At 56.9% G+C, this 63,624-nt stretch overlaps 3 protein-coding genes across 11 annotated transcripts; 2 read left to right on the top strand and 1 right to left on the bottom strand.

The window, feature by feature from the left end:
- Positions 1-18,126: 18,126 nt before the first annotated feature.
- On the bottom strand, positions 18,127-35,944 carry SPPL2B (signal peptide peptidase like 2B). 9 transcript variants are annotated; one of them, XM_036313078.1, is made up of 15 exons: positions 35,827-35,944; positions 31,319-31,438; positions 30,273-30,455; positions 29,595-29,684; positions 28,782-28,921; positions 28,088-28,230; positions 27,799-27,895; positions 26,664-26,780; positions 24,826-24,907; positions 24,226-24,300; positions 24,083-24,145; positions 23,906-24,005; positions 23,374-23,451; positions 20,827-20,987; positions 18,127-20,027 (listed from the first exon to the last, which is right to left on the bottom strand). In XM_036313078.1, exons 1-15 carry the CDS (start codon positions 35,887-35,889, stop codon positions 19,785-19,787), a joined length of 1,755 nt encoding a protein of 584 aa, XP_036168971.1. In that variant the 5' UTR covers positions 35,890-35,944; the 3' UTR covers positions 18,127-19,784. The 9 variants fall into 9 exon arrangements, 8 of the variants coding, with proteins under 8 accessions (XP_036168971.1, XP_036168974.1, XP_036168973.1 ...); XM_036313081.1 differs by having other exon boundaries at positions 18,127-20,024; XM_036313080.1 differs by having other exon boundaries at positions 28,088-28,227.
- Positions 35,873-41,493, top strand: LSM7 (LSM7 homolog, U6 small nuclear RNA and mRNA degradation associated). The gene is given in 5 exon segments (XM_036313087.1): positions 35,873-35,992; positions 35,994-36,053; positions 36,140-36,230; positions 38,886-38,957; positions 41,210-41,493. Coding segments are annotated over 5 exon segments (471 nt in total). The 5' UTR covers positions 35,873-35,887; the 3' UTR covers positions 41,353-41,493.
- An 8,131-nt stretch (positions 41,494-49,624) lies between these two features.
- Positions 49,625-60,668, top strand: LINGO3 (leucine rich repeat and Ig domain containing 3). Its single transcript, XM_036315608.1, has 2 exons — positions 49,625-49,720; positions 58,835-60,668. Exon 2 carries the CDS (start codon positions 58,890-58,892, stop codon positions 60,666-60,668), a length of 1,779 nt encoding a protein of 592 aa, XP_036171501.1. The 5' UTR covers positions 49,625-49,720; positions 58,835-58,889.
- The last annotated feature ends 2,956 nt before the right edge of the window (positions 60,669-63,624 follow it).

Here is a 63,624-nt window from a genome sequence, read left to right as displayed (position 1 = left end):
TAAGACACGGGACACCCCATTCAATGTGCATTTCAGAGGAACCACACACACGCTACAGCCTGAGTGTGTCCCTGGGATGGTTGATTCTGTGTGTCCACTTTGCTAGGCCTGTCACTTGGTCAGACATGATTCTAGATGTTGCTGTGACGGAAACATTTAAACGAGATTCACATTTGAGTTGGTAGATGTTGAGTGACGCAGAGGACCTCCTGTAATGAGGGCTTCTGCCTGGCCACCGCCGGAGCTGATGAGAAAGGGGAGATGCTTAGGGGCGGCGGGGCGCGGGGCGGGCGGGGAGCGAGGCTGCATAACACTCGCCCCTTTATTCTCACACTTGAGCTGAATTGCCTTCCGAGGAGCCAAGAATCTCTAAGAATCGCTTGATGAAATGTTTTGGGGACAAAGACACCAAGATTCACTTCGGTGATTAAGGCTGGAAACTCCAATTTAGTGTGTGAGCTCACTGACGCCCCCCCACCCCCAGCACACACACTAAGCTCATTCAGCCCCGGCGGCCCCTGCTGCCCCCAGGCCGTGGGTTTTCTAAGGATTCCTGTGTTCTCCAAGTTGTCTTGTCATCATCATCATTAGGGCACAGGAGGGGCCCTCCTGCCATTTAGCATCGAATATAGAAGCACCATTCATTCGGCTCTCCATCTGTCTGATACGTCCGACCTGGGTGCCCGGTGCTGGGTGCCCCACCCTGAATGAGGCAGATGTGATTCTCTGAGCCCACAGAGCTTGGACCTACCTGCAGAGGCCGAAATAATTTAAAATTACAGCAACAATAAAGGCTCAAAAACAGAGACCTATCCATGGGACGCTGCGCTCCCATCTAGACGGGGGTCCGAGGAGGCTTCCTGAGGGAGCAACGAGGGAGCTGAATTCCGAAGGATAAACCAGGATCCAGCAAGTGCCCGGTGGAAGGAACAGATGTTCGGACAGTCAGAACGAAGCCCGCGGAAAGCCCATGGCGAAGAGAAGGCGGGAGGGCCAAGCAGGGGAAGTGTGTCCGTCAGCGGCTGCTCTGTGACAAATTGCCGGAAATGCAGCAGCTCGAAACAATGCACACGGCCTTTCTCAAGGTTTGGGGGGGGGGGGGGGGCAGGATCTGGCGTTTAAGCCGAGTCCCCTGCTCAGGGTCTCACGAGGCTGCAGGCCGGGTGTTACCTCAGCTGCACCCTCGCCAGGGGTCAGTGGGGAAGGGTCCACTTCCGAGCTCCTATTGTTGGCAAACGCGTTTTCTTGCGATGGTGGGACTGAGGTCCCTGTTTTCTTTCTGGCTGTTGAGCCGGGGCTGCCTTCAGCTCCTGGGGCCTCCTGCTCACAGGCCCCCCAACAACACAGCAGCGACTCATCCAGCCCGGGGGGGGGCGCCCCCTGTCAGCTGGGGGGAGTCCTCGAGAACGTAACCCTGGGAGCCACACTGCCACTTTGCTCACCTAACGTGACCCAATCAAGGGCGGGACCGTGGCATCACATGCAGTGGCTCCTACACTCACGGGGAGGCGGTTATATAGCCGTGGACCCAGGAAGCAGAAGCCTGAGGAGCTGCCTTAGAAGCATGAACCTAGCATGGAGGCAGACCTCTGGCCTCAGGGTCAGCCCTGAACTCCTCACAAAGGAGGAGTTACAGAGGAGAGATTTCATAGCCATTAGGACAGCTACTATAACACACACACACAGAGACACACACACAGACACACACAGAGACACACACAGAGACACACACACAGAGAGACACACACAGAGACACACACAGAGACACACACAGAGAGACACACAGAGACACACACACACAGAGACACACACAGAGACACACAGACACACAGACACACACACAGAGAGACACACACAGAGACACACACACAGAGAGACACACACAGAGACACACACAGAGAGACACACACACAGAGACACACACAGACACACACAGACACACAGACACACACACACAGAGACACACACAGAGACACACAGACACACAGAGAGACACACACAGACACACTCACACAGAGAGACACACACACACTCAGACACACACACAGAGAGACACAGAGACACACAGACACACAGACACACACAGACACACACAGAGACACACACACACACACAGACACACTCACACAGACACAGGCACACACACACACACACACACACAGACACACACACAGACACACTCACACAGACACACACACAGACACACTCACACAGACACAGACACACACACAGACACACACACAGACACACACACACAGACACACACAGACACACACACAGACACACACACACACAGACACACACAGACACACACACAGACACACACACAGACACACACAGACACACACACAGACACACAGACACACTCACACAGACACAGACACACAGACACACACACACAGACACACACACAGACACACAGACACACACACAGAGAGACACACACAGACACACACACAGACACACACAGACACACACAGAGACACACACAGACACACAGAGACACACAGAGACACACACAGAGAGACACACACAGACACTCACACATACACACACAGACACACACAGAGACACACAGAGACACACACACAGAGAGACACACGCTTACACAGACACACACAGACACACAGACACACGCACACACAGACACACACACACACACCAGATGATAACAGATGTTGGTGAGGGTGTGGGGAAACCTAACCCTGGTGCCTGTTTGTGGGAATGAGAAGTGGGCAGCTGCCTGGAAAACAATGTGGTGGTTCCTCAAAAATGAAATAGAGTCACTACTAGTATATGACTCAGCAGTTCCACGTCCGGGTAGATGCCCAAAGGAACGGGAAGTGGGACTCAAACGAGTACTGGCACACCCGGCTCACAGCACATCATTCACAGCAGCCCAGAGGCGGCGGCACCCAGGCCCATTGGTGAATAACACAGTGGGGCCCATCCACACACTGGGGTGTCAGTCGGCCGTGAAGAGGAAAGAAGCACGGACACAGCCGGTTCGGCTCCGTGGATAGAGCCTCGGCCTGCGGACCGAAGGGTCCTGGGTTCGATTCCGGTCAAGGGCAGGTGCCTTGGTTGCAGGCTCCTCCCTGGCCCGGGCCCTGGTCGGGGCGCATGCAGGAGGCAACCAGGCGATGTGTTTCTCTCACATCGATGTTTCTCTCTGTCTTTCCTCTCTTTTCTCTCCCTAAAAATCAAGGGAAAAATATCCTCAAGTGAGGATTTAAACAAAAAGGAAGCCTGATCCTGGCCACCATGTGGATGAAGCTGGAGGACTGAGGCTCCGTGAGAGAAGCCAGACCCTGAAGGACAAACCCCGTGTGATCCACTCAGAGGAGGCCTAGGAGTCAGGTCCGCAGACAGAAAGTGGATGTGGGCGTCGGGGCTGGGGCAGGGGAGATGGAGTTAGGGTTTAATGGTGAAGTTGGTGGATTTCATGTTATAAAAAGTAAAAAGGAAGGGAAATTTTTAAGAAAGAGAAAGCGAAGAACTGCTGGAAACTGGAATGCGAGAAGAAAGAGCTGGTGCTGGGACACAGTCTCAGAACCACGGGGACAATGGGACGCCCTGGAACTGTGTCTCCACAGAAACGCCCAGAACGAGGGGAGTCAACAGCGAGCATCTGTGAACCACGCAGGGAACGCAGGCAGAGCTCCCTGCACACCAGTGCTCCGTGCCCCGGCTCGACCCACCGTGGCCCTCCGCGAAGGGCAGGGAAACCTCATCCCGCAGTTGGCAGGCTTGGTGCAGAGCAGATAGAAATCAGGCTACAAAATCTGCCTTTGAACCAAGCAAGGCTCAGAAAAGGCAGCGACGGCTCGATCCAAAAATGCTGACAGTGTCTCTGGTGCTTCCGCAGAAACGGCATGTTGCTGGGCACGAGCGGCAGGCAGAATACATACCCCCATCCTGGTCCCAGGGCCTGTGAACGCCTGACTTCCACGGTCAAGGGGCTTTGCAGGTGGAGTTAAGTAAATAACCTGAGATGGGGACGACCCTGGATTACAGGGGGTCCAGTGCCATCACAGGGTCCCCATGAGACGGAGGAGGGAGGGTCAGATGGAAGAGGCTGTGCTGCTGGCTGTGAAGATGGAGGAAGAGCCCAGAGCCTGGGGTGTGGCACCTCTAGAAGCTGGAAAAGGCCGGAAACGACGTGCCCGGAGCCTCCAGAAGGACCAGCCCTCCCGTACGTGGGTATAACCCTGTGAGGCTCACTTTGTCACAGCAGCAACAGGACACTCATACAGGCTTGTGGGCAGTGCTGACCTTGGAGAGAGGATTGGGGCTGATCCGGGCATCAGGCATCTTTGTAGGAAGAATGCCTTCCCCCACTGTCCTCTGGGTCACGTGGGAGGGCTGCTGGCCATCAGAAGACGAATGTCCACATTCCAGCTGCAACCTGACTAATCTATGACCCCAGAGGCAGGTCACTCTTCAGGCCTCATTACCTCTGGTTCATCAGGTTTGTCCCGTTAGTACTAATTTTCTGTGTCACGTGGGTGACAATGTCATTTTTGTCTTCCCAGAATTCCCCTCTTTGGGAATCATGGTGTCCCCATGTGGTGCCCCACCCACCTGTCCCCCAGGCCTGCCCATCACAGTACCTACTCCTTCATCCAATCGGGTACCACTTCTCCCATCCGCTGATTCTCTAGACAGGCCCCAGAGTGTTCTGTCAGTCCTCCTTCCTCCTTCCCCTCCTTGCTGGTCACCTCCTCCAGCCAGTCTACTCCCTCCCTCCTCTCCAGGGCCTCCACTCACCTATGCCAGCTTTCACAACCTCACCCCTTCCCTGGGCCAGTGGCTTTCTTGCTAACTCCAGGCTTGCCCCTACCTACCAATGTTTTTCATACAACTAGAGCTCTCTGCCTAAACCAGGATTCTCATCTGGGTCTGATTCTGCTCCCAGGGGACCCTGGGATTAGGGATGTTGAGGGGTGACATCTGGGAACATCTTTGGTTATCACAATTGGGGGAGCTCCTGGCATGGAGGGGGTGGGGGTCAGAGGTGTTGATCAGCACCCCACCGTGCCCAGGATGCCCCGAACGTCAGTTGTGCCCAGAGGGAGAAAGCTGACCCATCTACACATGACGGCATAACTTCCTGCTCCTCCCCCGCTCTTCACCACCCTTGGCGCCAAGTTCGAATTCTCAGCCCCAACACCCTCCCAGCTCATCCCTCAGCACCCACCCCACCCAGCCATTCCACGTCGGTTCTGCTCCCAAAGACATGGACGGACCCTGCTACCACACGGATGGCCCTTGAGGACGTTACGCTCAGGGACATCAGCCGCTCACAGAAGGACACACTCTGTGCAATCCCACACAGAGGCGGTCCCTAGAGTTGTCACATCCAGAGGCTGAGGGTAGGATGGTGGGTGGCAGGGGCTGGTTTGGGAATCGATTATAGAGTTCTCCACGGATGCACCCATTTTACAGAGACTCTGCGGTGCCCGTGAGTTCTTCAAGGGCGGGAATGCGCCTTCTGCACCTTCTCTCATCGTCCTGCAAAGTTTTTGCAAACAGTTGGCCTAGACAAGGCCTCTACTGCTTGAGTGAAAAGCTGACAATGTTGCCAAAGAAGAAACGGGCCGTGTGCTTATGAGCTTTGCAAAAAGCGGACCACACTCCTCCAGCAGCCACCTGCCGGGGCTGCTTCATCTTCCATCTCAGGTTGAGAAGCAGAAGCTGGAGTCGTCATGGTCCAATTAGCAAGTCATAGGGTAACAGCCATGTAATACCCAAATTTCCCCAAACACCCATCTTTCTAAATCGAAGTAAACTTCTGACCAAGATGTAGAGTTCATGTAGCGCTTAAAAAAAAAAAAAAAAAAGTCAGCCAAATAAATGATTTGGTGTTGGGTAGATGAAACACAGATATGCCCGTTTAGATGTACCTTTTTCTTTTCACGCAGATGGAATGGAGACAGCCTGTCTCAGACAGGTGGGTGTTTTGCTGAAGAGAGAGGCAAAGGGATGGGAGGACCTGGAAGGTCCTGGACACCCCTAATCTCAGACTACACAATCTCTTCTAGCATTGGCTTCATTTTTATTTTTTGCAAAGATCGGGGGTAGGAGAGAATGGGACACAAAAGCTGAGTAGAAAGAGGGAAGATAGCTGATTAAGAGAAGTAAGAGAGAGCACACGGGCCCCCGCGGGCTCCGCAGCCTGGAGCTGGGAGAAAGCCGTGAGAGGATGAGGCATAATTAATGTTTTTGAAAGCCACATCGGAGGATAAGTTACCACCTGAGCTTGGGAGATACATGAGAACACCCCAGACAAAGCTAAAGAGTAGATGTGCAGCTGAAAAATAAGAGATCTGAGTGGGCAAGGGGCTCGCTGGCCCCAGGCCGAGGAATGGTCCCCATCGTTTTGAGACGGATCGGCGCCAGATCTCAGGTCTGAAGGGTTCACCAAGATACAGGGAAGGGCCGAAACCGGTTTGGCTCAGTGGATAGAGCGTCGGCCTGCGGACTGAAGGTCCCAGGTTCGATTCCGGTCAAGGGCATGTACCTGGCTTGCGGGCACATCCCCAGTAGGAGATGTGTAGGAGGCACTGATCGATGTTTCTTTCTCATCGATGTTTCTGACTCTCTATCTCTCTCCCTTCCTCTCTGTAAAAAATCAATAAAATATATTTAAAAAAAAAAAAAGATACAGGGAAGGAATCCAGATACGGAGCAGAACAAAACTGTGAGTTGTTAGCGCTGACGTCCCCCACTCGAGCCTGTGGTTCGGCCGGCCCCCAGCGTCAGACATGCCACTGTCCCCTGTCCCCGGAGGGAGGCAGAGGCCTGACTCACATCCAGCTCAGCACTGATGGCGGCGCTGAGCGCGTCAGTCCCCACTGCGGTGACGGATCATCCTAGGCCACCTGAACGGCTCCAGCTGGAACCTGGAAATCAGGACATCGGGCCACCCGACTCCCCTTCCGCCTCCATCTGCCAGGAAGGGTCTGGAACAATTTGGGGGTTTTCTGAGGAGGTGCTAAGCAAGAGGACTTTGTGAACTGAGCCGTAACAGCGGGTGAGGCCGGAACGCCGGTTTGCAGCCTCCTGGCGGTGACACGGAGAGTCTCGTTTTAAGGCCAGCGTGTCCTTAATGCACCCTCATGCTTGCCAGCGTTTGTTTCCAAAAAGAGTGAACCTCAGATGCAGAGCTTTCTGGGAGGAGACCCAAGCCAAGGGCAAGGCCGAGGCCGAGGGCGAGGTGATCGAGGCCCTGGCTTCAGGGGGCAAAATTTAACGGGGGCTCCAAAGACCGTGGTCCACAAGGTAAATAATATATGCAACAATTTTTTAAAAGGTATTTTCGTTGATTTCAGAGAGGAAGGGAGAGAGAGAGAGACATCGATGAGAGAGGAACGCTGATCGGCTGCCACCCGCACATCCCCCACTGAGGATGGAGCCTGCAACCCAGGCATGTGCCCTGACTGGGAATAGAACTGTGACCTCCTGCCTCATAGGTTGATGCTCAACCACTGAGCCACACCAGCCGGGCTATGCAACAATTTTTTAAAATAAAAACTAAGCCCTGGTTGGTGGCTCAGTTGGTTGATACGTCATCCCGTAGACCAAAAGGTTGGGATTCGATTCCCCTGTCAGGGCACAAACCTAGTTTTTGGGTTCGATCCCTGGTCGGGGTGCGTAGAGGAGGCAACTGATTGATGTTTCTCTCACATGGATGTTTCTCTCTCTCCCTTCCTCTCTCTCTAAAAATCAATGGAAAAAAATATCCTCCGGTGAGGATTAACAAACAACAAACAAGAAAAAAGAAATGAACAGTTGCATCTCTTACTTGCTTTCTATTTGTACATGTCAGCAGCTAAGTTTCCTTAAAAAAAAATTTAGGTTTAAAAGGAAGGCCCTTTAAAGAAGATTAAATAACTATGTTCATGGACTACATAGAGCTGTGCCCCCATGATCCCCTCCGGTTTGTGGTTTTAATAATATCCCTGACGGCTACAAGTTCCAGCCCAGACTCAGGTCCAAATGGCCACTGGAACCTTCTTCTGGATGACCTCAGGTGACCCCTGTGACCCTCCACTTCCTGGTGTTTATACCCCTGAGTAATTTCCTCCCCTTGAGTGTGATCAGGACCTATGACTTGCTTCTAAACAACAGACTACGGCAGAGGTGATGGGACGCCGCTGTCCTGATTACATGACATCATGTAAGACTCTGTCTTAGCAGACTGGAGTTGGCTTGATGAAGTAAGTGACCGTGCTGGAGAAGCGACCTCTAGTAGCTGAGAGTGGCTATCCGCTGACAGCCAGCTAAAGCCGGGCCCCTCACCATCTGTCAACAACCTGAATGAGTTTGGAAGTGGGTCCTTCCTCAGTCAGGCCTTCATATGAGAACACAGCCCAGCCAGCCCTCCTATTGCAGTCCCGTGAGACCCTGAGCAGAGAACCCAGCTGGGTCATGTCCAGACTTCTGACCCACAGAAACTGTGAGATAATAAACAGAAACTGTTTCAAGCAACCACATTTGTGGCAACTTGTCACCACAATCCAATGACTGACAAGCATCTCCAATCTGAGACACCGAACTGAGTTCCTGAGAGCTCTCCTCATGCCCCACAATCCCTGTTCCTCCCACAGTTTCCCCCCTCAGACAGCAGCTCTGTCTCTGTGATCACTCAGGGCAAGAGGTCATTGGTGTCACTTTCTCAGAGCCCCCATCCAGTCTGCCTGACAATGCTGTCAGCCTTCACCTTCAAAATATATACAGAATTGGGCCAGCTCCACCATTTCCACCCTGGGATAAGGAGAGCATCGCCTTGGCCTGATCGAGGGCTGGCTGCCTCCATCCTCGTCACCAAAAATCTGAGTCAGGCCACGTCTCGCCTCTGCTCAACCCTCCCCATGGCTCTCACTCCCCGAGGTCCCACCTGATCTTTGGTCTGTGTCTTCCTCCCTCCTCCCCCGGTCGGATCCGGCTACATGGGCTGCGTCGTTGTTCCTCAGTCATTCCAGGCACAGTCCAGGCTCAGGGCCTTTGCACGCGCTCTGCCCCCGCACCTGATGTGCTCATCTATGGCCTCATGGCTGCTCCCTCCACACGCCCTGCTTGTTTCCTCCTGAATTTTGTAAGCTGTGCTCATGGGAGTAGATGGCAGGATGGTTTCTTCCAGGACGCAGAGCCTGGGCGCCCTGGAGTCCCTTTGGGAAATGGGGCTGATCCTTTGAGAAGGGAGCCAGGGAGGGAACAGCCACAGCGTTCTCTCCACTCTACCCCGATACTGACCAGGAGCGTGCGTCTCTCACGCTGCACTCTGGCCTTGCAGTTGGAGGAGAGCAGTGTGACAACGGCAGCTGGTGCACTGCTCCTCAAGGGAATGAAAATGTGCGGAGAGAAAGGCCTCACGTTAAATATCTACACACATTACCACCACTCTGCTGGGAGGCCAGCCATATTCTGCCGGAAGAGGAGACGGAGGCACACGGGAGCTAGGCGGCTTGTCCACGGTCACAGGATGTGGTGGTTTGAAAATGCCCACAAAGTCTTTGCCCCTCCTCTTTGTGGCAGAGCCCAATTTGCCTCCTTTTGAGTGCAGACTACTTGATGAGCCAACCCTAATGCCAGAAGCGATGGAGCGTGACTCCTGAGACTAAGTTATGAAGATGCGTGGCTTCCTCCTGACTCTCCGGGGTCACTCAATCGGCCATCCCAGCCACCATGTTGTGAGGACGCTCAAGCAGCGCTACACCGGGGCCACACGCGGCCAGAAGTAGGAACCTCCCGCCAACAGCCACACAGGGAGCCATTCTTGAAGTTGCTCCTCTAGCCCCAGTCGAGCTTTCAGATGAGGCAGCCCCCAACCAGAAGCTTGACTGGGAGACAGACCCTCAGCCAGATCATCACTCCCAAGTTCTTACCCACCAAACTGGCAAAATGAGTATCTGCTTTTCAATCTGCTACATCTGGAGGTAATTTGTTATGCAGCAACCGATCATTAGTTCTCAGGATTCCAGAGCCCATGAGCCTTCTGTCTGGTTTTCTGAGTTCCCTCCCAGGAAGCACACAGTCTTCTCAGTGGCCCATCCTGAACCTGTCTCTTCATAGCCCTTAGCCCCCTGTCCTTCCTGCATTTGGCCAAGTGCCCTCCATGAATCTCCTCTTTGCCTTTAATGGACAGTTTTACTTAGTTGGTTAAGACAGTGGTTCATCCTCTCCAAGGGGGAACAGAATGCTTGGGTTCACTTTCTTCCAAGCAGGATAAGCTATCAACTTCAGCCCTAACCAGTTTGACTCAGTGGATAGAGCATCGGCCTGCAGACTGAAGGGTCCCAGGTTCGATTCCGGTCAAGGGCATGCACCTTGGTTGCGGGCACATCCCCAGTAGGGGGTGTGCAGGAGGCAGCTGATCGATGTTTCTCTCTCATCGATGTTTCTAATTCTCTATCCCTCTCCCTTCCTCTCTGTAAAAAATAATTTTTTTTTAAAAAAAAGCCCTAGCTGGTTTGGTTCAATGGACAGGGCACCAGCCTGCGGACTGAAGGGTCTCAGGTTCGATTCCTTTCAAAGGCACATGCCCAGGTTGCGGCCTCAATCCCCAGTAAGGGGCGTGCAGGAGGCAGCCAATCAATGATTCTCTCTCATCACTGTTTCTATTTCTCTCTTCTCCCTTCCTCTCTCTGAAATCAATTAAAAAAAAAAAAAAAAAACTTCAACAAAACCACTAACTCCTAACTTCATATCAGCTTTGCCCCTGGCACCTAAAGGTCTCCCCCAACTCACTCTCAACTCCGCCACCTCTTGCCCACCTGCCTGCGGGACCTTCTTCTTTCTGCTAATCCAAGGTGATCCTGGATTTTAGAATCTCTCATCCCACCTGTCTCCCCATTTTCGGTCCCACTGCAGCCAAGGCGTGTTTATGGAACAGGCATCACTTGTCTGCACCGCGGCCTCTCCTGCTTCTCCTCACCCGCGTCCTCAGGTTCAAACCAAGCCAGGAAAACTCCCTCCCCTTTGCCCCAACTGCATGAAATAAATCACTCCGCAAGCCTAAAGGAAATTTGATAAGTTTGGTCTGCTCTTTTCTCTTTGTCTGTGGACTTTTTGTTAGGTTTTCATGGGAAGAGGTATTTGTGAGAAAACTATTTGTGGTGATGATATCTGGTGTTCTTGCAGCTTTATAACATGCACAGGGGAAATGGAGTTGGAGATCTTGGGGGTGGGGTGCAGGGGAGAAGCCGACAAACACCCAGGTGATACGCAGGAAAACAGATGAAGACGCCCAGGTTTGAAAAAAGAAACTCCCAATCACATAGGACTTCTGTCATTTAAAATGAATACAGGTCCTGAATGCAATGGGGGTCCCTGGCTTGGATCCCAGGACAGAAAAGACGTGAGTGGGAACACAGGAAATTAGAATAAAGTCTCTGAGAGTGCTGACAATGTTAATTTTTTAGTTCTGATTATTGTGCTGTGGCTACATAAAATTTTTTAAAATATATTTTTATTGACTTCAGAGAGGAAGGGAGCAGGAGAGAGAGAGATAGATACATCAATGATTAGAGAGAATCATTGATTGGCTGCCTCCTGCATGCCCTGCACTGGAGGATCGAGCCCGCAATCCAGGCATGTGCCCCAATCTGGAATCACACCATGACCTCCTGGTTCATAGGTTGATGCTCAACCACTGAGCCACGCCGGCCGGGCATTACATAAGCTTTTAACACCAGCGGAAGCTGGGCGAAGGGTGGATGGGGCCTTCCCTGCTATCTTTGCAACTGAAATTATTCCAGAATCATTTTCTTTCTTTTTTTCTTTCTTAGGAATCATTTTCTTTAACTAACAGAGGTAAAGTAAGTAAAACAACAAAGCCTTATGCAGATATCAGCCAACAACTCTGAATAGGTTATCCTCTGGGTTAATTTTAAAGCCACGCAGATTCACATAATTAGCTGGAACAGCCATTTCCCTGTCCCCTCTTTGCGTGGAGCTGATGTGCTTATGCCCAGAGAAGCAGCCATGAGCACCACGTCCACGCCTGGCACCTGTGCGCTCACAGATTCAGTGAGTTAAGTGAGCCCTCAGGGGGCCGCACAGCTGTCCTCACTTTATAGATGACAAACAGCCTGAGGAAACTACCTCCTCTCTGTCTGTCTCTGCATCTCTGTCCCTATGTATATGTTTCTGTCTGCTTCTCTATCTCTGTCTCCTTCCGCTTCTTTGTCTCTCTTTGTCTTGTCTCTGCCTCTCTGTCTCTCTATATCTGTCTCTCGCCTCTCCCTGTCTGTCTGTGTCTGCCTCCATCTCTCTGTCTCTCTATCTCTACCTTTTGATCTCTTGTCTGTCTGTCTCTCTGCCCCCCTCTCTCTATCTCTGTTTCTCTGCCTCTGTCTCTGCCTCTCTCTGTCTCTCTCAGCCCTTCTCCCCTCCTCTCTTAAACGCACACAATTCCTAGAATTCCAGGAATTCCTCCCATTTTGCTAGTGACTTCTCTACCACGAACCCCAGGACCTTGCTGTCCAGGTGAGGCAGGCGAGCCATGAAGACGGGGACCAGAGACCGTGGCATCCACACGGCTCCATCACACACACCCTCTCCCCGCCCGTCCCTCTCTCCTTCTTTCCCAAAGGATGAGAACAGCAGCCCAGACCCAGGCCCGCTCTGCTTCCAGCCCAGCCTCCTCCACGGGCCGACAGGACTCACCTGGCCGCGTGTCAGGGGAACACCTGCCTCTACGCGTTCACTCTGCAGTCCCACCTGCCGGGCGCCCGAGTGGACGGACGGCTGCGGTAATAGGAGAGGCCTTTCTGTCGCAGGCGGTTCCACATCAGAGTCCCGGCCTTGGTAAAAGGCCGTCCAACATGCTTCTGTCTACACTGCAAGCCACGTGTTTTGCACCCTATGCCCTCACAATTCTGCAAAGACAACTTTGACCACCACACACACACACACAGGAGGGGCCCTGGGCCCACCCACTCGCATCCACACTGTATGAGCACATGGACACACGTCTGGGCTTTTGTTTGCTGGGACAAGAGGGCTGCCCACTGCAACATGGACTCGGGATGCGTGTCAGCACAGTGACTCTTGCCCCATTTTCCAGATGAGGAAGCTTGTAAGGACGGCTCCCACACATGCAGTCATACACTCAACCTCATGCAACCACACACTGTTGCGACTAAGCCAAAGCCAATTGCACACCACAAACATAGTTATACAGACACACAAAAACACATCATCACATACAACCACACAAAAGGACACAGCCACGTGTGATCACACGTAATTACACAATCATATACAGCCACACGCTATCACTACATGCACAACCATACACAGTTACACAGGCACACAACACACCATGATACAACCACACATAATCAGGACCACACACAATCACATACAATCTCACACATGTGACCACACAGGCACACACAGCCAGACACAGACCTAGACACAAACACGTATTGACACAACCACGCACAATCATGACCACATGCAGTCACACATGTGGTCACACACATGGCACAACCACACAGTCTCACAAACACACACACACGCACCACCTGGGCTCGGGGTCTGCAGGCTCAGCCCCCCATGGGCACAGGCAGAGGTGCCGTGGAGGCCGCCACCCCTGCTGGTCAGATGTTACGTCCCACAGTCACGATGCACAGAAGGTGTCACCTGTGCCCTGGGTTCACAGGGGCTTCGCCTCACAGTCCCAGTAAGTGGACACAAACCGGGCCGAGGGGCCTGGGGGATGTGAAGACATGTTCCCCAAACCTCTGGCCATCCCAACGCCCATGCCTTCCCGTGTGGGGTCCCGGGAGCCCGGCTTTGACCCCTGAAAGAAGGGTAAGGGGATTGAGGACTTAGCCCTCCTCAGCCAAGTCGTGGGAAATACACACATTTCTAATGAGACCATGAGAACTTGGAGAACATCACAAAACGTGTTCCGTGTAACTAAATCCCCCAGCAAAGACAACTCCACCCCAATTTCAGGCTTACAACACACCCTCCCCAAACCGTTACCCCCAAATCCTTGTCATTTTATTCACTCACCAGCAACTGAGAAACTGAGACAGGGCGAGAAGCACAGCGACTCCCTATCAAACACAAGTCGGTCTTTACCCATCTTTGTCCATCTGAGTTCTGCCCACGCCCGGCCCCCTCCCCCACGCTCCCACCCCAAGACTCCGGGCTGAGGCACCACCCTTGGTTTTAGCCACATTAATTCACAGAAAGGCCAGAAAACTGCCTTCGGGGATGGGGAGTCCTGGGACCTCCTGCCTGCAGTGTGCACGCGGGGGTGCGCCGCCTCTACACGGGTTCACATACCCCAGAGGGGTCTGCACAGCCCTCTGCGTGCGCACAGCCAGTCCACACGTCTACACAGCCGCAGGCCCCGAGCCGTCCACGCCATCTGCGAAGCCACGTCCACACAACGCCCGGGAGAACTGAGGCTCAGGGAGGGGCCTCTCTGCCCCATTTCAGGAGACCCCCACCCCCCACCGGCTCACAGACCCGGACTCACCGCGCTCTGCCCGAGGCTGCACCGCGTCCAGCACCCGCTGCGCAAACCGAGCCCGACCTTAGCGAGCCGGGCGGGGCTGGGGCATCGCGGACTGGGCTGGGGTGGCACCTGGTCTGGGGGCAGCACAGGTTGGGGGCGGGACCTGGGCTGGAGGCGGGACCTGTGCAGGGGGTGGCTCAGGCTTGGGTAGCACCTGGGTTGGCAGCCGGGACTGGGCTGGGGGGCGGGACCTGGGCTTGGGGCGCCACCGGCTAGAAGCGCTCACTCCCTCCCCCACCCGGGCATCACCTACCTCCCCGCCCCGCCCCAAGTGCTCCCCATCCCGGGAGCACGTGAGCCCCTCCCCGCCACTCTCAGCCCCCCCAGAGGACGCTGCGGCCCAGGTGAAGCTCCAGCAGTCGACCACCCACTTGGGGGACGGGACCAGCAGAGGGTGGGGAGTGGGTGCACAGGTGCCTGGGAGCCAGGGGTTGGTCAGGTGGAGGGCAGGGCCTGGGCAGGTGAGCTCCTGGGCAGGTGGTCCGGGATGAGGGCAGGGGAGGGGTGCAGGGATCTGCGGAAGCTGATGCTCAGAGAGCTCGGGAAGGGGTGCCCTGTGTGAATAACTACAATGTTTTTTAAAAAATAAACTTGCTTTTAGAACAGTTTTGGATTTACAGAAATGTCATGAAGATAGTTTCCAAGTACCTGCTCTCAGTGTCCCTATTGTTGGCATCTTACATCACCGTGGACTATTAACAAACTGATGTCCACACCTTGTTAACTAGCGCGGCTTTATTCAGATTCCTCGGTTTCCCCAGTATCTACCCAGGGCCCGCGGGACAGGCGTTTCTCAGCCTTCCCTCTTTCCGGACAGACGCCGTGGGCAGCAGTGAGGAGGCGGCTCAGGAGTTTGGTAGACGCTCCTCTGTTGGGGTTCTTCAGGTGTGTTTCTCACCGTCTGGCTGGGGCAATGGCTGGATCTCCTTTGGCGCACCTGGCAGGGCCCCGGGGCAGCCAGCCTCCCCTCTCACTTCCATCTTGGATTGCTCATTCCCACTAGGACACCATGCCCACCCGCCCTTAAAACTGTTAGGACTGTAGGGCAATATAACCTTCCTTAACGGCCCTTTTAAGCTTCTCGCCACAGGAGACACAGGCCAGGAAAGCAAGCTTGCTGGACACCAGGAGTCAGGCCATGTAAGGAACTGAAACAGCCCTGAAGACATCTGATCGCACACCTGAGTTCCACCGCATTCCAAGCCCACCAGCTCAGCCCTCAACCCCACTGACGACGATTCCCGCCGGGGACTGCATAGAAGGGTGCTGCCATCTTCAACCCAATGTCCCCTGGGCTCAGTGCTGTGCAGCCCCCCCTGTGGATAGCCCATCCCCCAGTCCCTTCCCGTAAATAAATTCAATTTTCTTAAATCACCATCTGAGATGGCTATTTAGCCTCCCCACAGGCACCACCCACCAGGTTCGCCTTTCAAAAACCACCATCTTTGTTCAGGACACTTCCAGAATATTTTGAACCAGTCGTTTTACCACCATCAGTTGCAACATCTTTGTGCCCTAAGTGGTATTTACTGTTTGGGGAGGGCTGCGGCCACAGGGGCCACGCCTGCTGTTGGAGGGGGAGCTGTCCCTCGGGTCCCAGCTACCTGCAGCAGGCTCCCCTTTACTGAACACGTGCGGGTTCTCTCTGGTGCTCGGGTGATCCTGCAGAAGCAGCTGTCACTCTGTCTGGCTGAAGAGGCAGCTGTAGCCCCAGAGGACAGTGATGTGTCCAAAGTCACCCAGCTCAAGACCTGGGTTCTTCCCCCTGCTACCTCCTTCTTTGACCCAGGAGAGCTGTGAGGGGGGACCCGGCAACCCCTGGGGGCCACCCCCTGCCCTCCCAGGGCATCCACTGGGCTCTTTATGGGGCTCCAGCCCCCTGACATGTCAATGACTTCCCCACATGGCTGGCGATCCCCTCCCCTAACCAAGGCCCTCACCCTTCATCTCTGAATGCTGGCACCAGCCAGGCTCACTTCCCCACCCAGCCTAGAACCACCCCTCCTGAGTCCTTTGGGCTCAGCTAACAGTTGCCTCCCCCAGGCAACCTTCCCTGATACCTGCTTCCCAAGTTGGAGCTGGGGGCCTCTCCTGCACTGACCCGTGGCCTGTCCTTCCTCACCAGAGTCACCCGGGTCAGAGCAGGGTCCAAAACTCAGCTTCGTCCGTGGGCCCATGCAGGGGCCCTGGCACACTGCAGGCACTCGGTGAAGGCTGGCGAATGAATGAGCGGATGAATGGAAAACGTGTGCAAACGGAGCGACTGTCAGTACAAGGAAACCACTGTCCTTACAGCAGGTGTTCAAGACGCTCAGCTGTGCCTCCCAAAAGAGCAGAAATACAACGTGGTCTCTCCAGAGAAGTGTGTGGGGCTCTCCCTACCTGGGCACCCGCTGGCTCTGCCACCTCACCAAGGCCTGGCCACCACCAGTTGTGCAGAATGGACCGACCACCAAGTCAACAGTGACTCAGTGCCGCCCCAGGCACCTGCCCTCGGGCTCAGCCCCCAGGACGGGCAGTGGGTATGTCCCCACCACGTCACAGAGGACTCAGAGACAGGATGAGCCTGCCCAAGACCACTCTGAGGCACTCCTTGTAGAAAAGCTAATCAGGATCACTATCCGTTAAAATTTACAAACAACTCTGACTTTAAATATCCTAGAATTACTTGGCAGTGATTAGTCATCCCTTCCCAGCTGGTTTAAATCAGGCTTTGCAGTGTCCACCCTAAACTTCGCTGGCGGCTCACTTCTTGTTTTCTGTTGGTTTCAGAGGGTTTGGGGTCTTTTCGCCCAGGAAGGGGGCATGGGGACACTGGCACCCGGAGGGGTCCAAACATCTCTGCTCTCGAATCTCGCCTGGCCTGGTGCGGGCTGGCTGGCCTTGGAGACATGCCTCCTGTATGTGTGAAAAAGGGGTTGGTGACAACAGAACATTTGTCTCAACACTGGCCAGCTCTGCACAGAGCCCACGTCTGTATAATGAGCATTACTGTGGGGGTGCACACTCTGGAGCACATTAACAAATCTGGCCCACTGTGCACAGCTGCTTGCTAAGGAAGAGCTTTATGTTTCTAAATAGTTGGAAAATACCAAAAAGAGTGTTTCCTGATCTGTGAAAACGACATGGAACTCGCTTTTCAGTGTCCACCAAAAGTTTTGGCCAGTCACCCCGTTTGCTCACATGTTGTCTGTGATGTTTCCAGCCACAGCAGCAGAGCTGACTAGTTGTGACAGAAGCTGCAAAGTCCCAAACATTTGCCACCAGACCTTTATGGCAGGTCTGCAGCCCCCACGATAGGCGATTTCCTTCAGATTTCTGAGCTAACCATGAATAAGCTAACAGTATCCAAGACACGGGGACAGACTTCCTTCAACTCTGAATGCCAGGATGACACCACACCCACAATTAGCAGCACTGCAGCCAAAGCCCAGCCAGCACCAGCAGCACGGCCTGTCGATCTGCCCGATGCCTATAAGCAGGTGTCCAAGCAGAGCAGCCCGACCCCCCAGCTCACCATGCGCCCGGTGGGGTGCCAGGCTCCACCAGCTCACTGCACCTCAGAAAAGGCCAAGGTCGAGTCCTATATATCAAAAGCTGTTTAATTATAAGATATGAATAGAAGCAAGGCCAAAACTGCAAACGAAAACTGTAGGAACTAACATCACCTTCAAATCCCATGACAGTTGTCTAATTTCCAAAACAAAAAAGATTCCCATCTTTGACACCCATGTACAAAATGGCTTAGATTAAGGCGCAGGCCGAGGGTCAGACAGGGTCCGCGTGGGTCCTTTGCCCCGGCCGCCTCATGGCTACATCCAGGTCCCGGCCCCAAGGAGTTCCCGTGGGGCCTGAGGTCCAGCTGCTCTCCCTTCCCGGAGAAACAGGGAAACGGGTGGAAGACATCTTGTTTTCTGAGGAATAAAATTTCTCCCTTGAGAAGTGTGGCTAACAAAGACGGTGTGCGAGTCTGTCTGGCGCTGGTATTTTTGGAGTGGATCACGGTTTGGTCCGTTCCCATGGTCTACAAGGGCAGGACCGGGACCCCGTGGCTGGAAGGTCTGTGCCCTCCGTCACTCCGATGGAAAATCTTCTGAACATGAGTCTGGAGGTCGCGTGGACGGACAGGGAGGAGCAAGGCCCCAGGCCGCAGACAGTCCTGGTGGTCGGCAGCCCCAAGGCACCTGTCGTTCCGAGTGGTGGTGACACATGCAACATGATGGTGGACGGAGGGTGCCGGGAATGGGGCCGCTGGGCCAGCTCCACTACGGCATGCCGTGAGGTTCAGAGGTAGAAAACAAAACGCCAGTTCCAAACATTCCCCCACGCTCCAGAAGCTCCTCGCAGATGCTCACCTTGCTCGTGCTGCAGCTGGGGGCCGGGGAGTCGTGTGCTGGGATGCAGTCAAGAACGTGCAGATGCCCATGATGTGGAAAGGGAAGCCCCAGTCCCTTGTGCTGAGGCAGCGGAGCCGACACAAAGGACAGAGCCAGCCGTTGAGGGCTCCGGGGTGCCGGGCCTGTGGACCCCAAGGACCTGGCCACCCGGCCTGGTGCCCGTCCTGCCTTCAGGAAGGGCAGTCCAAGAGGTGACACCACTGGCATTTCGGAAAGTCGTGGCTATTTATTAAGACATGGAGGGGTTGGACGGAGCACAGGCTGCAGACACTCCCAGGTTGACGAAGGAACCAGGATCAGGCTCAGACCAAGAGCCCCTGTCCATGTACCACCAGCTTTGCTGGCAGCTCTTACCCGGCTCCCCAGCCTGTCCAGAGGCGGATCCAGACCCCATGCCAGCTGGGCTGAGGGCCTGAGCCCACACCTCCAGGCCTGGCTTTCGGCATGTGGACCAGCTGCGCTGCGGAAGGAAAGCCATGGCCTTCGGGGCAGACCCCTCCCCTCCGGCCCAGGACGGAGCATCTCCAGGGGAGCCTGAAGGAAGCAGCAGCATGGTGTAAGCACCAAATGTGGCAGATGTGCAGCCATCAGTGGGCAGAGGTGACGCTTCCTGCCCTTCTGAGGTTCCACCGAGACTCCAACTAGGAAGATACGGGGCTGGGATGGCGGGACGGGGACCTCGGCGGTCCCAGGGGTTGCAGCAGCCACATGAGCTGGGAGCAGGGCCGGGGGTCCAGGCGTGGCTGGACTTGAGATGTGAGCATTGGCCAGACCAGAGCACCAAGTTGGGGAATGGCAGGTCCAGTCTTGGAGGGACGGCAAGGGAGTCAGGCTGCACTGTCCTCCTAGGCTGAGGTGCCTGGCAGGCCTGGAGGCTCAGGGGTGTGGCTGGCAGGACTCACGGGTTCCTGGGTGGACACACCGGCCACATCCTTGGGGTCAGCCAGTTCTGGAGGCTGCTCTTCGGGCAGTGTGGGCTTGACCTGTGCTTCTCCTGGAGGCTGCTGGGAAAACACAACCTCGGAGTCTTTCAGAGGCTGTGGGCCTTCGGCTGAGGCTGGCACCCAAGGAGGCTGAGGTAGATCCTTCTGGAAGAGGAGAGAGCCCGCGGTAAGGTGTGGGCGAGGCCAGTGGAGCCTCAGGGGAGGAGAGGCAGGAGTCACTGTGCCCAGAGGGTCGGGCTCTAGGCGGGGGGTGGGGAACCTTTGTTCTGCCAAGGGCCATTTGGGTATTTATAACATAATTCACGGGCCATACAAAATTATCCACTTAAAAATTAGCCTGCTGTATTTGGTCAAATATTTAATTAACACCCCTAATGCCGTGGCAGGGCCAGACGAATGATGTCACAGCCCTGATACGGCCGTGGACCAGGCGATCCCCACTCCCTACTCTGGGCCCAATCCCACCGGCCAGCATGCAGGCCACAGGGAGGGGACCTGGCGCAGAAACCTGGCCCTGACATCACTGGCTCATGCCCCCGCGCCTGACCTGCCACCAGGCCACCAGTTCTGTGGCAAAGCCAACGCCCATCGGGACCGAGACCCGTTGAGGACCGTGGGCACTGACCCAGGAGGCTTCCCCAAGGGCCTGGGAAAGGGTCTGGCTACAGGTGGGGTTAATGAATGTCAGACCTGGAGCCCTGCTCCTTTCCTCAGGTCACACCTCGCATGGCAGCCACATTGCCCCCTCCACGGGGATGGCTGAGCCACCAGAGCAACATGGACACAACACCCAAACCAAAATCTCTGGAAATGGGGAGACACCAACACAGGATGGGGGCTGCAGGGTTTAGTTGTAAAACTAGAGGCTTTACTCAACTTTAATTCTAGTTAGGGCTTATGGGTTATTATTTCTCGCAGACAGTCATAGCAAACTGGTATTCACCGCAAAGCCACTGCCCGTCCAGAACATGCCCAGCTCCCCGCGCCACAGGGCCAGGGCGCCACTGGTGATCAGCGTGCAGGGCACCAGGTAGAGGAGGGCCGGCTGGCCACGCTGCATGAGGGCCAGGGCCATGAACGTCACCAGGAGGCCGATGCCATAGGCTGGAGGGACAGAGATAAGCAGTGTGTTACCTGGGCCAGCGGTCCCCAGGGCACACCCTCCCTCGAAGGAATGCTGGGAGCACGGGGTACCAGACATGACACAGGGACAAGCCAATGAGATTCGGGTACTTCCAGAAGTTAATGGAACCTTCTGGTATCTTCCAGGACATATGGACCCCCTAGTCCTCAGGGGACAGGCAAGATATGAGTCAGGTTTCAATGAGAAGACAGGAGGAGCGGAGAGGCTGGAGAGAGGACAGGACACTGGGGAGAGGAGGGGACATTAGGAGAGGAGGGGACACTGGGCAGAGGAGAGGACACTAGGGAGAGGAGGGGACATTAGGAGAGGAGGGGACACTGGGCAGAGGAGGGACACTGGGCAGAGGAGGGGACATTAGGGAGAGGGGGGGCACTGGGCAGAGGAGGGGACACTGGGCAGAGGAGAGGACATTAGGGAGAGGAGGGGACATTAGGGAGAGGAGGGGACACTGGGCAGAGAAGGGACACTGGGCAGAGGAGGGGACATTAGGGAGAGGGGGGCACTGGGCAGAGGAGGGGACACTGGGCAGAGGAGGGGACAATGGGCAGAGGAGGGGACATTAGGGAGAGGAGGGGGCACTGGGCAGAGGAGGGGACACTGGGCACAGAGGGCGGCTGGAGGTGAAGTAGTCACGGGCTTTCTGACCGGCAGCTGGCAGCTGTGGGAAGGGTCTGGAACCACAGAAGCAGCTGAAGTTGTGAATGTGCCCAAATACCTCATTTTTATAAGCTTTTAGTTAGAAATATAATTCTGAATTACAATAATGTACGTGCAGAATTAGGAGATCAAATCTTTGATAACATAATCGTGACCCTGGAAAAGAACCATCTGTTCCCAGGAGCCTCTTGGTGAAGCAGGAGGGTGAAGGGGGTGACGTGCAATTCGCTCTCACAGCTCAGAATAAACCTGCATTACACGTGCGTGAGTGTAGCTATCTGGCCACGTATGCACACACATGCAGAGAGAATGAAGTGAGGCAACTGTAATGAATCAACCACTGGGCACTGGGCGAGCGGGAGTGTGGCGTCTCCTGGACTAATCGTACAACAGTGATCTTGGAGTTATTTCAAAGGGCCAAGTTACAAGAAAATCAGCCTTTACCTGGAAGCTTCCTCCAGAGCCCAGAGCCCGTGCCCAGCACCCACCTGGGCCTGTCCCGACCCTCAGCCCGCATTTCCCAGTGGTGTGCTCACCTAGGGAGGGTCCTATGCAAGCATGGCGGTGCCCATGTGTCCTAACAGTGACTTCAGAAGGCGGACGGTGGGAGGATGCAGATGTCTGGCGGCTATGTAAGATCTAAGGGCTCCAATGATGGGAACTACGGGGACCTTCTGGCACACGGTTCAGACAGGGAAGCCCCTGCCACTGTGTCTTTACAGAACTGTTTCGAGGACTATAACGTGGAGAAATGTTCAGATACAATGAGCAATTGCAGGCACCAGGGTTGTGATCCTTGCAGGATCCTTGCTGGGCCTGAAGGCCAGCCTGTGCCCTCTTGGTGCTACAGTGACACCTACAAGGTCTCTCCACTGGTGTAGAAGCTGCCAGGCCTATGCACTCTGCTCTCTGCCCATGACGACGGGCAGGGGGCAGGGGACAAGGGAACACATCCCACCAGCTGGCTCTCTGCAGAAGCAGGCAGGTGTGGACAAGAGCATGTGCATGACACACTTCTCTTCCTTGAGAGCTGACAGGGTGGGGACAAAAAAAAGGATTTTTTAAAATCCTTACCAGATAATATTTTCCCATTGATTTTGAGAGTGGAAAGGAGGGGAGAAGGGGAGAGAGAGAAAGAGAGGAGAGGGATCGATGTGAGAGACACATCGATTGGTTGCTTCCTGCACACACCCCAGCCCTAGTCAGGGTTGGGGATCGAACCTGCAACCCAGGTATGTACCGACTGGAATCGAACCCAAGACCCTCCAGTCCACAGGCTGATACTCTAACTGCTGAGCACACCGGCCAGGGCTAGCTGGGAAATTTTTTAAAGCAATCAGGGCTCAACAGAAAATGAGAAAATATCACCTTTGTGTCATTGGCTTTGGTAATAAAAGAAATGAAAGAAAGAAAAAGAAAGGGAGGGAGGGAGAGAGAGAGAAAAAGAAAGGGAAAGAAGGAAAGAGAAGGGAGGGAGGGAGGGAGGGACCACCGGATAACAAGGAAGAAAGAGAGGAAGACAAAAAGGAGACAAGAGAAAAGAGAAACAACTGCAACAATCACAGAAAGTGAGGAAAGGGACTGTGCCGTGAGCAGAGGCTGCGCCGCCCCCTCCCACCAGCTCCGTGAGCCGCTGAGGAAGGATGGGGGTCCGAGGGCCACAGCCTGGCCCTCCTGAGCGGTGCTTACCGATGGTGCAGGCCACGAAGTAGACCCTGGACGACTGCACCTGGATGTCAAACCTGTGGCAGTACGCCACGAGCAGCCCTGGGGGAAGGAAGAGAGCATGGCCAGTCCTCACCGGAGCCGGGGAGCCGGGGAGCCGGGGAGCCAGTGCCCCGTGGGAAGGGCTGGGCACTGAGCATGGTCTCATCTAACAGCCATTATTGCTGTTTCACAGATGGCCACACTGGCAGCTCAGAATGGAGCTGTAACCCAAAACCCTGGGGCAGTGCACATCCCACAGCACGGAGGGGCAGGGAGGTCCTGCCTGGTGGACTTGGGGCACAGTGGGCTGTCAAGGCCATACTCTGTCCTGGGTAGCCAGCCCCAGGCAGGCACGTCTGTGTAGCCATGACCCACAGAACAGAGCTGTCCCCCGGGGCCAACGTGGGACTACCTTGACCATGCACCACCTACCAGCCCCCAACCCAACACGACCAGGACACCTGGGTGCCCTCAGGGCTGAGGGGTGACCCACCCATGTGCCCAGCCCCTGTACCTGGGACCAGGATGTCCCCAAAACCCAGGAGGGAGAAGGGCCGGTCGCACAGGGCCAGTGGCGAGGCGTTCAGCCTGGGCACCTTCAGGACCATGGGCAGCTGTGGGAAGAGGAGGCAGCACCTGCAGACCAGCCCAAGCCGACAGCTCCCCTCCAGCCACCAGGGTCTGAACGTACCTTCTCACGTGTAGCCGAGTCCGCAGGCCCGGTCGCTACTTCCACCATGATACTGTTCCCGCTCTAGCACAGGAGAGCCGCATCAGCGTGGGGCGGGGGTGCGGCGAGTGTGGGAGGGGCAGGGCAGGGGCAGGGGCTCCCACCTTGGTCAGGAAGGGCGTGATGAACACGAAGAAGATGTCATAGATGAACAGCACCATCAGCAGCAGCGTGCAGGCCTGGGGAGAGGCGTCCTGAAGGCCGGCCCAGGACCCCCGGGCACACAGACCCCCCGGCACAGACACACAGAGACATCCCCACACCCTCGATTCCCCTCACAAGGCTCAGGCTATTCCCACTGGGATGAAGCCTTTTCGAGCGTCTGACCACCACCTGCCCCAGGCCTTGGGCCACAGGAGACGAGGGAGAGTGTCCAGAGCGACGTGAGTGGAGGGCTGGGCAGGGCGTACGGCACTCTGGGTTTCCCAGTTGTGGGACAGGTGGCCGAGGTGAGCCGGTGGGAGACATACGCTCCGTGATGGGTCAGCTCCGGGTCTCGAGAGGTGATGCCCTTCACCTTTCATCCCCACGCATTTCTAAGTTTTTCCACCAGATCTTACAGACAATAATCTCGGGCCCCCGGCTCAGAGGAGAGGCCAGGACAGAGCTGGGTGGCAGGCAGGTCTGGCTGCTCCAGGCATGGGGCTGACACAGGAAAGGCCCTCAGGACTCGGCTCTCCAGGGGCCCCACCCCGGGCCCTCACCTTGAAAGTGGGGAGGCGGATGGTTTTGAGCATGTAGAGACAGAAGGCGATTCCCAGCGCATCCTGGAGGATCCAGGCCCACCTGCAGGGCAGAGCAGCATCATCTGCTGGGACAGGTTCTATCAACAGCCACCAGCTGTCCGGCCCCTCCCTCCTCAGACACCTTACCCACACCAAGCGTCTGAAACACCCCGCACTGGGCCTGACCTCGCCATGTTTCCAGGGCTCGGGCACTGTCAGAGGCAGCAGTGCAGGTTCCAAAACCCGGGGGACGGACCCCACTTCGTTGGAACAGGCGGGGCAGTGATGGATGACAGGGCCAGGGGTAAATGAACCCTCCACTCTGACACCAAGAGGCCAGAGACAGACAGACATGGCCGGGCCTCTGTCTCTACGGTGGTGGCTCTCGTATCCAGATCACAGGAGGAGTGAGAAACGTGCCCGGCCAGGTGACATCCTCTTTCAGCCCCGTGGGAAATTAGGGCTCAGACCCACGGGCAGGCTCTGAGGGTGAGCATCTGGAACCCCCCAGAACGGTCCCACGGGAACAAGCAGCAGAGGCAAGACCATCTCAAATATCTGCATTAACCCAACACTGTCAGGCGCTGCTATCCCACAGCCACACTCCCGACCTGCAGATCAAACCTGTGCTGTGAGGGCCTCACCTGGAGGCTCCAAGACAGAACTAGCGTGACAGAGGGGCCAGCAGGGACAGGGGGCATTCACCCTGTGCAGCCCCACCGGCCAAGGCCTGGGGTGGTACAGCCCCAACCTCGCCAGCCCTGCCTGGGCTGTCCTCTTCCTGCCTCGCCCTGCACCTTGGCCAGGATTCTGCCTGCCCACCTCACTCATCAGATGCTTCAGACAAGGGATCGAACGTCTCCCCGCCAGGGCAGGTTGAAGAACAAGGAAAGTTCGAAGGTGGTGGGTGGGCACCTGTTGGCTGCCTGCACCCAGAGGTACAGGAACCATGGCCCGTTCTAATTTTATACAACAGAGAAGTGTCTTGGCTTAGATTTAACTGTGAGAATCCGGGTTCTCTTTGTGTACAAAGGACTCAAAATATTTTCCCATTTTCCTTCTGCCACTTAAATCTGTTATGGCTCCAAAAGGAGGTGCCGCCAAGAACATTTAACTGCCTTGGGAAAGGCTCATTGAGAGCGCCAGATGGTGTCAGCGATAGCAGGAGGGGGCTGGGCGGGAACAGGCCTGCTCTGTCCTCCTAGCGCAGCCCGGGCTCCAGGCCACAGGACAGGCGCACCGCCCTGCAGGGGAGGCCGAGCTTAGGGTAGCAGGTGCTCGGAGAAGCAAGCCAGCCTCCCTGAACCATCCGTGAGGGTGCTGGCTGAGCACACCCCCTGGGCACCACCTCGGGAGCAGTGGGGACAAGTGGCGCCAGGGACAGCGTCCCCTCCCGCCGCCCAGGGCCCCATGGCGGCCGTCCTGGACAACACAGCTTGGGGTGCCCAGGCCAAGAGGGTTTGCAGCATCTCATATCCAGATCCAATCACTGTGCAGGTGGCACCCAGACAAACCAAATGAAACCAGACGCAGGAGGCAAGCAGGGCAGCCACGGCTGGGCAGCCACGGCTGGGCAGCCGTCAGCGGAGCCCAGTCAACACCTGGATGCCATTCGGCCACTGCTTCCAGGGGACTGAAAGGAGGGCTTTTGATAACCACGGAGGTGAACTGGCTCCAGGTGCCCCCAAACGGCCCCGGGGAGGTACAGGAAGACTGCAGTCCAGCACTCAGAGCATCTGAGGACAGCCCTCAAGAGGGAGGGGCCCCCCAATGGCTGGGGGCCTCCTAGGCCCTAGGACCTAGGGGGCTGTACTCACTGGTCCTCATTCCGGAAGATTGCCCACACCACACTGACACCCACGCAGAACAATGCCAGGAGCAGCATGTGGACCTGAGGGCACTTGTGGAAGTAGGGCAGGCTGCTGTTGCAGACCCTGACGGGTAGGGGAGAAGGGGGCAGTTGTCATGGGCAGCATGCCCTTCACCCCCGAATGACCTCTGACTCTTCCACCCTTGTTCCCACCCAGCACCCAGACGGGTCATCTCAACTCCTACCCACAGCCCTCAGCCCCCTCGAGTCCAACTCCAACAAGCCCGCTGCCCAGGCCTCCTGCTGTCCTCCAGGCTCTGCTCTCAAAGGGGCCACTCACCACCCTGCCCACCCAGCCTGCCCTCCTCCACTTCCCGTTCTCTGTTAAACCTGCCCACAGTCCCCCTGAGGTTCCTAAGAGCAGAGGAAGAGTCAGGTGGGGACAGGCACTTTCCAAGCCAGTTTCCAAGCCAGCCTGCCCACAAGAGCCCACAGGAGCTCAGGAGAGCCCATGGGAGCCCTCAGCTTAGTGCCGTGTCTCCTGGCCTGTCCCCACCTCTCACCCTTATATGGCAACCTTAAAAGGTCTCATCCCCCTTGTCCACATCCTTGAGTAGCTGCCCATCTTCCCTATAAGAGCCAGATTGGGCCTCTGGTAGCAGGGAGCCTCCAGGCCTGAACCACCAGTGCATCCAGCCAGGTGGCCCAGCCTTGCCCTGCCCTGCCGGGCATCCCTACCCAGTACCCACATGCACCCACATCATCCAACTCGGCCCCTGCGTCCCCACTGGGCCTATCTGCCCTGGAATGGAAGGTGGGGAGAGGGAAGCCACTCAAGAGAGGAGGCGGGAGAACTGAGAAAGCCCATTCTCCTCCCCATTCTGTCCTCCTCCCAAGGTCCATGAACACCCAGCAAGCACTGAGTGAGTACCTGCCATTAGCCTGCGCTGTGCCAGACTGGCCAAGGACCACGGGAGAGTGGGGGGGTCCTTGAATCATGGAAGCAGAGCTTGGAGCCTCAGGGGCCAGAGGACGGGGAACAGTAGTTGAGCCAAGGAGAGGCTGTGGTGGAGGACCTCAGGAACAAAGCTGGGGGCAAGGGGCAGGGTGGGGCTGGGCAAAGGCCACCTGAGGGAGCTCACCTGCATTTGCCAAATGGCAGCCTCTGGACCAACGGCGACAGGCAGCTGTAGAGGCCCGTGGAGGAGGCCAGGCAGAAAATCCCAATGATCACGTAGACTGCAGAGCAGGGCGCAGTGAGGGAACAGGCGGGCTGCGGGCCCCAGCCACCCCCAAGGGCCCCGTGCACTCTTGCACTTGGGCAGGGTGACCTTCACCCAGTAAAGGAGGGGACAAACCCACCCGGAAGCCCTCCTGTCACCCTGCTGTCCACTGGACTTCTCCAGAGGAGCCACGGCCGCGGAGACCCACCAAGATGGTCGTAGAAGTAGTAGAGGAGCACCAGCATGGAGCAGCACATGACCACAAAGACGCAGGTCATGACGGGCGTCACGTCCACAGCCTCGTCCTCCTGCTTCTCGGGCTCATCATCCCGCTTGTGCTTCATATACCTTCTTGAGAAACACGGGCCATGAGGACGCCTGGCCAGCTTGCACAGCGCTAGGACTAAGGGCCAGAGACTGGGAAGGACTGGCAGGGACAGCTCATCTGTTGGCCTGTCCGCCCTCTCCAGACCCACTATGTGTCCCCAGGGCCCCTCCAACAGGAGAGCCAGACCTGCCCTTGGACCTCACACCCTTGTCCAGGAGCTCAGGGTCCTCGCAGACAAGGCTCCCGGTCACCCACTATGAGACGCCCTTGAACACCACTGGGACTACCCACAGGCCCTGTCTCCTGAGTGCGCCCGGGCGGCGGGGGGAGGGGGGGGCCCTGGGCTCACATCCCAGTGCCAGAGCACAATCTCGGGGAGCGGGACCCAGCGGGCCTTTGGCTGGGTCTCCCAGGTATTCACAGCAACTGTATTCCAGAAGGTTCTCTGGAGTGTGGACACCTCTCTTCTAAGCAGTCCTGTTACTTTCACTTCCCAGCATTAGGGGCACCCATCAGTTCCACATGTGCACACATGTACACACAATGCGCACACACGTAAAGGAAGGATACTTACTTCTTCACGTCCCGGCTCCCAGCCCAGTAGCCCCCAAGGGCAACAGTGCCGACGGCCATGATGAAGATGATGACCATGTTGTAGTCCAGCATGGGCTCGTGCGGGGCATACAATGCTGCCCTCACCGATCGGCCAAAATTCTGCCTCGGAGAACACATCAGAATTCAAGGCCAAGGCCCCCTGCCCTATGCCTTCATCCACCAATCCTGACCCCAAAGCAATCAGCTCTGACGTAACAGGCTGTGCATGAAGACAGGCAAGCAGCCCTGCGTGCGAGAACACAGCCCTGCGCCGAGATATGCGTGTGCTTGCATGAGGTGCACATCACCTGTGTAACATCGGGCGGCCCATGGGGGACCCACGGGGAGAGGCGTGAGGCCTGTGCTTACTGTGAACTTCTGGAAGTTTCACAAAGACTGGAGATTCTTGTTTACTTATATAATGATGCTCACCCTGCTCCAGACCCAGCTCCCCAAATCAAAGATGAACATGGGCCTCAGGTCAGACAGGCCTGGGCCAGGAGTGTGCAAGCAGCAGAGAGAGAGTGATGCTCGTTCTCCATGTATGGGGAGCACCAGGCTGGCCAAGCCTGGAGCCTGGATTACTCTAACCAGCTGCACAGAGCACTTCAGGGCCATGGTCTCCATTCCTGGCATTAGGTGGCACTGGAGGCCTACCCTCACGATGTGGCTGACTCATAGTGGGCAAGACCCAACCCTGGCCAGCCCCAGACAGGATGGCCTTGCCACAGGCCCTGCCCACCACCTACTCAGGCCCCAGGCCCAACACACTTCAGGGGGAGGGACCCCCTACCTTAAAAATGTCCAGCATGTCTTTGTAGCTGAGCAGGGCCACCGGAATGCCGATCTCCTCATACTGCGTCTTGTTGCCTCCTGGGGGGACCTGGGAGTCCAGAGGAGGCAGATCTGCTGGCTGACCAAGGCTCACCCAGGATGGCACAGACAGCCAACCCCTCCTGATGACATGGCCCACAAAGCTAGCTAGCCCTCTCTCTAAGGAAGGGGAAGATTCCCTCGTGTGTGCTGGGTCATCAGGTGCCAGCACAGGAGGGGGACACACCAGGAGGGAGGCCTACAGGCTCGGCACCACCCACGAGGGGAGGAAAACCTTAGCCCTTCACTCAAACCTTGGGGTCAGGAGCCAATCCATCTGGCTGGGGGCAAGTCTCCGGCCGGCAGGTGGACCCATGCCACCCACTCCTTAGAAGGCACCCCCAGAGCTCTGCCTTGAGGCCCTGTATCCCCCAATCCACAGGACTGCTCTGGGATAAGACCCCTCCAAGATGAGGGTCCAAAGGCCTGAGTCAACAGCCGGTCAGCAAACCAAACTTCTCTCTCCTGGCTGTGGCCACCCGTTCCTGGCCAGCACCCATGCCCACTTTGGTTGGGGCCCAGGGGCTCCACCCGGCTTCCCTTTGGGAACCTCCCTGGGTAGGTCCTATTGTCCAGAAGGGCGGCCAAGCAGCTGTACCAGGGTCTCCTTGCTGACGACGAGCAGCCCGTGCGCCCCGCTGCCCTGGGCCAGCCTCACTTTGTCGTAGAAGGTGCAGTTCCCCCGAGTCACCAGTGGAATCTGGTTGCTGAAGCCTTTGGCAGGGAGGTCGGATGCAGAGCAGAGCATGGAAGTCGTCCAGTCCCTCAGCTGCAAGAGAGACTGAGGGAAGGCAGCGCTCACAGGAGCTGTTCTAGAAGAGTCAGGGAGGGCCCCAGTCCTCACGGGAACCAAGGCATCAGAGAAACCTGCCCAGCTGTGCTGAGCCTTCAGTATCCAGATCACCAGTGAGCGCCATCCTGATGCCCCCTCCCCTTGGGTCCCCCTGGACTTCAGGCCCTGGCACCAAGAAAGGGTGAGAGGTGGAGGGTGGACAGGGCCTGCAGACACACATACCAAACGCACGGCAGACAGGAGGGACAGGGGTGTGCGCTCAGAGCAAACCCCTCAGAAATCCTCCCTGCATCTCCAGATCCACCTTAGCACCCATTATGAATGGAATACAAGGGGCAGGAGCGTCAGCCTCTGTGGTGAGAACTCACCCACAAGAGCACCCTCCCGGTCCTCCGAGTGGAGGAAGGAGGCCAGACCAGGGAGAGGGGTCTCCTACAAGAAGAGCAGAGCCCTTGCCCCGCCCTCTGCTGTCACTCCTCTCAGGAACCCGCTGGCAGCCAGCCCCCATCCAACACACGAAAGCCTGGCTGAGGTCTCCACCAGAGGCCATGTCTACAGAGCACTCCGAACAGATGTCTTTCATCCATGACCAAGGAAACTGAGGTCCGGAGAGGTTAACGGGCCCCGTTAGGGCTGCCCAGACCACCCCATAGCTCCCAGCTGAGGTCCTTCGGAGCCCTTTCCCCGGGCTGGCTCTCTGAAAAGGAGAGTCTCTCCAAGGGCCCCTCTGGACACTGGGCAGAGGAGGGGAGGGATGACAGCAAGACAGACAAGATCCCAAGCTGAAAGGGGTGCTCAGAGCCACCGTGCTCAGACCCCCTCTCCCCCCCCCCCCCGAGTCCAATACTCACCGCCTTGCTGAGGTCGTGTGGCAGGTGGGCCCACTGTGGGTTGTAGAGGATGCAGTAATCCTTGCCTTTTGGGCCCCCCGTCTCGGAGACCACGTGTACCATGCCATACTCACAGGCCACCTGGAGCAACGAGGCAGGGGGCAAAGAGCTCAGGGCGGGGGCCGACCATCCATGACATGGGGTCCAAGTTAAAGGAGGACACCTGTGAAGGCTGGGATGGTTTCCTCCCTCAGACAGGACAGAGAGGACACACACAGAAGTATCTCACGATGGAGAAAACGAGGGAGGGCCGCGAGGACAAGTCTCCCTAGGGAGACCTGGGTGTGACCTCAGGCCTGTCAGCACCCAGCCAGGGGCACGCACCACACCCACAGGCCCCGGCCCCTCCTGGCCCCTGGGCTCTGTGGAGCTGAAAGGGCCAAGCTCTGCACTCTTTGGGCTCCTAGGCCTGTCCTTCTGTAGCTCTCGCTCCCCTTGGGCTATAGGCACCTCCAGACAGAGCCAGGGACTGCACCCCTGGGCTCCCCGGAGTCTGCCACAGAGACAAGCAGGTGGCAGCTGCTCCCAATAAAGGACACAGGATGGGGACGGTCATCACCTGGCACAGTGAACCCACACCGAGGATGCGGCTTTGCCAAGGTGAGGGAGGCGGAGGGGGCTCTGATTTGGCCAAGGATCCTGATAGACTGTGCTCCAACACCAGGTCGCAGGCAGCTGGGCCCTCTGCGAAAGCACAGCCAGGCCACTCCGAGAGCTTCCTACCCCGGCCCTGGTCACCTGGCAGTGGTGGCAGCATGGAGGACAGCCCAGGGTGCCCCAACCTTGAAGTCTGAAGGCGGACACCAGGCGCTGGGTGCAAATCCCACTTTCCACAGTCCCCAACTGCCACTGTTCCAGTCAGCCCATCAGCTCTGGCACTTCCATGTGTCACCTGAGTGAGGCGCTGACTGCCAAAGCAATGCTTACATGGTGCCAAGCTCCAAAGAAGCTGTGTGTTCGGGGCCACCCAGCTTTCTGGGAGGGGAGGGCAAGGAGGTGGACTGCCTGAGGCCCACCCAAGGTCTCAGAGCACTTCACTCAGGCAGCATCCTGACATGCCTGCCTCTGTTCCCGGAGAAACCCCACACACCTCACATGTCACCTCGTTCCCTTCACCAAAGGCAGACTGAGGAGGCCCCTCTTCCAGGTTCTCCCCACCAGACTGCCCCCCAAGGGTGCCCTTCATTCTGGCCCTAACTACTGTACCTGGTATATGCCCCCTCCAATGCTCAGAGCCCCCTGGCACCTCCTCACCCTGGGACACGTGGGGAGCAATAGAGTCCCTCAACCTCCAGGCAGGGCCAGAGAATGCACCCCTGGTTTCCCCAGAGTCTGTCACAGAGACAAACAGCCCACCTTCTGTGTTTGCAAACAGAGTTTTATTGGAACACAGCCACCCTATGCCAGTATGCAGGGCCTCTGGCTGCTCTTGGCTGCCACTGCTGAGTTGGGCAATTGCTTGCAAAGCTGACAAGATGCCCTATCTGGCCCTTTCTGGAAAGTTTGCTGAACCTTGATCCATGGGAGCCAGGCTGATGATGAAAACTGTCATTTATGTAAAATGGAAAGTGAACAGAAACTGGATCTTTTTTTTAAAGTCATTTAAGCCTGGCTGGTGTGGCTAAGTGATTGAGCGCTAACCTATGAACCAGGAGGTCATGGTTCAATTCCTGGTCAGGGCACCTGCCTGGATTGTGGGCTTGATCCCCAGTGGGGGGGGTGCAGGAGGTAGACGATCAACGATTCTCTCTCATCATAGATGTTTCTATCTCTCTCTCTCCCTCTCCTTTCCTCTCTGAAATCGAGATATATATATACATACATATGTGTGTGTGTGTGTGTGTGTGTGTGTGTGTATTCCCTCCCCCCACAAGCACACTTCATGGACTTTCCTCCCCACAACCTGTACAACTAAGCCTGTGCTTGTATCAAATGCCACAAAGATCACGGTTTCACTTTGATGAGTCCCCTCATCCTCTTGAGTTAAAGGAACGGGGAGAAGTTCTTCAAAAGGGCCCAGTGATACACTTGCCCATGTTCCAGCACAGCCTGTCCCAGCTTAGAGAACCAGAAACAGTCAAGGCTACCAAGGGCAAGCCATCTTCTGACACATCGCATTCAGAGCAGGTCCAGGAACTCCCAGAGACACTCTGCTTATGGATTACTGTGAAAGCATCCACATCAGGGGCTTGAGAGACTAATGGGTCCAGGCTGGGGCAGTCTTCCTTTCTCAGATGTAGTGAGTTCTGAGGGCAGAGAAATGAGGACCCAGATGCTTGGAAAGAGAGGTTTGGGTATAGAACAGTGTGAGGAGGGGATGGGGACGAGCGGAGGGGGCACAGGTGCAGGAGGGGCAAGGAGGCAGGTGGAGGAGAGGTAGGGAGGACAGGTGCAGGCCAGGCAGGAGGGCACTAACATTAGTTAAGACCTGATGAGTAAGAGCCTCCATCTGGCCTTCATATACAGCTCTCACAGCAACTGAGAAGGGTGGGTCTATTAGGGAAAGTCAAATCCCTCATGGATCACAAAATGGTAGCGAGTGTAGGGCTGTCAGCAAGCACCCCTCCCGCCCAGTGGGGAGGAGAGCTGGGAACTGGAGGAACCATAAGGAACCGCACCCAGCCAAGGAGGGAGCTGCGTCATCTCAGGGCCTATTTCCCACGGGGTTCTGTTCTGGGAAGAGCAGTCCCCACTGTGCTCCTCACTCTCTCCAACACCCTCCTGACTCTCCACACGCAGGATAAAGTTCAAACTCCTCAGCCTGCCTGGATAGGTCCAAAGGCCGCAACACCGTGACCTTCTACCACCGGCTCTGACACGCCCAGCCTGTCCCCCTGGACCCCCGCCTAGGGAGGTCACACGCAAGGCCTGCCCTTTACCCTCTGCCGAAAGCTGCTCCCACTGCTGGCCCTGGCCCTGCCCTCCAGCTTAGGGGGAAACCCCAGCCCGTCTTCAAGCGCACCCCAAGGCTGACATCTTTCTCAGGATGCAAGCATCAGACGACCCGACACATCAACCACCGCAGAGCCCTCACTGTCCCCAAATAAGTCATCAGCTCTCACGCCTCCACCTGGCTCCTGCTACTCCCACCACCTGTACCATCCTCCCTCAGCCCTCAAGACCTGGCAAACACCGAGCAGGCCACGGCTTCCGAAAAGCCTTCCCACGGAGCCAGGCCCACGGCGTCACGCTCCCTTCACGGTGTCCCCGTGACTCTTCACGGCCCTCTCGCTTTGCCCTCATTCAGAATATCTGGAGAGCCCAAACCCTGCCCTCAAACTGCTCAGACCTCAAACTGGCAATTAAACAGGGAGAAGTCCAAGGGCTGGCCAACAGATGGGAGGGGGTATGCTAAAAGGGTCTGGGGAAGGTACGGTTAAGCTGAGACTGGAAGGATGACCAGGGTGGTCCAAGGAAACAAAAAAACACAAAAACTAACAAAAAGAACAAAAGAGCAGAGTGGCTTCAGTTAACTAGAGCTGGAAGGGAGAGACGCTTCCTGGGCAGCCAGATCACAGAGGCCTCCCCCGGAAGCCCCTGACCGGGATGTGGCAAGACCTGACACCCTTTGAAAGAGATCGTTGCTGCTGTGTTAAGAGCGGACCGGGACTGTGCGGGACACGAGCGGCCATCAGCCACCCGCCCCGAGCTGCGAGAGAGGGGGCGGTGGGGTAGAGTAAGCAAGTCAAGGTTAATGACCGCGTTTGTGGGGCTGTTAGGGAGACCGGTCCCCGAGCTGCTGAACCCAGAGGAGAGGGAGGATTTGGAAATAAAAGACGCGCCCCTGACGATGTACATCGGCCACTGCGTGGTCAGTCCCTTACTAGCGCCTGAGACCCTCCACGGCAAGTGACAAAGTAACATGCGGCGGCTCCTCACCCCACGCACCATCTCGCCGGTCCGCGCTCACGCTTTGCTCCTTCGGTAGAGGAGCAACCGAAGCCCACGGCGAGGAACCCTGGCCCAAGGTCACGTTGTAAAAGTGAGACGGAAATTCGACCCCCTCCGGGTTCCTGGCCGCTCCCCTGACACGGCCTGGGTGTCGCGCTGGACAGCTCACCGCAACCACGGGGGTGGGCGCTGGCACCGCACGTAAAAGGGGAAACTGAGGGTCGAAGAGGGGCAGCCACCTGGCCGAGGCCACGGAGGCAGACAGGAGCGTCCCTGGCGGCGGTCGGAGACCCCGAGATGGACCAGCAGGGCCGGAGGGCGGAGGAGGGTCCCCCAAACTTCAGACCCACGTGGAACTGAACGACGATGCAAAGGGCTTTCGAGGAGGAGAAGGGAGCCGGGCCGGGGACAGGTCCGCAAGGTCACGGCGGGGCTCCGGGCCCACGAGCCGCCCGCGCGGGGACGCGTGTCCCCGAGGCTGCCCCCAGGCCGGGACGGGCGGGACCTGCGCGCAGCAGGGTACCGAGAGGCTGGGTCGCCGCATCCGGCGGGACCAGCGGAACAGGCGCAGCCCTCACCTGGGCCGCGAGGAGGAGGCAGGCCGCCCCGAGCCACTCCAGCGCCGCCGCCGCCGCCGCCATGTTGGCGGGTCCCAGCCACAGGCGTCGCCAGATGTTTCCCAGCAACGCCCCCGGGGCGCCGCGCCGCGCCGCGCAAGCGCACTGCATGGGGCGCGCTGGCGTGGCGGAGCGGGGTCAAAGGGCGCGGAGGCGGGGCCTCGGCTGAGCGGCGCGGCGAGATGGCGGTGAGCGCGGCGGGGGCCGGCGCGGGCCGGCGGGGGCCAAGGGGCTGGCCGCGCTGCCCGCCTCACGCGCTCTGCTTCCCCCGCAGGACAAAGAGAAGAAGAAGAAGGAGAGCATCTTGGACCTGTCCAAGTACATCGACAAGACGATCCGGGTGAAGTTTCAGGGAGGCCGCGAAGGTGAGGCACCCGCTCTGCACCCCCTAATGACTTACGAAAAGTAAGAGAAGTAATGGGGGGCAAGAGTGACAGCTGATACCCGGCACCGCTTAGGCGCTTTGCGCGGATAACTCGTGCAAGCTTCCTAGAGGCGCCGGGGCCGGTGCTGCCGTGCCCCTTTGCAGCGGGGAGGCTGAGGCCGGGAAAGGGGACCCCAGTGGTCCACCTGGGGCTGGGATGCCAGACTGGTCTCCTGTGTGGGTCTGCCGCCGCCGCTCCTCACTGGTGCCCCTTCACCGAGTTCCTAAAGAGCCGCACTGTTAACTTTGGGCCCAAATGTTCTCGGTTGTGGAGGCCGTCCTGGACACGTGGGTTGTTGAGCGCCATTCCTGGCCTCCACCCACCCACTGGATGCTAGGAGCATCCGTTAGGCTTTTTGTTTGCTTTAAATATCTATCTATCTATATCCTATATAATCCTATATAATAAAGATGTAATATGCAATGGTCATTAAGCTGTGAAGCATAATGACTGGGTAAGGACTGATCATGGATTAGCAGGAGGGTGGAGCAGCAAGTCATGTGGGGGTGGGGGAGCTACAGGAAGGCGGGGCAGGAGGAGGAGAGCTACTAGTATGTATATAAAAGCCTATACTACCAGTCAACCATTCCATCGACCTGGACCAGTCTACTGGTAGCTATGATGCACACTGACCACCAGGGGGCAGACTCTCAACGCAGGAGCTGACCCCTGGTGGTCAATGCATTCCCACAGCAGGAGCGCTGCTCAGCCAGAAGCCTGGCTCAGCTGGGCTGGTGAGCACAGCTGCAGCCGCAGCAGACATAGCAAGGCCTGGATGAGCCGGAGCAGTGCAGTGCCCGGCCCCAGCTTGGGCTCCTCCCCGGCCACCTGCTTCGCATACTGCTACATCCCTCAGGGATGTTGGACTGCCAATTTCAGCCCCTTCCAGGATTGGGCTGGAACCTGCAGTTCGACATCCCCAGAGGGGTCCCCAATTGCAAGAGGGCACAGGCCAGGCTGAGGGACCCCACTGGTGCAAGAATCCATGCACTGGGCCTCTAGTCTATATCTAGTATATATAATAGCCTAAGCAACTGTTTGACCTGTAGCTATGATGCGCACTGACCACCAGGGGGCAGATGCTCAATGCACAGGCATGGAAACATGGAACAGACTGATGAATCTCAGGGGGGAGGGGGAAGGGGAGAGGACAAGAAGAGATTAACCAAAGATCTTTTATGCATACTAGAGGCCTGGTGCACAGATTCGTGCACCGGTGGGGTCCCTCAGCCTGGCCTGTGGGCCTCTAGTATTTTTAATGATTTCAGAGGGAAAGGGAGAGGGAGAGAGAGATAAAAACATCAGTGATTAGAGAGAATCATTGATTGGCTGCCTCCCGCACCCCCCCCCCCCCCCACTGGGGATCAAGCCTGCAACCCGGGTATGTGCCCCATCAGGGAATTGAGCCTTTACCTCCTGGTTCATAAGTCGACACTCAACCACTGAGCCATGCGGGCCGGCATGTTGGCAGCATCCCTTAGTTTTGACAACCAAAATGTCTCGGACATCGCCCACTGTCCCCTGGGGGGCAGAATTGCCCCTTTGAGGCCAGAGTCCAACAGTCAGTCTCCACATGTGGGCCAAAGGGACCTGTTAAAAACATCAATTCTTGTTTGCTATTCAGCCCTCTGGGGGCTCCCCCTTGTCCAGGGTAAATACAAACCCTTGGTGCCTCTGAGTAACTAATGGGGCTCTTATCTGCCACTGGGCTATAAAGGTACATGTTTTCTCTGCCTGGAGTGCTGTTACCAGGTTAGCTGCCAGAGTCATTTTCCTGCTCTCAACTCAAGGTTTTGGCTCTGGGAAACCTTCCCTGACCCTCCACCTTCCCTGAGGCCTCTTTGTTATAATTTCCTGGTAGTACCTGTCACAGTTTGCAGCTTTATGTGTAAACATGGTTTTTAACTTTGCATCTGCCACTGGAGTCTAGTGAGGAGAAGGCAGTACAGTGCCTAGTCCCTGCCTTTCAGGGGAAATGGGCACACAGAGTGCTGGCATAGTTGGGTATCTTCCTGCATCGGGCGAAGAGAGGACTTGGAAAAGAGGGGTGGGAGTTGGAGCATCACAAGCAGAAGCACAAATGAGTGTGAAGGTCTGCAGGCCAGAGAGAACAGTTGGGAGAGGCAGCAATGGGCAGGAAGCGTGGACGGCCTGTTGGGGCACTGGGGGCTCACCCCCTCTCAGGTGCAAAGATACGTCCTTGGCCAAGGAACCATAACCTGTGATGCTTGGGTTTTGTTGTTGTTCAGTTTTTTTTAATCCTCACCTGAGGAGTGAGGATATTTTTTCCATTGATTTTTAGAGAGAATGGAAGGGACAGGGGGAGGGGGTAAGGGAGAGAGAGAAATATCAATGTGTTAGAGACACATCAGTTGGTTGCCTCCCACTTGAGCCCCATCCGGGGCCAGAGTTTGAACCTGCAATCTAGGTAGGTGCCCTTGACCAGGCCGAAACTCTAACCACTGAGAGGTAAAATTCACATCACAAAATTAACCATGTTAAGGTATGCAATTTAGTGACATTTGGTACCTGCCTCCTGAACCACTGTTGATCTTACAACCTTTCCATTTCTCTTCTCTTGGTGATTCCTACAAGCCAGTGGAATCCTGAAAGGGTTTGACCCACTCCTCAACCTTGTGCTTGATGGCACCATCGAATACATGAGAGGTGAGTGCAGCCAGCAGGACTTGGAGGCCTCCAGGACTTGCGGGGACTTCCTTTTTTTTTTTTTTTAATTTCTTTATTGGTTTCAGAGAGGAAGGGAGAAGGAGAGAGAGACAGAAACATCAATGATGAGAGAGAATCCTTGATCAGCTGCCTCCTGCACACCCCCACTGGGGATTGAGCCCGCAACCCAGGCATGTGCCCTTGGCTGGAATCGAACCTGTGACCCTTCAGTCCGCAGGCCGACGCTCTATCCACTGAGCCAAGCCGGCTAGGGCTGCAGGGCCTTCCTTACTGCTCCAGACCTGCTGTCTGAATGGTAAATGTGGTCCTTGTAGACCAGACAGCTGCCATATACCTTTACTCTGTCACTGTCCCAGCATTCCAGACAAGCTCACTACACCATCCTCTCAGAGACTTCAGGGATGTTGCGGGTATTTTGCTAATCCACCATTACTGATCCTGAGACACTTGCTGCCTGGCTTGGTTAGAAAGATGCCAACTAGCCCTGGCTGGGTAGCTCAGTTGGTTAGAACATCGTCCCGATACACCAAGGTTGCAGGTTCAATCCCCACTCAGGGCACATACAAGAATCAACTAATGAATGCATAACTAAGTGGAACAACAAATTGATGTGTTTCTTTCAAATCAACAAATAAGAAAAAAGAAATGCCAACCTACTCTAGGGCTTGGTCAGCCCACTGTCTCCTGCCATTCCCATGTGTTACTCCTGCGGCTGACAAGGGTCCCCTTATACCATGCCCCCAGTCCCTGTACCCCTAAATCTCAAGACCCTCCACCTGCAGCAGCACACAGCGGTCAGGCCATCCCTCACCCATTAGCCAACGAGTTCTTTTTGATTTTTTGTTTTTTTGTTAATTTTCACCCAAGGACATGCTTCCATTGATTTTTAGAGAGTAGATGGGAGGACAAGAGAAGAGAGAGAAACGTGGATGTGAGAGACACATCGATTGGTTGCCTCCGGCATGCTCCCCAACTGGGGCCTGGATTCAAACCTACAACCCAGGTACATGCCCTTGACTGGGAACTGAACCCACAACCTTTCAGTGCATGGACCAGTGCTCTGACCACTGAGCATACCTGCCAGGACAGCCAACAAGTTCTTCTGCTCAGCCTGATCCAGGCATTAAGGGGATGCCAGCACCTAGGAGGGAGGTAAGGAGGGAGGGTCTTGCTCCTCACGGGACCATTAATGCCTGAGACACGAGTTGCTCTGGTGAAAAGTTATCAAAGCCACAAAGATTGTCACTGGGCCACCGAGCAGAAACGTGGTCAGCTCAGTTGATAAACTCCAGGAGGCCTCTTGCTGTGCCCTCATTTTTTTCTCTGCCTGCCTGGGTCCACCCAGAGTCCCAGCCCTGCCACCCTGGATGGATGAATACCTTGTCTATAAGACAGGCCCACCACCTGGGGCCAGTGGGGAAACCAGGCCAGCTCAAGCATGCAAAGCGCTTAGGGCTGGTTGGCCCTGGGAGGTGTGGCTGCTGCGCCTTCTACAGAGCCTCTCCTACCAGCGTGCTGCCTCACTTGCTGAGCAAGTCTGTGTCCCCTCCTCTCAGTCCAGGACAGCCCCTCAGGGAGGCCCGAATGCATAGCGTATGAGAAGGTCAGGCTCACACAGCTGTTGTCCCTGCAGGGTCTGAGGGTGGACGGCTGCCTCTCAGATGGAGTCTCTGATTTCGCTGGGCCGCCTGGTTCCCCTCCCCCACATCCTTCAGTAATAGTAATGGGGACTTTCAGTCGCTGTGACCTCAGAAGAGCTCCCCTGCAACTTACTGTCACTTCCATGGGGTCCCTCTCACTCTGCTGTTACACACCTTGGACACGGGTGAACAGTGGCCCCGCACGGCTTTCACAAATCTGTGTTCCAGCTGCCTGTCTGATTACACAGCCCCAGGGTCTCCGCTGGCTCAGGTGCCGGCGCCCCCAATTAGCTTCGCTACCCAGCATCCCTGCGGTCCCCTGGGCCTCCGTGTACTCATTTGCAGAATGAGGGCAGGCCTCAGATGGTGGTTTCCAGAACTCTTCTCGTCCATGGGCCACTGCAGGGAGAAGGGCTGCATGTCTGGCTTTGGGAGGCGTTTGGCTTGCTCCCCTGGCCAGCATGTCCTCTCCAGAGTCCTGGAAGGAGGGATGGGGGAAGCGATCAGAGGACCCTTTGATTCAGATCTTCAGACCCCGTCCTGCCCCAGGCATGGTCTCAAGTTCTTACTCCTGCCTCTCTTCCTCCGCAGACCCTGATGACCAATACAAGCTTACAGAGGACACCCGCCAGCTGGGCCTGGTGGTGTGCAGGGGCACCTCAGTGGTGCTCATCTGCCCGCAGGATGGCATGGAGGCCATTCCCAACCCCTTCATCCAGCAGCAGGAGGCCTAGCAGGCGGGGAGGGCACAGACACGGATGCCATCAGACTTGGAGCTGTCCCTCCTGCCTTAAATGCTGCCCGCAGAGATGGAACTTTCCTTTTTGTATAGGTTATTTTTTGTTTTCTTAATAAAATTGCAAATCTCTCATTTCCAGGAGCCCCAGAATCTTGCTTTCAGCCTTAATGTTCTAGCAAAGCTTGGTCACAGGGATCAGTTCAGCTGAGTTGCCAAGCGCCAGCCGTGGTCAGTGATGGGGACTGGGGCATTCCAAGATGACTGAGCACGCACCGTCCAGGCGGGGGACAGGGACTTGTGAGGCTGGAGCCAGGTGCAGACATCCCAGGCCAGCCTGTGGTTCCAGGGGGTGTACCAGCCACCAGCCTTCGCAGCAGGCAGATCCCAGCAGCTGTCTCTGCTCCTCAGCTTTGTCCCTTCAGTGCCTCCATATGCTATCCTCAGTGTCCCCCAAACCAGGGTCTTCCATTCACGTCCCTGCTTACAGCTTCATTCTCACAAAGGACAATGCAGATGGAGTGTGGGCCTCCAAGTTCTCCTGACCCTCTTCGCACCTCCCCTCAGTCCAGCCCCAGCCCACCCAGGGCCTTCCCCCTGCTCCTCTCAGCCCAGGACTCCACCCCAACCCTCTCCTCGGCTGGTCCCCTCAGTGGTCATGCTCATGAATGCCCCATTCCTAAAAGCAGGGCTTTTCCTGGCTCCTGTTTCATAAACTGTCCTTGTTAAGACTGTCCTCCACGGTACTATGCCTGAGTGACAGCAGGGCTGAGGCTGGGAATTGCAGGCTGGCAACCCATTCACTAGCTGGGGTCACACAGGAAGCGGCAGCTGGATGGCTACCTGTTCGTCATAGCCACCAGATAAACCGCTGGCTCCCTCCTAATCTTGGGATCTGGGCTCTGCTGTGGCCAGACCCAGCTGCTGGGAATTAGGGGCCCAGGGGCCAGCTCGCACACATGCTCATCCTTCCTGCCATCTGGCCCTGCCCACCTCCTCCAGTCCCTTATTAGAGGCCTCATTCCAGAGCCAAAGCCTCCAATCGCTGGGCACTGGCGGTGCTAGCCTAGCTGTGGGTGGGTTGCACCCCCAGGGAAGGCTGTGACCTAGAACCTGGGCACGCCCAGCATGCCAACATCCAAACCTCTGCCTCGATGTCGGGAAGATTCCCTCTGTTCATTTGACAATTGGGGGACAGGGAGGCCACACCATGGAGAGACGGAGCCCAGGCCTCTGGTCTGTTCATTCTGCACACCCGGCCTGCCCTGTCCAAGGCCAAGACACAGGCTGAGACAGACCTGAGAGCTTAGGGTCAGAGGGCTCAGAAGCTCAACCCCGGGGTGGGATGGGGTGGAGAGTGGCATGTTCGCAGGCTAATTAGACCTCATTAGAGCCTCTGGGCAGCAGGGGCCAGGACAGAGGGACACCTGGTTTTCCAGCCCTGAGCTGTCATAGAGGAAGCAAGACTTGTGTCTGCCACCCGCTGCCCCACAGTTGTGCCCCTCAAAGCAGCCCCAGCCCCATCTCCACTGACCCCCTCACCTCCCAGCAAACTGATGAGGGCAAAAGCTGCCCTCAGTAGCCACCGAGTCCGGGCTCAGATCTCCTCCCACGATTTGCTGTGTGGCTTAGAGGAAGTGTCCCAACCTTTCTGAGGTCTAGTTGTTTCTCTCTTAAGTTCAAGCAAAGGCATTGCATAGCCACTCTGTGGGTAGGCACCAGGCTGCAGCTGTGTGCGAGGTTAAGAGCACAAAGCTTTGTGTTGAAGTCTGAAAATGAGACCAAAATGCCGGGGGGAAGGGGGGAGGAAGACCTGACTTTTGGGGGGCTCAGGCAGAACTCCCCAGAAAGGGAGATAAGATGAGATCCTGCTATTGAACCATATCCGCCCTAGAGAGTCGCTTTGACCTAGTTTGTAAAAGATTGGAAATAACCTAGCTGCCCGTCCCTGAGGATCTGCTGTACAAACTCAGGTTCCTGCAAAAACTGCAAAGCAACGTTTTACAACGACATTGAGCTCTCTGTGCAGGGTGCTTAAATACAAGCACAAATCGTCCGCAGCTCTTCCCAGCAAGGGAGGGGGTCTGTCTCTCCAACCTTTGGATTCTGGGGGCTTGATTTGCTGGTGAGAATAAGGCAGAAATGACAGTGTGGGCACTCAGAGACTAGTTTGCAAAGGGGCCTTGTGGCTTCCGCCTGTGTCCTCTGGGAATGCTGCCCTGACACAAGGAAGCTGGACCAGCTTCCTGGAGCCCGGGCAGCCCTATGGAGGAGCACTGAGGCCCCCCGCCGACAGCCAGTGCCACATGCCTGTGCACTCTGAGGGCTTCAGAATTTCTGGGGAACCCTGCAGGCGTCTGGGGCCTCCCGCGTTAACCCAGGAGGGACTTTGCAGCCAAACTACGGAATCGTGAGAAATAATAAATTGTTTTACGCCACCGAGTTTGTTACACAGTGACAGGTCACTAAGACGTGCTCACGGAGGCCGTGGCAGATTGCACAGGGAAACACAAGTTCATCACGATACATACAGTACAATGCCATCCAATTAAAATAATAAATTTTTAAAATATCTTATTTTCTATGCTTTTAAATGTATAGAGAAAGATCTGGAAGGACCTGGGATTGAAGATAGTGATCAAAGGAGCCTGTTAGCCTATTCTCATTTGAATATTTCACAAGGAGAGGTAGAATCGTTCATATTTTACATTTAATATTATATGAAAAGTTTAATATTTTATAAGGAGTCAGAGGACGAGAAGGCCAGAAGCACACGGGCAGACACAGAGGCAGATTTACAGAGATGAGGGTGGCGTGGGGGGAGAGAAATGAAGACACGGCCACCTGGCCATCGAAACTGGATCCCCACTCCCTGCCCTCCTGGACGCAGCATAAATCCCCAGCCCGCACAGCCAGCAGCCAGCCCATAATGCCATCCGGCTCCTGCCTGGATCCCGTCCTTCTAGTTCCCGCCCGCAGTCCTTGCAGGCCTCAGGACGCTGGGCAGGGGCTCCAGCCACCAGGCCAGAGGCCAGCCCTGCTGCACATGCAGAGGGTCACCACGGCCCACAGCTTCTGGGTGCTGGCTGAGAGGCCTCACGTGCTGTCTACCAAGGCCCCGCTCTGGGAGACATCACTAGAGCCCCCAGCACCTGGCCAGAAAGGGGCAGACCCCAGCTTGAGCTCAGACCAGCCAGAGAGCCCCATGACCCCACCCCCATTACAGATTCTGGGGTCTCTGAAAGATGGATAGGAGTTTGACATTGGCGATGGTCAGCCCTGCCTCACAGCTGCCTTGTCTCCAAAACAGCTTTTGTAAAGGAGGGGTAACACCCCTTCTGGCTCACTTAGCCCTCCCCGAAACCCTCTCATTATCCCTGTTCACAGATGATGACACTGAGGCCCAGAGAGGCTCAGCAACTTTTTAAGGGTCACACAGCCTCCTGCACCTTCTGCCCCCCACCTCCTATACTCCAAAGCCGCCAAAGCTGACTGTCTCATGGGTGCAGAAACTAAGTCCCAGCTGAATGGGTGGGAGATCTCATGTGGCAGGGGGCAGACAGAGAAGGGAAGGGATCCCTGCCCACCAGCCTGGCTCCAGTCAGGGGCTGGGAGGGAGCAGGTGCCCTTGCTCTCACACTGCAGGTCCATTCCTGCCACCAAAAGCCAAGAGGAGACCTCACTGCAACTCCCCCGGAAGGACTGGACAAGGCCTGTATCCTGCGACCCTGTGCCACAGAGCCCAGAAGGCTCCCCCCAAACCCCCGCAGCATCTGGGCATGCCGCTGTCTGTTTCTGCATCCCTGGTTCCTGGTGAGTGAAACAAGAGCAATCCAGCTCTGCGTGGACTCAGACAAGGACATGGATGTAAAAGGAAGAAGGTTCCGTGAATGGGAAGCTTTGCAAACGCATGTGGATCTTGGATCCCCAGGGATGTTGGTTTGAGCTCAGGGTCAGCCCAGGCTGAGACAGTGTGACACCCCAGATGGCCCTCCTGCTCCCCGCTGCTCTCAACATATCCCTCTCCAACTCCAAGCCCACGCAGAGCCCCCACTGTCTGCAGAACCATTAAACTAGGAGCGCCCGGCTGGCGTGGCCAGGAGGTCATGGTTCGATTCCCGGTCAGGGCATATGCCTGGGTTGTGGGCCTGATCCCCAGTGTGGGGCCTGCAGGAGGCAGCCGATCAATGATTCCCTCTGATCATTGATGTTTCTATCTCTCTCCCTCTCCCTTCCTCTCTAAAATCAATAAAGATATATTTTTTTTTTAAAGAAAGGAGAAGACTAGGAGCTAGAGGGTAGGAGGTCTCTGGTGCCCAATAAATTCTGGCTACGGAATGAGGGCCCTCCTGTCTTGTCAAGCTTTCTACCTCTATTCAGGACCCAGGTCAGCAATCTGGGGTTCCTTGATCCACCCTGCCAGCTCCCGCCCATCCATCAGGGCCATGCCATGCTGACCAGAGCCAGCAGGGGTCAGAAATCACCCAGGAATGAAGAGCCGGGGGGCAGAAAACAACCGTCCTGGTGTGCTGTACAAGCCAGAGGGATTGGTATTATTTCCATGTTACAGACGGGATGCTCTGGGTCACACACTTTGGGTCACACACAGCAGGGACCCAGCACAACCCCAGGGTCTGGATCTGGAGCCCAAAGCCTCAACTGCTCTGTATGCACTTTTGCCACTGAGCACCGGATGGCCCCACACCCAGTTACAGAGGGGACACCACTTGTCCGGGGCCATATTTGAGGATCTCAGGCCACCTGCCCCCAGAGCCTGCCTCCACCGGCTGAAACAGCCCATCCTACACATCTTGCTGGAGAACGAGGACCAGAGGAGGAGTGCTCTTAACTTTAGAAATAATTATGACCACAGCAGGGCTCCTGCTGGCTTTCCCAGGCACGAGCATGCAGGGTGGGGAGAGCCCATGGCCGCTGCTGGACCCCCTCCCCACAGGGACGTGGGAAAACCCCTGGGCAAGTGGCTACATCCCTCCCTCCCCAGCCCCTCCTGTGGCTTCCCCATCTGGAGCCATTCTCTCCTCCCAGGTGGTCCATCTCCATGGTAACATCTCTACCTCAGGTGGTTGTAACCTTGGCAACCAGGTAATCTTGCCGCCCCACTGCCTGGGAGGCTCTGACTCCTAGCTGCACCCTCTTCCCACGCTACCCCTTGCTCCCCATGACAGCATCCCTCTGGGGGTGCTGAGCCCAGAGAGGACACCCAGGAGTTGAACTCACCTCCTCCTCTTCTGAATGCCAAAGTGCACATTCTAGCCATTTGCTGAGCACCTACTGTGTGCTCCAGGGACACGGCAGTGAGCAAGTTAGGAGTGGTCCCTGCCCTCGGATGGCTCACACAGGCGACATTTTGTAGGAAGATGCTGGCCAAGGACAGAAAGGAGAAGATAAGCAGTGGTTTCAGGAAGCAGAAGACCCTTCGAGGAAAACAAGTACCGCACTCCCTCCTCAGGCTCCCCAAAACCCCACCTCTGGGAGCAAAATCTACCACCCCCCATGTCACTGGGTCACTGTTCATTCAACCAATGTGCATTGCACGCCTATTGCGTGCCTATTGGAGCCACAGACATTTTTTAAAAGGCACATGATAAACAGGGTAAATCAGTAAATTACAGAGTATCTTAACTGGGGGAAGTGGCGAGGTGGTAAAAATGGGACCGAAGGAGGCAAGGGGAGGAGATGTGAGTCAGAAAGGAATCTGCGGGGATCTGGGCAGATGTCTGGAGGAAGGGTGGTGCAGGCAGTGGGAACGGCCATGCCAAGTCCTGAGGCAGCATGTGCCCGTGGCCTCACCCTGCTCTTCAGCCAGGCATCCAGAGCAATGACCACAAGCTGGGCAGAGCCACCAGCACCCCTTGGTGTCCCTCTCTGTCATCAAAAGTGGAGTTTTTGCCCTAACCGGTTTGGCTCAGTGGATAGAGCATCGGCCTGCAGACTCAAGGGTCCCAGGTTCGATTCTGGTCAAGGGCATGTACCTTGGTTGCGGGCACATCCCCAGTGGGGTGTGTGCAGGAGGCAGCTGATCGATGTTTCTCTCTCATCGATGTTTCTAACTCTCTATTCCTCTCCCTTCTGCTCTGTAAAAAATCAATAAAATATATATTTTTAAAAAGTGGAGTTTTTACAGCTCTGGAACATGGGTATTGTTCTGGTCCCCATATTACAGATGTGGAAATTGAGGCTAGAGGAGAATCTCCCATAATCCCACAGCCAGGAAGTGGCAGAACCAAGATTTGAACCCAGGCCATTGTGTTGGTTACCCGCCCCCCTCACCCTGTAGGACTCACCTCCAGCAGCCCCTCTTTAGGGAAGCACCCCTCACCCCCAGCCTAAGTTGGGCACCGGGTATCTCTCTGAGTTTCCCTCCCCACTTTATGATTATTTTGTTTGTCTACTCCACTCCCCTTCCGTGGCAAGTCCCCCGTTCCCTCCCAGCATCTCTCCCTCCTGGCACATAGGAGGTGCTCAATAAGCTTTCCTCGAGAAGCAGGCATCAGGAGGAAGAGAGGGAAGCTCGGAGAAGAGAAGTGACTGTCCCAGGTCGCATAGCTCATCCCAGGTCACATAGCTTGTCCCAGCGATGACGTCTCTGTGCATGGACTTGGGCTGGTCTTGGGGGTAGGGATGCATGAGGGAGGGGTGCTCAGGTCCCCTTTCTGCACTTTTGGGGGCCGGGGGGCCAGGAAGGGAACCACCCACCTCTGCCTGAGGGGGGCCTGGCTTGTGCCTCCTGGGACGCAGTTCCTGGGCCTTGGGCCAGTGAGACAGTCTGGGCACAGAGCCTGCTTGAGTCACAGGTGGCTGAGCTGATGCCAGGCCACCATCGAAGCAGCTGGAAGGACGCAGTGGTCAGGGAGGCTCGGGGTGGAACAGTGCAAGGTTACAAGCCCCCAGCCCTCAGGGCAGCCAGGCCCGCCTTGAACCTCTCCCTTGGGTCACATGGCATCTCTGAGCCTCAGTTTACTTATCGGTGGCAGTGAGGCACGAAGGGCCTCTGCTAGGATTTAGAATGGAGACCAGCACACAGGAAGTGCTTGGCCATCGCTAATAACTGGGGCTATTAGCATGATGGGGGATGCCCGCCACCTGCCTCAGTAACATCCTGGCTCCCCCGCAGACTCCACAGTGTGAACCCCTGACCAGGGCAGCACTCACTCCTGGCCAGTGCTGGGGCAGGTCCCATCCTAGAGGGTCAGGGCACCCACTCCTGGTCCGATTTCTGCCCTAGGTCCTTCCTACACGGGAGCCAAATACCCCAGCCTGAGAGTCAGGAATAGGGACGCGTCACCCCAGTGTGCCATGATTCTAGGGTGTCTGCTCCCACAGGACACCTTTCACCAGGCAAGGCAGGCCCCTCCTGACATGAGGGTCCCAAGCATGGGGGCCTCCACACTGTGTAAAAGCAAGACTCTCATTCTCTTGCAAACATCCTTGAGCGCCCTCATACTGCACAGGCCTGGTGAGGACTCAGTGGTGGAAAAGCCCCATTAGTCAGACAAACACAAGTTATTACCAAATGGCCAAGAAAGCTCACGGGGGGGGGGGGGGGGGGCGGGGGGGGGGGACATTGCAGCCAGGCCGAGGGAACAGCACGTGCGAAGGCTCTGAGCCTGGAGAGGGGATGGCATGTTTGAAGAAGAGCAAAGAGGAACTGCACTGGGAGCTGAATGAGGGGAGGGAGGGAGGGAGGGAGGGAGGGAGGAAGGCAGGATAGAGTTTAGATGAGATCCTGGGGGCAATAGGGAGCCAGAGTTGGTTCTAGAGGCTGTGGTTACGCGTCTTCTGGGCAGCACATGGGGAATGAGCCTGGAGCTCTGTCCTGAGTCTCCAAGAGGCTGGGGCAAGTGTCCAAGTGCCAGGTGGTGAAGGCCTGGACTGGGAGCATCCAAGAGGGGTTAGGTCCCAGAAGGGCACAGTTTAGGGTGCCTGCGTTCCCTGCACCACAGCCCCACCATGGCCACGGGGGTCCTCAGATGCGCCCCAGCACAGGCAGGGAGCACACTGAGGCCCATTCATTTCTGGTCTTGGTCCCCAGGCCTCACCATGACGCCTGATGCACGTCCCGGCACCTGCGCGCATATGTCCCCGCGCGCCCACGGCCCCCAGACACCTCCAGCCCGGGCACCCACAGCTAGCGAGCAGGCTGCGTGCACAGCCCCGCGCGTCCCCGCGCCGCGCACCGGGAGGTTGGTGGCGGGCACGCGCCGGCGGGAGCGCGCACGGCGGGCCCGGGAGGCGGTGGCGGTGGCGGTGGCGGTGGCGGTGGCGGTGGCGGTGGCAGCGGCTCGTGTCGGCTCCAACGGCCCCGGTGCCGCAGCCCGCGCCTCGTCCGCGGCGGAGCCGCCCAGGTGAGTGGCCGCGCGGGGCCCAGCGACCCCACTCCGCCTCCGCCCCGCAGCCCCCATTCCCGCCCGGGAGGCACTCGCCTCGCGCTTTCCTCCCGGGCACATCGCCCCTCGCCAGGCCCCCGCGCTCCCCCTGGAAACTTTGGGGGCCACTCACCACGCTAGGGTTCCCCCCGCCCCTCCACCCGGGCGCAGAGGGATGGGGAGCCGGATGGGCGTCTCTTTGGGGCAGTGAGGACGCCTGGCAGAATGTACCCCCTCCATAGGTGGAAGAAGGGGGCACCAGCCGGTTAGGGAACAGGGACAACAGGATGGAGGCTTCAGTCCGCTCCTTCCTGTCCATCTCTCACCAGGGTCTGGTCCAGCGGGTGGGTGGGTGGGTGCCAAGCTGCCAGGAAGGTGAAGGGGCATTTGGAGATCTGCTCCATCCTTGGGCCTGGAGACAGCTCAGCCTGTGGGAGGATTTTGGGGTGCAAGGCTGAGCCCCTTGCGCTGTGGGCTAGTGTCCAAACTGCACCAAGGATGATGGGAGACTTCTCTCCATCCCCTGAAGCTGGGCCTCTGGGGTCTGGCCAGGGGAGGCCACGGAGCCCCATTCAACAAGTTGTGGGGGGAGCACCCCGTGCCTTGATCTGGGCAGAGAACAGACCCAGCCCTTCCTTTGGAGAGCACCTTAAAACTGCTTTTTTCAACATGTTCCCTGGGAACTAAAGACTCACATACCCTAGCCCCCCAGTCCTGAGAAATGAGAACTTTGGGGGCTTGGGCCCCAGAACCTGCATTTTAACAAGTGCCCCCTGGTGAATTCGTGTGTGCACAGAGATGGTTGAGAACCTCTTGCTTCTGGCAAAGGGGGAGGTTGGAAGGGGGCATCTGGCGCCACATGGCAGCAGGCAAGGGTGCCTTCTGGGGTTTGATGATGGGGACCTTTGGGGCTAACAGGGCTGAGGCCTGGAGCAACCCAGGAGGGCTCCGTGGAGGAGGTGTGGAGGTGGGAAGGCTGTGGTGTGTGAGTGCCCAGAGGTGGAGAACTCGGTCTCAGTGTGGATGAGGCCGTGGAAACCAGGTGTGCCAATGGGGAGGGGGTGGTCTTTGTCTGGCATTGGCACCCAGGTGGGCTGTGGGCTCATTGCCTCCAAGCATCAGCCAAGTGAGACAGGAGCTGAGCTGGAAGACCCTGGGAGCCTACCAGGGGCTCCCCCACAGACGCAGCGCTCACACTCTATCTGGATTGTGTGGGGTGACAGGACGAAGCCACCCAGCCACGGGAGGGGGTTCAGAAGGGTTAACCCAGCCTTCCTCCTCCTGCTGCTCTGTTCCCTGCCCTACCTGGCGACTTCTGGCAAAGAACAGCCCCGCTCTGAGCTCCAGCTCTGAGATGAACATGAGCACTGGATTTCCCTCCCACGAGCGGAGACAAATGGCCACGTATCACGCCCGGCCTGGTGCTGCTGTACACTCGGTGCTCCGTGAACAGCGGACTGATATTACCCTCGTCACTATCACAGCAGCTCGGCCTTGCACCTGCCCAGCCTCAGTGTGCTCACCTGTAGAATGGGGGTGGTTGCTCCCCGCCGCCCCCAGACGAAGCCCAGGACCTGGAGGTGCCTTGCCGAGTGGGAACAAAAAGCAGATATGAGGCAGCGGCTTGATTTCTCACCCCACAGTGCTGTCACTCGCGGCGCCCCTGAGTCACCAGGGAGCGAACTCTCCAAACACAGCTTGTCCCAGGTGGGCCCGAGGGAGCCGCCCACCAGCGTGTCAATCCTAAGCTCAGAAGAGAGCCCACTGCCCTCCTCTCTCCAGCAGGGCTCTGGGATTTAGTGGAGAGGAACTGACCTGAGACCCAGGCTCAAATGTTGACTCCCAAGCGGAGTTATGCCGGGTGAGCCAGGGACCCTTCGGACCCTCCGTCTCCTTGTCTCCAAATGGCCTCCACTATTCCCGCCCTCAGGGCTGGGCAGGTGGGCAGACAACCTCAGTACACAGTGGGCGGCCTCCTCCACCTCCCACAGGCGGGCAAGGAAAGTGGGTCTGGAGGCCCCCAGGCCTCCAAGGGTTAACAGGGACTCACAGCAGACGAAAGGTAATTAGGGCTTAATGAATTATCATGGATGAGAGCGTAGATCTGGGACACAGGATGACCAGTCCTGGGGCATTGGCAGTGTATCCCCCAAAACAGGCCTTGGAGGGCCCCCACCTCCCAAGTCTGAAGTTTGAATGAGGGTGCTACCAGGGCCTGCCAAACCATGCTCCCCTTGCCCCCTCCAGTCCCAGTTGTGGGGTGTGAGGGGGCCGTGGAGGGTGGTGAAGGGAGGACAGAGAGAGAAGTACCCCAGGGACAGAGCTGCCAAGCTCCCAGCATCTATTCACCACCCCTCGCCGGTCCTCCCTGTAGGTTCAGCCGCTGCCTCAGCCTGGCTTGGTCTTGCCCAAAGGGGTCTTCAGCGTCCCCTGTCCTGGGAGGGGAGGGGAGGCTGTGACCCCTGTGGCCGGGGAGGGAGGACGTCCATTCAGAATAGAGAAGGTGGATGGGACGGGGCTGGGGTCCAAGGAGAAGGGCTCGGGTGCCCAGCCACGGTCTGCCCCCCCTTGTGCTGAGAGCTTCATGGCACATTCATCTGGGCCAGCTTGGCTTGGAGGAGGGAGGGGTCTGTTTCCGGGTCCTGCCGTGGTGCACAGATTGCGGGGCCTCTCCCTGGGTAGGTCCCCGCACTTCAGCTGATGCCGAGGGCAGACCCCATGGGGAACTTGGCCCCTTCCGCCTTCCCAGCCCCTGAGGCCGGCATACAGGCCACTTCCTCTTCAGTGCCGCGGAGACCCTGTGTGTGTCTCCAGTGGCTGCTGTGACAAGTCAGCACAAATCCAGTGGCTTAAAACGACACAAAAGTACCATCTCACAGGGTCAGGGGTCCTTAACCCGGTGTGGGCAGTCAGGTCCTTCCTTAGGCTCCAGGGAAGCATCATTTTGGCCTTTTCCAGCTTCTAGAGGCGCCACATCCCTGGCTCGTGCCCCCTCCCTCCATTCTCACAGGCAGCAGTGCAGCCTCTCCCATCCCTGTGTCTCTGACCCTCCTGCCTCCCTCTGGTGAGGACCCTGCAATGACACTGGGCCCTCTGGGGTACTCCAGGGCCATCTCCCCCATCCGGGGTCCACTCATCAGCAAACTTAGCCCCCTCGCCAAGCCAGGTCACATTCACAGGCTCCAGGAAATTAGGACGTGGGTGCTCTTGGGGGGCTGTTGTTCTACTGACCACAGACCTCACCTTCCCTGTTGATTTTCTCCATAGCAATGCCCACATGTGGTCTCTAACTCTTTCTTCTGTTTCTCACCCATAGACAGGATGATGGGGGTTTTGTCTGTTTTGTTCAAAGCTGTTTCCTGAAAGAACTAGAACAGCACCTAGTACATACTAGGTGCCCATTAAGTGCTTGTGGAATGAATGAATGAATGAATGAATGAATGTGGCAAAGGCTTGACCAAGAGCAGAACAGGGCCTAGGACTCAGTTCCTGGCCCTGTCTGGCACCCAGTGGAGACTTTTCCAGATACAAGTACCTTCTCGGTTGACTTCTTCTTTTTTAATATATTTGTATTGATTTCAGAGAGGAAGGGAGAGGGAGAGAGAGAGAAACATCAATGATGAGAGAGAATCGTTTTTGACTTGAGCACTTGAAGTGCACCCCGTGTAGGCCAGGATGCCACTGTGCTCAGGGCCCAGGACAGAAGAAGGGGAGACCCAGAGTGCGGGTGGGTACCAGGGTGTCTGCTCAATACCACACAGCGCCCAACACAACCCCCTACAGAGAATGCCTGGCCCCCATGTCAGCAGTGCTGTAGGGGAAAGACCCTCACACACCCCCAGTCCCATTCTGCGAATGGGAATACTGAGGCAGAGAAGGAAGAACATCTGTTGAGTGCGGGGGTATGAGCTGGGGCCTGTGCTGGGTGCAGATAGGGGTGGCTCTGGGGTGTATCGATGGTGGAGCTGATGGCACGTGGAGACCTGGGGACAGGTTGGCTGGGTATGTGAGAGAGGACTTTCAGTGATACCGTCCCGTGTGAGCGAAAGGGGGAGCAGGGATCACTACTGTTCCCCGGGCTGAGGTTGGGATGCTATGGGGCCTCCTGGGAGAGGTCAGGGATGTGACTGGATCCTGAGGCTGGAGCTCAGGGGAGACATGGTGGCCAAGACACAAAATCAAAAGTCATCAGAGAGGCCCTGGCCGGGTAGCTCAGTTGGTTAGAATGTCATCCTGGTACACCAAGGTTGTGGGTTCGATCCCTGGTCATGGAACATACAAGAATCAACCAATGAATGCATAAATAAGTGGAACAACAAATCACTGTTTCTCTCTCTCTCTCTCTCCTCTCTCTCTCTCTCTCTCTCTCTCTCTCTTTCAGAAAAAAGGGGAGGGGGTGAAGAGTCATCAGTGAACAGTGGTACTTAGTCATGGGAGGACAGGAGGAGAGGCCCCAGGTGGGTGGCAGGTCTCTGGGGAGGGAGGAGGTGTGGAGCCCTGCAGAAGCAGGACTGGAATCCAGATCCGATTCTGATCGGGAGCTGCGAGTCTTGGTCTTCTACCCCTCGGTAAGGCCCAGCCTCCAGGGAGAGGACAGGGAGGGGCCCTTGCTGGCTTGGGGTGCCCAGCCCTTTAATCTGAGAGTGGCAGGACCTGGGGGCATCCAGGCATCTTGGCTGCAGTCCGCACACGGCACTCCACCTGAGACCACCCTCCTGCCTGTCCTCCCAGGTTCAGGCCTGGCCAGTGTCGGGAAAGTGAGGGAAGGGGGTCCTGCAGGGAGAATAGAGTCCCCACTTTCTCTCTCTAAGAACCAGGCATTCCCTCAAGGTGGGGGGGGGCAGAACCTTAGGGGGGAGCATCAGAAGCTCTAGGCCAGCTTCAAGTCCCCTCCCTGCACCCCCCGACCCCCCATAGAGGAGATGACAGGGCCTTGCCTGAGGGTGAGGTTAGAGTTGACAAACTGGGTCACAGCTTGAGTGGCCCCCCCGCCTGGCCCGTGGACCAGCTGTCCTCTCATCCTGGGAGTAATTATGGAGCTGAAGCTCCAACGCCCCAAGGGTTCTTGTTTCTTTGGACAGGCCAGGTCCAGAGAGGGTGTGCTTTTCATCCGGGTCACACAGCCCGTTAGAACTGAGGGCTCCCGCCAGCCTCCCTGTGACTGTATCGCCGTGGCTGTGCCCTAGCTGTCCCCACCTTTCATCACTTGAGTACTTCCTTCCTGATTTTGTCCTCAGCCACATTCTATGGCAACTATTTTTTAAAAATTCTCTCCAACTGAAAATTTATGAAAAGTTCATTTTCATCCCCCTGACTGCAGCGCCCGCCCCTCGGCCTCCATGCCCGCCCCGCACGGCCACACTCGCATTCGCAGCGGTGTCCTCTGCCGTGCCCTCCACCGACTGTCCTTCCTGCTGCCATCTGCTTGGCTCCCGTCCTCCGCTGCGTCTTTGCACGATCATCCCTTTCTCAGATAATTAGATCATCGCAGTCCCTCGACACCAGCCATCGCCCTTTTCCTGGACTTACTTCTCGCCACTTGCGCACTCAAGGCAGGAGAGGCTGTTTTATAGCCGTCAGCTCCCAGAAGTTGACCTCTTTGTCTCCGGCACCTGGAAAATGCTCGGGGCACTTGGTACCTGAATTGACACGTCAGGGGCGCCAGCATTACGGTATCTCTGGGGGTGATGATAAAAATGGGTCCAGCAAAAACAGAACTGTGTTTTAAATTGTAGCTGGCTGAGCTGCCGGGACTGTAAAAAAATAAAAATAAAAATAAAAATTAGCGCGTGTTATCACCCACTTAGCCCTGAGACTTCCCCCTGCCACCTCTGATGGGCTGTGTGAACCTGAGCTGGTGACTTAAGTTACTTTGAGCTTCAGTGTTCCCGTCTGTAAAGTGGGGGTGACAGCAGCCCCCCCCCCATGAGCTTGTGTGGGAACTAAAGGGTACGATATAGGTGGAGCCGTTAGCCCCAGGCTGGCACACAGTAAAAACTATAGAAGTGTTCGCCATAATGGTGATGATGCTGATGATGCTGATGATGCATTAAACGAGGATTTATTTTATTTATTTATTTTTGTTGTTGTTGTTAATCCTCACCTGAGGATATTTTCCCATTGATTTTTAGAGAAAGTGGAAGGGAGGGGGAAAGACAGAGAGAGAGAAACATCGACTTGAGAGACACATCAATTGGTTGCCTCCCGCATGCTTCCCAACCAGGGCTGGGGATTGAGCCTGCAACTGAGGTATCTACCCTTGACCAGAATCGAACCTGGGACCCTTCAGTCTGAGGGCCAGCCCTCTATCCACTGAGCCAAACCAGCTAGGGCAAATTAGGGTTGAAATAGCATTTCAGGAAGATTACGGTGGGGGCGTTAGTACAGAAAATAACCAGTGACATTGGGGTGAGACCAAAATAAAGTCAGGGAGAGAACCTTGCAGGGAAGGTGTTTGGCACAGCATATGCAAAGGTCCTGAGGCAGGCTGGTGCCTGGCATGTTGGAGGAACAATGTGTAGGCCGGTGTGGCTGGAGCAGAATCAGTGAGGGGTAGAGAGGGAGGAGGTGAGGGCAGGAAGATGGGGGGCAGGTTGTGCAAGGTCTGTGGGCGCTGGGGAGGACTTGTAATTTTATGCTATGGGTGTGAAATTCTCTCCTGCAGAAAGAACTTACCAGGCAGCTCTGCCCACAAGGAGTCTGTATTTGGGGGGCTGAAAAGTGGCAGCCCTTTACTCCTTGAGACAGAGCCAGGGAGGTGTCACTTCCTCCAGAGCAGGCTGCTGAGGTCCTGTCCCCCATTCCTGGGCAAGGGGGCAGTGCCACATGACCACAGGGAGCAGGCACGGCAGGGACCTGGGAGTGACCTCAGAGCCAGGGACAAGCTGAAGGCGGGACGTTGCCAGAGGCGTGAGACGGGCGGCTGAACAGGGAGCCATCCGTCCCGGCTCTTGTCCCCACCTGGGACACAGCCTCACCTTGTGCTTTCCAGGGCAACAACATGGGAGAGCATGACCTAGAAAAACATCCTCGGAAGGGAGGTTTCCGTGGGGAAGGCGTATGTTCCGTGCAATGCCCAGGTTCGGTTAGGACGATTGCAGTGGGAGAGCACAGCCAGCCAGCTCTTGCTCCCCTCCCTCCGTCTCCCTATTATGCTCCCCAGCTGGCGACAGGCACCTGAGACCTACGGCCTCCTACAGACCAGGGGCCCCTCGATGTCCTCGTGGTGGGACCACATTCTCAGCTACAGGAGCTCTCTCCCCACCCCTTTACCCCTGCTCTGCCTCCACCTTCACGTGGCTTTACTCCCTCTGTGTGTCTCTATACGTGTGTCCAAATTCCCCTCTTGTTATACGGACAGCAGTCATTCCATTAGGTCACCCTACTCCAGTGTAACCACATCTCAACTACGCGCATCTGCAAAGACTCTACTTGCAAATGAGGCCACGTTCATAGGTCCCGGGATCAGAACGTCAACATACCTTTTGGGGGGACCCATTTCTACCCAGTGCAGAGTCCCAGCTCACATGTCACCGTTCCAGGTCTGAAGTCGCCCTTTCACCGACCCTGGTCACCGGGCTCGTCCATCCATGCTGCTTCCTCCCACAGCCTCTATCCGTGCATCTTCTGGTCTCATTACCTGTGGGTGTTTTTTTCTTATTAAACTGTGTGTGAATGGGTCTCAGAATTCTGTGACGGAGTTTTGATCAAACTATTTCCATTAAAAAGTACTTAGTGTTGATGTTCACCGAGCAGGTACCGTGTCGCAGGCACACTTTGGGCTCTGATTAAGACACCCTAGAGCAGCGGTTCTCAACCTGTGGGTCGCGACCCCTTTGGGGGTCGAACGACCCTTTCACAGGGGTCGCCTAAGACCATCGGAAAACACATATATAATTACATATTGTTTTTGTGATGAATCACTATGCTTTAATTATGTTCAATTTGTAACAATGAAAATACATCCTGCATAGCAGATATTTACATGACGATTCATAACAGTAGCAACATTACAGTTATGAAGTAGCCACGAAAATCATTTTATGGTTGGGGCTCACCACAGCATGAGGAGCTGTGTTAAAGGGTCGCGGCGTCAGGAAGGTGGAGAACCACTGCCCTAGAGAGTTTACACCCCAGTTGGAGGAGAAAGGATGTGAAGGGCTTTGAGATACCCTATAATTTCATGAGGTGGTTGGACCCATGCAGACAGGGAACAGGGGGAGGACAAGACAGGCGGGAGGCCTGGTAAAAAAATCTCTGGGGGCCGGGAGCGGGGCATGTAGACCGTCTATATCCCGGCCCCACCAATGTGAGCCCCCAGAGGGCAGGATCTACCTTTGCTCTGCTCCTCAGTGTATTCAGAGCCTGCTTTATACCAAGCACTCAATAAGTGGGGTGGGGTTAGGGGAAGGTACCAAAATTTTTACATTATATTTGTGTGATTCTTCTCCAGTTCAATAAATGCTTTCCTTTGTAATTTTTTAAATTGAGAAAAGTTCACAAAACATAAAATCCATCCATTTAAGGTGCACAACCAGTGCTTTTAGTATATTTACAAGATTCTGCAACCACCACCGCTATCAAATTCCAGAACATTCCATCACCCCAAAAGAGACTCACATCCCCTTCCCAGCCCCTGACAACCATGAATCTACTTTCTGTCTGTGGATGTGCCTGTTCTGGACATTTCTTTTTTTTTTTTTTTCTGTTCTGGACATTTCACATAAATGGACTCACACCCTGTGTAGCCTTTGGTGTCTGGCTTCTCTCACCGAGCATCGTGTTTTCAAGGTCCATCATGTAATGAATGTCGGTGCTTCTTGACTCCTTTTCATGGCTGAATGATAGTCCCGTGTGTGGGTGGTCTGCACTGTGTTCATCCATTCACCCATGTTTGGGTACTTGGTTGTTGCCACATTTTGGCTAATAGAATGCTGCTGCTGTAAACATGGGGGTATCGGTTTTTGTGAGGTTGTGTGTGCTTAACCCAGGAGTGGGATTGCGGGTCCCACAGTAGATAAATGCTGCTCGTGGGCATTACTGGGGCGGGGCAGGGAGGCAAGACTCCGGTGCTAACGCTGCCCCCGCCCCCAGGTGCCCATGAAGATGGTGGCGGGTTCCTGAGCCGCGGCTCCCTAGGCTCCACACCATGACCTGCTGGCTGTGCGTCCTGAGCCTGCAGCTCCTGCTCCTGCCTGCGGCCCCGCCCCCGGCGGGGGGCTGCCCAGCTCGCTGCGAGTGCACCGCGCCGACGCGCACGGTGGCCTGTGCCCGGCGTCGGCTGACCGCAGTGCCTGAGGGCATCCCGGCGGAGACGCGCCTCCTGGAGCTCAGCCGCAACCGCCTCCGCTGCCTGAACCCCGGCGACCTGGCTGCCCTGCCGCTGCTGGAGGAGCTGGACCTGAGCGAGAACGTGATCGCGCACGTGGAGCCGGGCGCCTTCGCCAACCTGCCGCGCCTGCGCGTCCTGCGCCTGCGGGGCAACCTGCTCAAGCTCATCCCGCCGGGGGTCTTCACGCGCCTGGACAACCTCACGCTGCTGGACCTGAGTGAGAACAAGCTGGTCATCCTCCTGGACTACACGTTCCAGGACCTGCGCAGCCTCCGCCGGCTGGAGGTGGGCGACAATGACCTGGTGTTCATCTCGCGCCGGGCCTTCGCGGGGCTGCTGGCGCTGGAGGAGCTGACCCTGGAGCGCTGCAACCTCACCGCCCTGTCGGGGGAGTCGCTGGGCTACCTGCGGGGCCTGAGCGCGCTGCGGCTGCGCCACCTGGCCATCGCCGCGCTGGAGGACCAGAACTTCCGCCGGCTCCCGGGCCTGCTGCACCTGGAGATCGACAACTGGCCGCTGCTGGAGGAGGTGGCCCCCGGCAGCCTGCAGGGCCTCAACCTGACCTCGCTGTCGGTCACCCACACCAACATCACCGCCGTGCCAGCCGCCGCGCTGCGCCACCAGGCCCACCTCACCTGCCTCAACCTGTCGCACAACCCCATCAGCACGGTGCCGCGCGGGTCCTTCCGAGACCTGATCCGCCTGCGTGAGCTGCACCTGGCCGGGGCCCTGCTGGCCGTGGTCGAGCCACAGGCCTTCCTGGGGCTGCGTCAGATCCGCCTGCTCAACCTCTCCAACAACCTGCTGTCCACGTTGGAGGAGAGCACCTTCCACTCGGTCAACACGCTGGAGACGCTGCGCGTGGACGGGAACCCGCTGGCCTGCGACTGTCGCCTGCTGTGGATCGTGCAGCGCCGCAAGACCCTCAACTTCGACGGGCGGCTGCCGGTCTGCGCCACCCCGGCCGAGGTGCGCGGGGACGCGCTGCGCAACCTCCCGGACTCCGCGCTGTTCGAGTACTTCGTGTGCCGCAAGCCCAAGATCCGAGAGCGGCGGCTGCAGCAGGTCACGGCCACGGCGGGCGAGGACGTGCGCTTCCAGTGCCGCGCGGAGGGCGAGCCGGCGCCCACCGTGGCCTGGGTGACGCCGCAGCACAGCGCGGTGACCAGCGCCAGCACCGGCCGGGCGCGCGTGCTGCCGGGGGGCACGCTGGAGATCCTGGACGCGCGGCCGCAGGACAGCGGCACCTACACGTGCGTGGCCAGCAACGCGGGCGGCAACGACACCTACTTCGCCACGCTGACCGTGCAGCCCGAGCCTGCCGCCAACCGGACCCTGGGCGAGGGCCGCAACGAGACCCTGGCGGCCGCGCGCTTCCCGCTGGACCTCACCACCATCCTGGTGTCCACGGCCATGGGCTGCATCACCTTCCTGGGCGTCGTCCTCTTCTGCTTCCTGCTGCTCTTCGTGTGGAGCCGGGGCCGTGGGCAGCACAAGAACAACTTCTCCGTCGAGTATTCCTTCCGCAAGGTGGATGGTCCGGCCGCCGGCGCGGGCCAGGGAAGCTCCCGCAAGTTCAACATGAAGATGATCTGAGGGGCCCGGGGCGCGGCCTCCCCCCAGGGCTGCGGGCTCTCGGTGGCGCCAGGAGATTCCGTCTCTGTCCCCACCAGCCCCTCGCTGGCCTGTCCAATGACACCTATGCATTTCCCAGAGGAGGGGCTGCAAGCTGACTCGGGCAGCACTTCCCTTTTTTTGTAGAGGCCCAGCCACAGGACCTTTTTCATCGGGATGTGTCTTTTGCAGAGTCTTTCGAGCATTTTCTAAGGTTTCCCCTGTCTTCCTGGCCCTGAGTTGTCACTGAGCTGCGTGGGGGGTGGGGGGAGCCTCAGAAACCTAGGGTCCTCACTGCTAACAGTCCCCACTCACCCAGAGGCACACAGCTGCTGCCCCCAGGGCCCCCTGACAGCTCACACCTGGGGAGAGTGTTTATACTCAGGACGCTTGGAGGGCGCACAAAAGCCTATACTGTTCACCCCTGGACGCCCCACGCCTCACACCCAGCACACACATTCACACCCAGGACACAATGAGGCACACAGCTCTACCGTGGAACACCCACACCTGGCACTAAACAGGTGCCCCAGGCTCCAGAGCTCACCCCGGGCACACAGGACTCATGTGAGAGCACAGCTCGCACCTGGGACAAGCAGCCCACATTTGGAACACACCCAGCTCACACCTGAGTCACACATAGCTCACACCTGGGACACAGCCAGCTCCTGCTCAGCTGGCCAACTCTGGGGTTATCTTGGGGGCTGGGCTAAGGTCTTGTTAAGCTGGTCAGGCTCACCCTGAGGGTGCCCAGCACGCTAGGTGATCCCAGACACGCCGGCCCCACCTTTGCCCCTGACTCCCTCCACCAGGACCCACAGGCCCAGCAGGGCAGGCTGCCACTAGGAGAAGCCATTTCACCAGGTTCCTCCACCGCCCTCAGAGCCGCCATCTGGTTAGTGAGCCCACACTATGCCTGGTCCCTGGCCAGGAGCATAGCTTCTGGGGTGTCCTCCAGCAAGCCAGCTGTCGTGACCTCCAATCCCGAGCCAATCCCGTGTCTCCTTGCTCACGTGGGGAATGAGGCCAGAGAATGTGAGCGGCTCTCGGGGTCCCTGTTCCGTGCATTGCAGGGCAGCCATGGGGAGCAGGCCTGGACAGGGGGTCAGGCTACAGGGAGGCCTGGACCTGGTTTGTTGAGAGAAGGTGACAGAAGCACCTTGGTCTCTGCCACTCGAGGTCCAAAGAGTAGAGACTCATAGGCTGTAGCTCAGGTTGAGGAAGTTTCCTCAAGGCCACTGCCCACTGCTCTTCAGAAAGGAGTTTCCCGTCATTGCGGCAGGCAAGCGGGAGCTGAGGCACTGCGGACGTATTCAGACACAGGCAGGGACTGTCCGTGGCCCTGCCTCCCCCAGCCTGGTTCTTGCCCCCACTCTCTACCTCAGCCAGACAACAGTTAAGGCACCGTTGGGGGAAGGGGCACAGGAAACGTTGTGGGGCCTGACCTCGGTCAGAAAGGAGCTGGACTCAAACCAGAAGGTTAGGACGGTGTTCACAAGGACCTTGTAGGAAGGCTGAAAGCCAGCGGTGTTCTGCCCGCTGCATAATCGTGGTTGGTGACTGAGGGCCTGTAAAACCCATCGCCACGTATAGAGGCGGGGCCCATGGACAGGCTTGCTGGTGGTCTTGGTTCCTGGATCCCTCAAGATCTTCTGAGATGAGCCAGAGAGAAAGCCAGGTCAACCCTGGAGGTACTGAGCAAAGGATTCAGACAGAACTCAGAAGGGGACATGGACTGTTCTCTCTGGGCTGTGGCTGGGAATGCCAGAGGCCCCAGTCCTGCCCCCACAATGTGCACAGGCCAGCATGGTGGGGTGGTAGGTCGCTGATCATGGCTAGCCAGGGTGGGGGCTCCATCCTAACACCACTTGTGAGTGAGGGGGTGTCCAGCAGCTGCATACCCCACGCAAGGTGGGCAAAGCCGACTCGTTTTTTTCCCTTAGCACTCGCCTGACCTTGGTTGCCATGACAACCCTGGGAGCCTTTCAAAATGACATCCAAGTGCCTTTAGCATCATCAAGAAGAGAGGGGGTGTGTTCTCGGCAGTGTTAGGACTTACAGAACATCACACAGAGTGGGACCTCCCAGCCCCTCTGCCCGCCCCCCCCCCACATTCCAACATGAACCAAGACACCGCCCCCCCAGACTCCCACCCCATCCTGCTGTATTTGGTTGGAATCATTAAAAAATAAACCAGTTTAATAACAAACCTCAGGTTTTGTGTGTGTGTGTGTGTGTTTTCAAACCTCAGGTTTTTAAAAAATTTTACAAGAGGAGGAGTCGGGGCAGAAATGATGGATGAGGAATAAGGGGCTGCAGGTGTCCCCAGGGGGAGCTGCCTGGCTCCAGCCCCAAAGCTGACCCTGCATCGCGGGACGTTTGTGGAGAGAGAGTGAATGGTGAAAAGTTAGAGGTCGAACTTCAGGAGCATCACGCTGTTTCCAGGCTGCGCCCTGTGCTAACTCCTTTCATGCTGATGACGGCCCCCCGGGAGCTGGATCCTGCTGTGGTCCCATTCACAGGTGGGCGGAGAGCCGGAGGTTGCAGGGAGAGGCAGGTGCCGAGAAGGGCAGGTGGGACTTGCTGTCGGGAACCCCCTGCCCCATGCTTCACCCGGTGGCAGAGCCGTCAGTGGGGGGAAAGGAGAAGTGAGGCTAGTCCACCCCTCCCCACTGAGCCTCTGGAGCTGGTGGCTTCCTCCCCCAGGGCTTGGGGGCGGGTCTCCTCTGACAGAGGCCCGTCACCTTTCCGGTCTCTGGGGCTCTGGGGCAAGGCAGGCAGCCCTCAGTGCTGGATGTCATACAAATACACATTTCATTCTCTCTCGGACCTCCACCTGATAGATGAGAAACTGAGGCACAGAGTCAGGGTCAGGGCTCAGACTCTGCTGGCCTCTGAAAGCCTGTGCTCCTTCTGGAAGGAGCTGGGCCAACTCAGA

This window comes from Myotis myotis, unplaced genomic scaffold (genome assembly GCF_014108235.1).
Source record: "Myotis myotis isolate mMyoMyo1 unplaced genomic scaffold, mMyoMyo1.p scaffold_m19_p_6, whole genome shotgun sequence".
Taxonomy (NCBI): Eukaryota; Metazoa; Chordata; class Mammalia; order Chiroptera; family Vespertilionidae; genus Myotis; species Myotis myotis.
This window is presented reverse-complemented; position numbering and strand designations above follow the sequence as displayed.

What these genes read in the sequence shown, in the direction of transcription:
- SPPL2B (XM_036313078.1), bottom strand. Translation starts at nt 35,889, where the DNA reads ATGGCGGCGGCGGCGGCGGCGCTGGAGTGGCTCGGGGCGGCCTGCCTC. An exon ending in GCCTCCTCCTCGCGGCCCAG is followed by an intron (nt 31,439 to 35,826) that starts GTGAGGGCTGCG and finishes TCGTTGCTCCAG; the next exon opens with GTGGCCTGTGAGTATGGCAT. An exon ending in CTTCGTGGCCTGCACCATCG is followed by an intron (nt 20,988 to 23,373) that starts GTAAGCACCGCT and finishes CTGTCCCTCCAG; the next exon opens with CCTATGGCATCGGCCTCCTG.
- LINGO3 (XM_036315608.1), top strand. Translation starts at nt 58,890, where the DNA reads ATGACCTGCTGGCTGTGCGTCCTGAGCCTGCAGCTCCTGCTCCTGCCT.